This window comes from Jatropha curcas, chromosome 9, assembly GCF_041381405.1.
Source record: "Jatropha curcas cultivar XTBG-Jc1 chromosome 9, XTBG_Jcur_1.0, whole genome shotgun sequence".
NCBI classification, from domain to species: domain Eukaryota; kingdom Viridiplantae; phylum Streptophyta; class Magnoliopsida; order Malpighiales; family Euphorbiaceae; genus Jatropha; species Jatropha curcas.
In genome coordinates, this window is record NC_143159.1 from 17,524,497 (window position 1) to 17,596,585 (window position 72,089).

General features: G+C 36.8%; 2 protein-coding genes across 5 annotated transcripts; one reads left to right on the top strand and one right to left on the bottom strand.

Moving 5' to 3' along the window:
* Positions 1 to 3,766: 3,766 nt before the first annotated feature.
* On the bottom strand, positions 3,767 to 4,222 carry LOC149493721 (uncharacterized). The gene has a single exon (XM_089726318.1). The coding sequence runs from the start codon at positions 4,220 to 4,222 to the stop codon at positions 3,767 to 3,769; it is 456 nt and encodes a 151-aa protein (XP_089582444.1).
* Positions 4,223 to 34,458: 30,236 nt separating this feature from the next.
* On the top strand, positions 34,459 to 40,045 carry LOC149493722 (Ubiquitin carboxyl-terminal hydrolase family protein). Of its 4 annotated transcripts, none has more exons than XR_016322624.1 (4): positions 34,459 to 36,113; positions 37,484 to 37,628; positions 38,159 to 38,244; positions 39,328 to 40,045. XR_016322624.1 is itself a non-coding variant. In XM_089726184.1 (2 exons), the coding sequence occupies exon 1, from the start codon at positions 34,523 to 34,525 to the stop codon at positions 36,074 to 36,076; it is 1,554 nt and encodes a 517-aa protein (XP_089582310.1). In that variant the 5' UTR covers positions 34,459 to 34,522; the 3' UTR covers positions 36,077 to 36,113; positions 37,484 to 37,939. The 4 variants fall into 4 exon arrangements, 1 of the variants encoding a protein (XP_089582310.1); XR_016322626.1 differs by having other exon boundaries at positions 37,484 to 37,585; XR_016322625.1 differs by lacking the exon at positions 39,328 to 40,045 and having other exon boundaries at positions 37,484 to 37,585; positions 38,159 to 38,518.
* The last annotated feature ends 32,044 nt before the right edge of the window (positions 40,046 to 72,089 follow it).

Sequence of the window (72,089 nt, forward strand, 5' to 3'; positions counted from 1 at the left end):
CCCTGAGAGCGAGTAGCTGAGATGGACGTGGACATGGTAGCACGAGCCTTCTTGTTTTATCTGTTGTTGACTACTTTGTTCATAAACCATGGTAACGACGCAGATTTGGCGCTGCTACCACCACTACAGGACTTGGATGCCACCAGGCAATTCAACTAGGGAGCTGCTGCTCTGTCTTATTTGTACTATGGCATGGAACTGTACGTCCGAGGAGCGCACTTGAAGGTCGGTTACAATCGGGTCATTGAGGTACAAAAACACATCTTTTGGTTATTCTCTGCTTTTTGCTTTTATTCTTACTTTTTCCTCTTATTTACTCGTTTCTGCTTTATTTTTGCTTTTCCTCTTATTTATTGATTTCTGCTTTATTTTCGATACAGATCTGGCCTTTGTTCAGCTTCGAGGGGATGTTAGTGCGAGGACCCTTCCTCGAGGCCGAGCATGGCGGTACAGTGGGATGTACTCTCATACTACCTCGAATGTTGCGATGTTTCGGCAGTTGCTGAATGGCTCGAGCTGGGATCGGGTAAGTCGCTACCTCCCTCTTTTTTATTTTTCTTCTTCTCATTATTATTTTTTTGTGCTTTTTTTTCTTGTTTTCATTGTTTTTTTCTTTTTTTTTTCTTTTCTTTTGATTTCTTCTTTTTTTGTCATTTTGCAGATAGAGAGATATCCATAGGAAGATGCTGCTGACTTTTTCAATTTCGTTCAGGCAGCTGTTGTCTATCAGCATAGACGTCTCCTCCTTCAGGTCTGTTCTACATATGTATTACCTCGGAGAGAGGGTATATGAGTGGGAGTTTGACCTAGATCGGAGGAGAGTTCCTCATGACATCCCATATTACATGTTGTCCACCAGATCCATCTAGCTAGAGTAGGATATCGCAGTTGATCAGAGAGGATCAGCTGCCACAGATTATCTAGCAACCTTTGTGCTTGGCACCTATGCCGTATTTGTGTGGACAAAGCTCCTGGTCCACATCCCTCCTCTAACAAAGTTTGATCCTTTTATTGAGACGGAGGAGTTGGATAGAGGCCAAGGCACTGCCCTGGTACAGGTGAGTTTTTTTATCTCTTTCATTCTGTTCTTAGCTTTGCCCTAGAGTGTTTTATCCACAAATTGTGCTTTATTCTTGCAGCAGCGGCAAGCGCGTGAGTAGAGTTTTCGAGCGTAGAGCCCTAGATACAGCTGTTATTGTCAGTACGCCGGAGCACGAGCCAGGTACCTTGATCTCATTTATTCTAGACCGTATTAGTCAAACTGCACAAGGGATGCTAGAGACGCATCTGGTGAGTCCGTACCGGATGTCGCCTCCTGGTTGCACCCATATGAGTAATTTCTGCTCTTTACTCTAATAGCCGCCTCTTATTATTCTATTTGCTTATTGTTCATCCCTACCCCTGTCTTATTCTATAGGTGTCCATTGAGGACTATAATGAGTTGTGCTAGCTGTATGAGGCAGCGCGCTTAAAGTTGGCGATGGCGAGGCTCTTAGATGAGCACATATCTATAAGTATAAACAATACAACACAAGAGAAAACATGCAATGCATATGCCATGTATGCATGCAATGCATTTACTGACACTTATGAATGTATGCAGAGAGCTTAAAATGGCACCTCCTGCTGGTCGAGGCAGAGGGACGCAACATGGCAGACGTGCTGGTCGTGGAGCTAGACATTGGCCAATTATTGTTGAAGAGATCAAGGAATCTGGTAACGAGGACTCAGAGGAGATGGCTTCCAATATGTCTTGAGCCGGCTGCCCCAACTTATTTTTGCCTTGTCTTTCTCTTTTCTTTTATTCTTACTTTCCTGTATTCGGACCCAATTTGGGGAATGCCTTGGTAAAGAATGATCATTTTCATTTATGAGGAGGTAAGTGCCAACTTCTTTATATGTTAAGTGATATTGGTGTATGTGCCCTTTCTAGCTGATAATTGCATCGCCCATTGAATCTGGGAATTGAAAAGTATCAGAATAGGATTTACTCCATCTGCCTACTGATAAGTGGCGTGCGCCACTAGTGCTGCAGTGGCAGTCAGCTGTCAATCTATCCTTTTATTTCTTTGCTATAAAAGCCCATAATACTTTTACACATTACAAAAGCTATTCTCTCTTATTCTAGACGAAGATTATACTAAAAAACTTCTCTAAAATTCTCATTTCTTCCCCATTTTCCATGGATCAATCCTTAGCACCTGCATTTGAAGCACTATTCCACAGTCTTAGCCATGAAGATTGGGATTTGCTTTCGCCATTCGAACTCAATAGGCTAAGCTATTACTAGAACATTCGGGTTCAACCTAGATTGCTGCAATGGTTGATTAGCCATTTTGATTCTTCGAACAACTTAGTTCGCCACAATGACTTCGAGATTTGTCCGTTGTTTGAAGAACTCAGGATTATTTCTGGGAGAATACCTATGGTGGAAGAAGTTCCTGCAGTGCGTCGGCTGGATGTTGACCCTGCTTCGCTAATTCTGCCTGTTTTCTATTTCTCGGGTTGTGAGATACCATCTTATGGCTTTAGAGCTAATTTTATGCCCTTGCGATCGCTTGTAGATCGTGCATTGAGTATGGACCGTAATAGCATGTACTGGCCTCCATTTGTTTGTTTCTGCATTCTTAGTCAGTACTTGCTACTCGGTGGCATTGATGGCTACGGCAGTCTTAGGCTGTGCCCATAGTCAAGCAGATGACCAAGCATCGTATGCCGTTTCCATTTATTCTGGCCAAAAAAATTATTTGGCCGGGAGAACATGCTCGGGACCCTAGCTTGGTGCTTGGTCCGATGGAGGAGTTTGCTTCTTTTGCAAGTAAATGCATTTTTCTTTTTTCTTTTATTTTCTTTTTCTTTTTATTTATTCTCTTTTTTGTATGCTCTAACTTTTGCCTAAGCGACCCTTTGCGGGTTTTTTCACTTAACAACCTTTTGCCATTTTTTTTCATTTTTATTCTTTATTTATTATATATTTTTTTAATGCATTTACAGTTATTGGTTTTTGAGAAGCTACAGGTGATGGATCCACCATCGAACCACTTGATGTTCGATTATAGACCACGAGTCTATGTCCGACGTCACTACCGTGTGACCGATGATGCTGTGGAAAGACTAGACTGCTATTTTTCAGGATCTCACCTTCGGGGGAGTCAGATGGACTTACCCCTCGTGGTATATAGAGCGAGTCCCAGTTTCTTCTTACATGCTTTGTCTGCCCCAGTGTGGCTTGACCATGGTGGTGGCTTATTATCCCAGCCGAGTAGCTAGGCAATACGGTCGTCATCAGGCCTTCCCTGATTAAACACGATTCAAGGGTGGCCTTATTACACAATGATTTATGTCGTGATGTATTTCCACTTGGCCTAGTTGCACAACTATGCCGATTTCTGATCTGGCCGATACTTCCGTTTCAGACTTTACTGCTCTAGCTGCATGCTTATTCTAGAGCAGGTGCTGATTCAGAATCGGCTGATTTGTTGACTGCTAGATTTTTGCTAGGACTTGGTATGTAGATGCTCTTATCCTATTTTCTAAGGAAATGTACTAGACAATTATTGATAGTGCATTTATATGGTTGTATGCACTTATTATGAATGAAATGTCTTTTGCTTTAAAATGTTTGATATATTTCCTATTATCCTAGACCACCAAGGTAGATTCACAACATTTGCATAGCAACATAAACTTAGCATAACACGCTTTAAAGTTAATAATAACCCAAAAGGTGAATTTATCGATTAGGCTTTTCCATAAACATTTCAAGTTATACATAAAAATTCTTCAGTCTATTCACATTGATTGGTTTAGTAAATTCATTACCTTGCATGTCTAATAGCTTCACTGCACCTTTTGAAAACATTCTCTTGATTAGAAATGAGCCTTCCCAGTTAGGCTTGAATTTCTCCCTTAGGTCATGAGTGTTTGGCCGCATCTGTTTTGGAACCATATCCCCTTCTCTCAATAGCTTCGGATGAACCCTTTTGTTGAAGTGCTTAGCTATCCTTCTTTTGTACAGTTCATCCGTGAACCGGGCATTAAGCCTTTTTCCATCTAAGAGTGCTAATTCTTGATAGTGATCTTCTGCCCATTGACATTCTAGAATCTTGGATTCCATCATTATGCGCAAAGACTGCACTTCTATTTCTGTTGGTAGCATAACTTCCATTCCATAGAGTAGAGAATAAGGGGTTACACCATTTGCAGATTTAGCTGTGGTCATTTAACCCCACAAAGCATACTGTAGCTTGCTTGCACAATCACGATGATTTTCTGCCATTTTCCTCAATATCTTCTTAATGTTTTTGTTTGCGGCTTCCACTGCTCCATTAGCTTGTGGTCGATATGGTAAAGATTTATGGTGCTCAATTCCATACTTCTTTAATAGTGTCTTTACTTTTGCTTGGAACTAAACTCCATTGTCTGTCACATCATGATGGGGGATTTCATATCTACAGATCAGGTTCTTTTCAATGAATTTGGCCATTTTCTTGGCACTGATATTCTTAAATGATTCTGCTTTGACCCATCATGAGAAATAGTCCACTGCTACCACTATAAATTCATCTCCATTAGAAGCAGGTAGTGAGATCTTGCCAACGATATCCATTTCCCAATTTGCAAATGGCCATGGCAAAATACAAGGATGTAATTCTAAAGGTGAAATGTGACTTAGGTCTCCATGAATTTGGCATTCGAAGCACCTTTTCACAAAAGAAATACAATCTCTTTCCATTGTCAACCAAAAGAAACCCTATTTGAGAATTTTCTTTGCTAGCGCTTTTCCGTTCATATGGGTACCACAAACCCCTCCATGGATCTGTTTCATAATCTCTTCAACTTCTTTCCTCGATACACATCTTAACAATACCCCGTCTGACATTCTTTTGTATAACTAACCATCTAGGACTAAAAATTGTAGTGCCAAACATTGTATAGCTCTTCTGTCATCTCTAGTAACTGAATCTGGATACACCCTATTAGTCATCCACTGCAAGACATTAGAGAACCATGGTTGTTCTTCTTCCTCAATATCCATAATCCTTACTCCTTCATAACACAGGATGCTACCCGAAGACATCATAAATGGCTTCTTAGGCATAACTGAGATCTCTTCCTATGTTGATGCTAAGTTAGCTAAGGCATCTAGTAATCGGTTGTTCACTCTACTTATGTTTGTGAAGGTTACTCTCTTGAAGTTCTGAATAACAATGTGCGGGTAGTCAATGTAAGGTTTCAGCCTATCTTCTTTAACTTCCCAATTGCCGTTAGCATGCTCAATGACCAGTTTTGAATCACCAATAACCTTAACTTCTTCAGCTTAACTACAATCAGAGCTTCTAATCCAAATAAGCAGGCTTTATATTCTACCATGTTATTCGTAACTATAAACTGTAATCTCTTCAACATCGGGATAACTTCTCCTTGTGGAGACTCTAGCAAAATGCTTACTCCTGTGAACCCCTTCCCCAAATATCATAGGCATGTGATGCATATGATGAATGAGAAGAAATACACGTAATGTGTGTGAGTCGCCACCTTGTTTAATTATTTAAGGGTAAACTAGGAAAAAACCCTGAGTGACTCCAATTTTAATTAACCTAGTTACTAGATTAATTATCCCAATGTTTAAGGCACAGTCTGCGAACCCGAGGTGGATCCCGAGACTATGTCATGCTGATAAACTAACCGATGAATGAGCGCTTTGCAAGGTGAATGATGGATTAATGAAATGTTTGAGTGATTTCGACTTGCCGCTCGGGGTTAAATCCCGAACGTGCCTACGTACTTCCGTTTGAATGGAAGATCAAAGTCAACGTAGTTCGATAGGCCTTTTTAAAAGGGCTTTGAAGGTGTATGCTTAATGCATGAGTGTGTATGCTTTGTGCATGAGTGTGTATGCTTTGTGCATGAGTGTGTATGCTTTGTGCATAAGTGTGTATGCTTTGTGCATTAGTGTGTATGCTTTGTGCATAAGTGTGTATGCTTTGTGCATGAGTGTGTATGCTTTGTGCATGAGTGTGTATGCTTTGTGCATAAGTGTGTATGCTTTGTGCATGAGTGTGTATGCTTTGTGCATAAGTGTGTATGCTTTGTGCATAAGTGTGTATGCTTTGTGCATTTTGTTTAGGCATTTTGCCAAAAATGTTGATTTTAATGGCTTTTAGCCAAAATGATTTGATTTAGGCAATTGCTGCCAAAAATGTTGATTTTAGGCGATTTTCGCCAAAATGGTTGATTTTAAGGCCTTTGGCCAAAAGATTGATTAATTTAAGCGATTTGTCGCTAAAATGGTTGATTTTAAGGCCTTTGGCCAAAATGTGTTGTTTTAGGCAATTAGTTTGCCAAAATGTGCGATTTAGGCTTTAATGCCACGATTATCAATTAATCGGGCGTTCGAGCTTAATCACAATTTATTGTCGAAACGTGATTGATTAAGGCTTTTAGCCACAATTATTGATTAATTGGACTTAAGCCAGATTTATTCGAAATAAGGCAATTGATTAAGCTTAATCGTGTTTAATTAAGACAGTTTATTTATCTAAATGATGACATGAATGCATTTATGCAGTTGTAGAATTATTAAGAGTAGAGGAGAAGTATGCATGAAGTGCTAAAATTAAATAGGTAGAGTTTCATTTACGTACCTGATTTAATCGTCGACCACTTCTTAACTCCAGATTAAGCTCCTCGTTTAGGTATATTAATTAATTTTAATTTTATTTAATTTTAGTGGTCAAATATCATAATAAAATGCAATGAAAATTAAATTAAAATGCAAAAAGCGGTAAAGAAGGACGCAAAGAGCATGAGAGGGAGAGGGTTTCGTCCGTCAACACAGACAGAGGTACCAGAAAATGGCTGAAAATGGTCTATTTATAGGCCATTTTCGGGTCCAGGGCGGCAGGTGCCGCCTGGCTTGGCGGCAGCTGCCGCCCAAGAGGCTGGGCGGCAGGTGCCGCCTGGCTCGGCGGCAGGTGCCGCCCGGGAGGGCGGCAGGCCCCGCCCACGCTATCGGCAGGCCCCCCCTGTCGGTGGGGCGGCAGGTGCCGCCCGTGCTGGGCGGTGGGGCGGCATGTGCCGCCCGTGCTGGGCAGCAGGTGCCGCCCAGGCGGGGCGGCAGCTGCCGCCGGGGTCCGGCGGCAGGTGCCGCCTAGGCCCGGCGGGCGATGCCGCCATACACGGCGGCGGCCTTTCGGGCCTTTCACTCCGAAGGAGCTTTCGGGAGTTTCGGACCTCCGAAAAACATTCCGGGACCTGTTCTGCGATCCTCGCGATATTCCGGACGTTTTAAGTACCATATTGGCATACTTCCAGTAAATGTCCAAAATGGCTTTCGGTCCGGCCGGACTGTTTGCAGTCCGGCATTGACACTGTAGAAAAGTCAAAGTTACTTTTCTACAGTCAAATTTACTGTAGCAAGGTCAAAATTTGAGTATTCACAGTTGGCCCCCACTGGCTATCATAAAAATGATTTATGAGAGCCAGTGGCCGTCTGAAGGAGCAAATTTTGAAGGCGAAACTCGGACCTTGGGCCAAATTGGGATTGTGGGGCCTTAGGCTGAGTTGTGAATTTTCAGACCCTAGGCCGAGTTTTAAATTTCGGGCCTTAGGCCGAATTGTGAATTTTCAGGCCTCTGCGGCCGAATGTGATTTTTCGGGCCTCTGTGGCCTGAATGTGATTTTTCGGGCCTCTGTGGCCTGAATGTGATTTTTCGGGCCACTTTGGCCTGAATGTGATTCTTCGGGCCTCTGGGGCCTGAATGTGAATTTTCAGGCCTCTGTGGCCTGATTGTGATTCTTCGGGCCTCTGGGGCCTGATTGTGATTGTTGGGCCTCTGCGGCCGAATGTGATTTTTATTTTATTATTATTATTATTATTTTTTTTTTTTATGAAATGATCAAATGCATGGAATTATATTTGCCGTCATGGATTCCTTACATAATGGGGAATCTGGTCCACACATGTACGGGATAGCCTTGGCTCGAAAAATTGTGAACCTGGGTTATTACTGGTCAACCATGAATGCAGATTGCGTGAGGCACGCGCAGAAGTGCCACGAATGTCAAATTTTTGCTAAGATGCAAAAGCAGCCTCCAGTTAATTCGAATCCTATCACCTCACCATGGCCTTTCGCAACTTGGGGCATAGATGTGATCGGAAAAATCCACCCGAAGGCCTCTAACGGCCATCAATCCATCCTGGTTGCTGTAGATTATTTCACTAAATGGATCGAAGCAGCCTCTTATTCGATTTTAAATGCCAAGAAGGCAGCACAGTTTGTTCGTACTAACATCCTTTGTCGGTACGGAACACCATTCGAGATCATTACGGATAACGGGTCTCACTTTCAGGGTGAATTTGCTAATTTGTTGAAAGAGACGAGAATCCAACATCATAAGTCCTCGCCCTATCGTCCACAAACAAACGGGGCTGTAGAAGCTGCAAATAAGGCTATAAAAGTCATTTTGCAGAAGACAGTTAAAAAGCATAAAGCTTGGCATGAACAGCTATCGAATGCCTTATGGGGATATAGGACTTCGATTAGAACGCCCACCGGAGCAACTCCGTATTCGTTGGTATACGGTATGGAAGCAGTATTGCCTATTGAGCTGGAAGTTCAGTCGGCAAGGATTATCCAGGAGAGCCAGATCAGCGAAGCAGATTGGGCGAAGAATTATCATTTGCAACTTTTGGGTATGGATGAAAAGCGGTTGCAAGCAATCCACCAAACTCAAGTCTACCAGAGAAGAATGGCACGGCATTTTAACAAGAAGGTCAAAGACCGAAAACTCGAAGAAGGTTGTTTGGTTCTGAAGGAAATTAGACAGCCAATTCAAGATCCACGTGGGAAGTTTCGTCCTCATTGGGCTGGCCCCTATGTGTTGAAGAAAGTATTGTCCGGCGGAGCCGTCATCTTGACTGATTTGGATGGTTTAGAATTTGCAAATCCATGTAATTTAGATCAGTTAAAGAGATATTTTGTATAAGCATTGCATAATGTAAAACGAACTACATTAGACCTGATTCTCTTCGAAAAAAAAAAAAAAGAAATTATATATCGGAGATATGTAGGCAGCCCTGTTTGGGCACGGTCTAAACATTAATAAAAATCATCATTTCATCGTTCTTTCTTCTTTGCTAATAAAAAAAATAAAAAATAAAAAAAAATAAAAAAAAATAAAAAAATAAAAAAATAAAAAAAAAAACCCGCTAAGTCGAAAACCCGAAAGGGCGGCTTAGGCAAAAATCGGGGCCCGCTAAGTTGAAAACCCGAAAAGGGCGGCTTAGGCAAAAATGGGTAGCTCGCTAAGTTGAAAACCCGAAAGGGCGGCTTAGGCAAAAATCAGAGCTTGAATAAATAAAGTTGGAAAATGCTTGGAAAGCTTAAAAGTCAAATGACATGCCCAATTGAAAGCAATAAAGTCAAACAGTCCAAAGTCAAGCAGAAAACTAAAGAGACCAAGAAAAATAAATAATAAAGTCCAAATCCAAAGGAACATACATCCAAAAATCCAATGCCAAAACACCAAAATCCGCACCCAAAGTCCCAAGTAAAAGACAAAAGAGTTCAAACAAAGCCAAAACACCAAAAGTCCAAAAGCCTATTAGAGTCTAGGTACCCCGTCGCCTCCGTGGGGCAATGTCCTCCGAGTCATCCCCAGTTGCTGAACTCGCTCCAGCCTCGCCTGTCCGAGGAGCCAATATGATCTCCTCATCAGTCCTAATCCCATCACCAGCGTCAGCCTGAGTCCAACCCTCGAGTGCACTCAGCAATGCGTCCCTCCTTGGCTTTTCCACTGGCCAGACAACGGTCATGAACCAGGTCCGATATTCAGGAGAAGTATGAATACCAGCAGGATTAGGTAAGGGCCTAACCATGTGATGGTCTCTAACCCATGCCCTAAGAACGGCTCGGGTAACTCCCGGAGTGATGGCTGAATCAGCTAAAGAATCATCCATAATCGGAACAGTTTGATCTATCCCCATCTGCCTCAAAACGCGCGAAGCGCAGTACCAGGTACAATGTGTAAGGCCTAAAAGGTAAACCTGAGTATGACGAAAGCTAACCTGGATAAAGCGGATGATGTCATACCAGGGTACAAACCACTGCACCTCATTTGGACCCAATTCCATTAGCCATGAAGTCCATGCATCAGCAGACGGGTATGTGATCAGAATCCTCCGCATACGATACTGAGAAGGGTTGTAAGGCAAACGGGTAGGAGCAGCAACCACTTGAAGGTGGTCCTTCAACCAAACCTGAGTAATGGATCCTTTCTATTACAAAGGGATGAACCAAAAAAAAAAAAAAAAAAAAAAAAAAGATGAGAGGAAAATACCTGGAGTATAATTGGGGAAACTGTCCAGTCCTCGAAGCCTAGAGCAGCTCTGTCAAGGCTCCTGATGGTTTCTGCCAGCACAATGCCACCAATGCAACCCATGTCCTCCATCTGCCGAACCATAGGACAGAGTCGCAAGTCCCCGAAGCCTGGGTCCTTGTTAAACAAGAAACCAGATAATAAGCAAAAAACCAAGGCCCGCATCCTCAGCCTCATCCGGTCTGGGTCATCTGAACGGACCTCTGAAAATTCATCAATCAGGGGCAGCAGAATTGCCTTCTGGTCATCAACAATCATCGCCCTAGCTTGTGGCCGGCTGAATTGAAATAAACTTTCAAATGACCGAACATATCCGACTTTGACCTCATGCCTGACTAGAGGGGCATTGGGATCACACCCGATAATAGCACAGAACTCCTCAAAAAGAGGGCACATCTCCTCCATCATAGCTCCGAACCGGAAAACATGGGCCTCTGGATCCCAAAGCCGAATGCAGGCCCATAAAAAATTCTAGTCGATTACTACCCCCCTGAGAGTAACGATAGGAGAAAGACCATACCTCCCCAAATTGATCTTTTCAACTTTGGAGAGACTCCTAGTCCAGCTGTGCATGCTGTGATTGAAAGAAGGATTCATTCTTTAAAAGCAACAAGAACAAAAGGAGAAGAGAGAAAAGAGAAAAAGAGTGAGTGCAAAACCAAAACGAAGAGCCGTTTTTTATAGAGAAAATGCACCGAATAAGGGCGGCAGCAGCCGCCGAAATGATGGCGGCAGCAGCCACCGAATAACGGCGGCAGCAGCCGCCGAATAATGACAGCAACGGCCCCCACAAAATTCACAATCAGGCCCCAGTGGCCCGAAGAATCACATTCAGGCCAAAGTGGCCCGAAAAATCACAATCAGGCCAAAGTGGCCCGAAAAATCACAATCAGGCCAAAGTGGCCCGAAAAATCACAATCAGGCCCCAGAGGCCCGAAAATTCACAATCAGGCCCCAGTGGCCCGAAGAATCACATTCAGGCCAAAGTGGCCCGAAAAATCACAATCAGGCCAAAGTGGCCCGAAAAATCACAATCAGGCCCCAGAGGCCCGAAAAATCACATTCAGGCCCCAGAGGCCCGAAAATTCACAATCAGGCCCCAGTGGCCCGAAGAATCACATTCAGGCCAAAGTGGCCCGAAAAATCACAATCAGGCCAAAGTGGCCCGAAAAATCACATTCAGGCCGCAGTGGCCCGAAAAATCACAATTCAGGCCACAGAGGCCCGAAAAATCACATTTAGGCCCCAGAGGCCCGAAAAATCACAATTCAGGCCCTAGTGGCCCGAAGAATCACATTCAGGCCAAAGTGGCCCGAAAAATCACAATCAGGCCCCAGAGGCCCGAAAAATCACATTCAGGCCGCAGTCGCCCGAAAAATCACAATTCAGGCCACAGAGGCCCGAAAAATCACATTCAGGCCCCAAAGGCCCGAAAAATCACATTTAGGCCCCAAAGGCCCGAAAAATCACATTTAGGCCCCAGAGGCCCGAAAAATCACAATTCAGGCCACAGAGGCCCGAAGAATCACAATTCAGGCCACAGAGGCTCGAAAAATCACATTTTTCGGGCCACGGAGGCGCGAAAAATCACATTTGGCCGCAGAGGTTTGAAAATTCACAATTCGGCCTAAGGCCCGAAATTCAAAACTCGGCCTAGGGTCCGAAAATTCACAACTCAGCCCAAGGCCCCACAATCCCAATTCGGCCCGAGGTTCGAGTTTTCGCCTTCAAAATTTGCTCCTTCAGACAGCCACTGGCTCACATAAATCATTTTTATGATAGCCAGTGGGGGGCAACTGTGAATACCCAAATTTTGAGGCTCAGAAAGCCTGTTTTCCCGGACTGCAAACAGTCCGGCCGGACCGGAGGTTATTTCGGAAGTTCACCGAAAATATGTCAATATGGTACTTAAAACGTCCGGAATATCGCGAGGATCGCGGAACAGGTCCCGGAATATTTTTCGGAGGTCCGAAACTCCCAAAAAGGCCCCGGAGCGAGGCGCGGTGAATGATGGATTAATGAAATGTTTGAGTGATTTCGACTTGCCGCTCGGGGTTAAATCCCGAACGTGCCTACGTACTTCCGTTTGAATGGAAGATCAAAGTCAACGTAGTTCGATAGGCCTTTTTAAAAGGGCTTTGAAGGTGTATGCTTAATGCATGAGTGTGTATGCTTTGTGCATGAGTGTGTATGCTTTGTGCATGAGTGTGTATGCTTTGTGCATAAGTGTGTATGCTTTGTGCATTAGTGTGTATGCTTTGTGCATAAGTGTGTATGCTTTGTGCATGAGTGTGTATGCTTTGTGCATAAGTGTGTATGCTTTGTGCATTAGTGTGTATGCTTTGTGCATAAGTGTGTATGCTTTGTGCATGAGTGTGTATGCTTTGTGCATGAGTGTGTATGCTTTGTGCATGAGTGTGTATGCTTTGTGCATGAGTGTGTATGCTTTGTGCATAAGTGTATATGCTTTGTGCATAAGTGTGTATGCTTTGTGCATTTTGTTTAGGCATTTTGCCAAAAATGTTGATTTTAATGGCTTTTAGCCAAAATGATTTGATTTAGGCAATTGTTGCCAAAAATGTTGATTTTAGGCGATTTTCGCCAAAATAGTTGATTTTAAGGCCTTTGGCCAAAAGATTGATTAATTTAAGCGATTTGTCGCTAAAATGGTTGATTTTAAGGCCTTTGGCCAAAAGATTGATTAATTTAAGCGATTTGTCGCTAAAATGGTTGATTTTAAGGCCTTTGGCCAAAATGTGTTGTTTTAGGCAATTAGTTTGCCAAAATGTGCGATTTAGGCTTTAATGCCACGATTATCAATTAATCGGGCGTTCGAGCTTAATCACAATTTATTGTCGAAACGTGATTGATTAAGGCTTTTAGCCACAATTATTGATTAATTGGACTTAAGCCAGATTTATTCGAAATAAGGCAATTGATTAAGCTTAATCGTGTTTAATTAAGACAGTTTATTTGTCTAAATGATGACGTGAATGCATTTATGCAGTTGTAGAATTATTAAGAGTAGAGGAGAAGTATGCATGAAGTGCTAAAATTAAATAGGCAGAGTTTCATTTACGTACCTGATTTAATCGTCGACCACTTCTTAACTCCAGATTAAGCTCCTCGTTTAGGTATATTAATTAATTTTAATTTTATTTAATTTTAGTGGTCAAATATCATAATAAAATGCAATGAAAATTAAATTAAAATGCAAAAAGCGGTAAAGAAGGACGCAAAGAGCGTGAGAGGGAGAGGGTTTCGTCCGTCAACACAGACAGAGGTACCAAAAAATGGTTGAAAATGGTCTATTTATAGGCCATTTTCGGGTCCAGGGCGGCAGGTGCCGCCTGGCTTGGCGGCAGCTGCCGCCCAAGAGGCTGGGCGGCAGCTGCCGCCCTGTCGGTGGGGGGGCAGGCTCCGCCCACACTGGGCGGGGGGTGCCGCCTGGGAGCGCAGCAGCTGCCGCCCAGTCGTGCTGGGCGGCAGGTGCCGCCCAGGCGGTGGGGCGGCAGGTGCCGCCTGGGCCCGGCGGGCGATGCCGCCGGAGGCCGGCGGCGGCCTTTCGGGCCTTTCACTCCGAAGGAGCTTTCGGGAGTTTCGGACCTCCGAAAAACATTCCGGTACCTGTTCCGCAATCCTCGCGATATTCCGGACGTTTTAAGTACCATATTGGCATATTTCCAGTAAATGTCCAAAATGGCCTTCGGTCCAGCCGGACTGTTTGCAGTCTGGCATTGACACTGTAGAAAAGTCAAAGTTACTGTAGCAAGGTCAAAATTTGAGTATTCACAACTCCAACTCCTTTACTATGAGCTAAACCATCAAAGTAGAGCTTCCATCCTTTATTTTCTATCAAGTTCAAATGTTCATCGAGAAAATCAATCTCCCATTGCTCATTGTCTTCCACTGGATGTGCTGCTAAAAAGTCTGCAACTGCTCGTCCTTTGATAGTTTTCTTTGTAGCATATTCAATATCAAATTCTAACAGCAGGATTAGCCATCTTGCTAGCTTCCCCACTAGAGCTCGTGTTCCATACAAATATCTGACCAGATCCATCCTCGATACTGCTATCACCTTATAAGAGTGAAAGTAGTGTCGAAGCTTTCTAGTAGCCCATACCATTGCTAAGAAAGTTCTTTCAATGAAGTTATATTTCTGTTCATTTAGAAGAAGCTTTTTGCTAAAGTAGTATACTGCCTTTTCAACACCAGCTTTGTCAACTTGTGCTAACATGGCTCCGATTCGAACATCTTCCACTGTCAAGTACAGGATTAAGGGTTTCCCTGACTTTTGTAGGCACAAAATCGGGGGACTTTACAAATATTCCTTGATTTTATCGAAAGCTATCTAGCAGTGATCGTTCTACTTTATTAACTAATCTTTCTTTAAAAGCTTGAAGATTGGATCACATACGATAGCCAACTTCGATATGAACCGGCTGATATACTGAATCATTCCCAAAAAATTTCTCACTTGCTTTTCCATCTTGGGCAGCTCCATTTCTTGGATTGCCTTAATCTTATCTAAATCGATCTTTATTCCTTTTGGATATATTATGAATCCTAGCTCTTTCCTGAAAGTCACCCTGAATACACAATTCTTTGGGTTCAGCCGTAGCTTATATTTAATCACTCTATCCATGAACTTCTCTAGGGCTCCTGGATGCTCTTCTAAAGTCTTAGTCATGACAATCATATTATCAATATAAACTTCTAGCTTCTTATGGATCATGTCATGAAATAACGTAGTTGTCATCCTTTAGTTAGTAGCCTCGGCGTTCTTTAACCCAAACGTCATCACCCGGTAGCAAAAAGTACCAAACTCCATCACAAATGCTATCTTGAACTTGTCCAAATGCCATGTAAATCTGGCTATACCCTGCAAACCCATCCATAATAGAGTAGCTTCCATCATTGTTGCACTATCAATCAGGATATCAATATGAGGGAGAGGAAAATCATCCTTCAATGATGCTTTGTTCAGATCCCTATAGTCCACATACATTTTGACCCTACCATCTTTCTTAGGAATTGGGACTATGTTCACCAACAATTCTGGATACTGAACCACTTCTAGAAACTCGCATCTATATGCTTGGTCACTTCCTCTTTAATTTTCTCGGCCCATTCTAGTCTCAACCTTCTTCTCTTCTGTTTCACTGGCTTGGCTCCAAGATACAAAGGAATTGTGTACTCGACTATAGACCGGTCTATCCCTGGCATATCTTCATAGCTCCATGCAAAGGCTTCCTTCTTGTCCATAAGTAGACTTTGAAATTTTGTGTTTAACTCTGGCGTTAGGTTTGGCCCAATTAATAAAATTTGTGGATTATCTTTTATGCTAATATTAAATTCAAGCATGCATGATGAGTTAATGTCAAATATTCGGATGTGCTTATCTACCCGATGAATGGAATCATTAGGAAAGACATCAAACAAGTAAGCAAAATTAAAGTTCATTTCATTGAAAAGCATAAATAGTTCATTATAATTAGATTCATCTCTAATAGAAATAGCCACATCAGAAGAGGCTTCAGATTCTTCAAAGCTTTCCTCGATATAAGCCCTTATTGCTTTCAAAACTTATTCAGCAGGGTCCTCTTCATCTTTATTGGTGCTTGCTTTCTCTTTATTGTCTTCCTCCTCCTTCACTTCGGCAGCTTGTCTCTCTTTTTGTTCTTCTTTCTTCTCTTTCTCCTCAGCCGCTTGTGGCCCTTCAACCCCCTCTTTCTCAGGTTCTTTTTCTTCATCTTTCTACTCTTTCTCTTCCTCAAACTTCGGTTCCTTAGGCTCTACCACCAAGATGTCAATCACATCCACAAAGATTTCAAGACCTGGTATGTCTTCCCGTTGTGCTCAAATTTCTTTGGCAGAATTGCCGGAGGAGGTCTCGGTGCAAGCGGTCGTAACAGACCTACTGATTTATCTTTTCAAAGACTCTAAAGAGAGAAGTGTCGAAATTGAAAATCTTCTCATTGGCACATTAGTGGCTCTCAGATCTAGAGTTTCAGCTGTTGTATTCTTATTCGTGCTTAGGGTCTTGGCTGACGAACTTAACCCTTGGAACCCAGATTTATTGAAGCTTCCGACGTGATTCCCATACTTCTTCTCTTCTCTAATCTTGCCTTTAATGGCGGTTCCCACCTCATATACTTATGAAAACTATATCAGTGGCATATAATACAGCTTTTCACGGAAAATCGGTAAAGTCCCGTTGATAAATATCTTGATCTGCTCCTTGGTATCCTGACGGTTCCTCATCTGTGTGACCTTGGCTCCATCTAGCCATGTAATCTGTGAAGGTCTCATCTTGCTTTTGCATAGTCGCTTCCAAATCTCTCAAATTAACACTCATTTGGAGATTGTAAGCATATTATTTGAGAAAAACTATGGTGAGCTTGTTCCAATCTCTTCTTATCTTCTTCTTGAGATTGTAATACCAAGTTTGGACAAACCCAGTTAAGGACATCAGGAACATCTTCAGTAGTTCCCTCGATGTTAGACCCGCAAATTCCATGATTGACTTGTATTGCATGAGAGGCACCTTCAGATCACCATTACTATCATACTTCGCCACTTTTGGCATCTTGTAAGTCACAAGGATAGCTTGCTTCAATTCTAACTCCTCATCATCATCATCGTCGAGGTCGACATATTGGTCCATCCCCTTGGACTTCATAAACACGTGCAGCTTCTCAAGATTCTTATCTAACTTTTCTAATTTCTCTGAGACGACCAGCTCAGACTCAGCCTTCTTGGCAGACATCTTCTTAAAGAACTCATTACCAAGTGTCATCAAAGTTTTCCTTCCTTTCTGATTCACCCTTAACTTCATCGTCTTCAATCACCACTTGCTCTTTACCCTTATCGGTTTGTAAGAGCTTTTCAAGGCTTGTTGCCATTATTTTCTCAATCATCTTCTCGATTTCAGAAATGGGAATTCTTGGTTTAACCATTTTATCAGCAGAAGTTGAAGCTAGAACTTGCAAATCTTTTTGAATTGGAAAGTGTTCAATCTCAAAGCGGGAGCCCAAAGAATTAGAAGGTGCATAATCAATCAAATCAAAAGGGGTTAAAGGTTCTTCAACTTTAATCAACCAGTTATCTGATCTTAACCAATTGACTGCTTTTGGTGCTTTTTTTCTATGCGGTGCTATCTTGACTGCAAAAAATGAATGTTAGAAAACACGACATGATGCATGATGCATGAAATGACATACAACAATGCAATCATACATTCACAACATCGTGGGATGCAACTAATGCTATATTCCATTGTGGCTTTATTGTGATTACTCAAATCCAAAATCGGAGAAAGGCTCTTGAGATCTGTAAGGAAAACGTGCTATATTTCGTAGCCAAATACTAATAACGACCTTATTGCTCTTTTTTATTTTTTGTATGCATCCCTTTCTTTTTGCCTCAAGTGTAATAGTACTTGAGCAGAGTTCTTTATTTATATACATTTGAGATTTTTTTCCTTTGCTTTTCATTATTTTTGCCTCCCTTTTTTTTTAGTATTAACAATATTTGGCTCGAAATAAACTCATTTCATTACTTTCCCAAAAGTGGAATTTTTTTACATTAATTGTTCTTTTGAGGCCCTAACTAAATATTTACAACTCTTAAACCTCAATACCTAAGAGGTTTGATATGGTTTGGCATCCTCTAGAGTGAAGTATCCAATTTCCATAAGGCGATTGGCGATATTGCGTATGAGCGTGAATCGCGCCTCCACACCTTGGAAAAGAGTCATATCTTCAAGTTACGCTTGCTTTATTTCAAGCAAGAGTTGAAAAGCCTCCTTAATCGGTCTTCTTTTGTTAGAGTCGGACTAGAGGAGCTTCCCTCTTGGGCACTTGGGCTTTGGCCTTGTAGTCACTTTTTGGAAGAGCTCTTTTAGCTCTTTTGCCTCCAACACTTCTCTTAAGTCTTTCGCCCTTTGGCGCTTTGAACGTTAGGATCAAGCCATGATAAAATATACCCTATATGGCTACAATAAACAAGTTAAATGATGCATGAATAAAGCACAACACAATCATAGCAATTATATACAAACAAGGGGGGAAAGGGAGTAAGGAAATGCATGACCTCCACCCTTATATCTCCCACACATGATTCGAGGTCATAGTCTCTTCTAAACCCAAGGACATATAGGTTGGGCCCATAAATCATCATGGGGTTTTGGACCGACGCCTCTTGCATTTATTATATGAATTCAACAATCATAAATTTATTAAGGTAAACCTAGAGTAAGGAACTAGGGTCAATTACATGAGCTTAGTCGAGTTTATTAAGTCTTGGGTTCCATAAGCGAGAATTGGTTGTCTCCTCCCTTTTGCTTTGGGTTTAAACACAAGGTAACAACTGATTGTGCTAATTCTTTGATATACCAAATGGTACTTGATTTATAGGTAGTGTACATTAGTGGTGGATCCCAACAGTCAAGTAGAGTGAAAGGATCACAACCCACAATACCACCTTTAGAGTTTAGGGTAGAAGGGAGATTAAGAAGAGATAAATGCATGAATGACATTTATAAGTAAAAAAGGTAAACTCAATTTAAAGTTAATGACATAATTAAAGATTGCGAATAATTGGACAACTTTTGTAGTAAACTCACTTATTCGACCCCAAAATCGAAAACCAGAGATTCTTGATTTCAATCCCAGCAGAGTCGCCAGGTTGAGGACGCATGGTTTTTCCTCCCAAAAAGTTGGATTTGGAAAGAACCAAAATGAATGGGCTTGGTTCATTTTATTTGGAAATTGGTTTTCTTTTATTAACTCATTTATTATTCCTCGAAAAATGGTTCTCTTACTTTGGTAAGAGTTTTATTTTGGAGTCACCACCATTATTAGTGAAAATTGTCGAATTAGTTGATTCTTTGGAATCGGCTAATCCAGTTTTAAACCAGAGACAGGTTCGAGATTTAGGTATGAAATGGGAAGGTGTTAGGCACCCATTTCGCCCGGTTAAACTAGCCTCGTTTTCCAAGGATTCACAATTAATTAATAATGCAATTAACTAAATTTGAGATGTAAAACAATTTTAATGCAATTTTTAGAAAACATGTCATGGACATAAATTATTGCAATCATGATAAGCATGAAATATAAGACATTCATGAAGAAAGAGGCAGGAGAAAACAATTACAAACCAACCTAATCGTTACAATCTACCCTCGCCCCTTCAAATTTCCCAAACCCAATCTAATTAATAGAAACTAGCTCTTTAATGAGATCCATTAAGATCTCTTACATTTTGCAATAATAACTAATACAACACAATAAGAAATAATCATCCAACAAACAATCATTAAGAACAAGAATGATAATCAAATACTAAAGACCATAAATCCCATTCAACTAACAATCATACATTCATAAAAATGAAGAAATGATGTATGATTTAAGTAAGAACTTGGTAAATAAAGGGTTACCATAATAATGAACATAAAGGCATAAAATTAAAAAGCATAAAATTAAATGACAGGAAAGTAAAGTGCTTGAAATGTAAAAGGCATTAATCAAAAGACGAGAAATTAAATGGTTTATCAAGGTTTGAGCTCATGATCTTGATGTTCATTCAACAAGATGAACAAATTCATCAATCACAACTCTCAATCTTGTTTTATTATTTATTTGATCCATTTATGACCATATACGCGTCCTAAACCCTTTATGATTGGAGTTAGGCCACTAGATCTCCGAATTGGGACATTTATTAAGTTTTTATACATTCAGAGCCTCTGAATCAAAAGGCCTTGTGCCATAGGGAGCTATGGCATGCGTCACAAGGATGTGGCGCATGCCATACATAGTGGCGCAGCCTTTTCCCAGGTCAAGAAGGCTTCTGGCATGAATGGGGCAAAAATAGGGGAACATGGGCTCATGTGGCACGAGCCATAGGCCTGTGGCGCACGCCACACGTAGTGGCTTGCGCCACTAGCTTAGGCCATGCGCCATAAAGGCACAAAAACCCCTTTATGATTGATCCTAGGTTTTCCTTACAACCAGACCCAAAACAATTGTTTAAAACACTAAAAAGGAAAATAAAAAGATGGAGAAACGAGTTTAAGGTTCTCAGAAATTACCTCTTGGGGATTCCCTTGAAGATTGAATAGAAATGGATGAAGAAACCCAAACTCTTTGGTTCTTGATACAATAATCCAAGATTGTCGATTAAAAGTGTGTTTTTGAGATTTCTAGTATATGCTTAAGGGCTTTTTATTAAAGAATCAATGAATCACAATCTTAAAACAAAGGGAAACAATGGTTTCCTTTGATTTCTTAGATTGAGTTTTGAAATTTCGAGAGTTTCCTTAAGCAAACCCAAAAAATCCTCCCCTTAGCTCACCCCCCAATGTCTATTTATAGACATTTGAGGGTGTGGTGGTCTCATCTAGGGCTAACGTGGCAAAAATGCCACTGTTGGGCCCTGCAACAAGATCGATCAGACTTTTACTAAATTGGACCGGGTGGCACGTAAAATGAGATGGTGTATCGAAAAGTGTGTCAGGCGGGCCCAACGCGCTCCCCGGGCTTGGTTTCTTCACGAAATGCCCGATGAGCTGAAAAAGTAAAAATGATTAAACACATAGAAAATTTCAGCCATAGACCATTGGTCCAAAAATCGAATCGATCGGGAATCCCAATCCAATTTTATATAAAAAATGATATATCATTACTGAACCTTTTAGGGGCAAAATTTGAGAGTCTACACCTATTTAACAGGAAAAACACATGAGCATACATAATAGGCTGAATACATAAATTCACCTATGAACTTTGTAACTTTAATCTTGTGGCACCCTGAACTTTGCGAATGACCTATTTTGTACCTGGACTTATAAATTTTAATAATATTACACACCTTTCGACAATAATATCAATAATTTTTAAGATTTTGGCTTTTATCTATAAAATATTAACTTGACATGTAGTTAGCATGACTTTTGGAGCAATAATTTGCATAAATTTTAACTTTTTAATGAATGTTTAGTTGATCTAATTTGCAAATTGTAGTGTTGAATAAAATAAATTTGAAACTTAAAGTGTTTGATAAGTATAATTTTATAAGTTGAAGTGTTTGATATGTCAAAGTAAAAGTTGAGGATGCCGTAATGTTAAAGTAATGAAGTTTAGGGATGAATTTATGTATTCGGCCATACATAATAGTTATGCATTTCCATAACACAACTTAATCCTATAATCAAGGCATTATCAGCATAATGTAGCATAATTCAGTTACATAATAAAATATTTATATTCAACATATATTATTAAATTCAGTAATCATGCATCCCTAAATTAAGCACAATAATATTTTTAATTACAATATTATATAATTCAACATATTTCTATACAAGCAGTATAATTAATTACTTACTTTATTTCTTGAAAATAATATTTTTGATAAGGTCACTAGCATACTTAGAAGAACTAAATAGCGAACAAAGAAAACATAGTAACATAAGGCTCAAAACAACATACTAACCTCATACAAACCCATCGGTCAGAATCATAAATCCTTATCATAAGCTGGAGGTTCATTAGCCCCTGAATAATGAGTGTTCGGTAGCTCTTAAATAAATTGATACTGGGTGTCACATGATAAAATAGACAAAACATTTTTCTTATAACATGTCATATCTCTATATTACTAGAGACTCAACCAAGTAAATAATAGAGCAGGTAAAAGTTTATTATATTTAATTTATTTCATAATTCATCCGCATCAATTTTCATTATAAGAATTTTTTGTCTCATAAATACACCAGAATATCAAGAAAAACAATATTAAAAAAGATTATAAGGGATTAGATATGAAATAACATAGAAATAAAAATAAAAATAGAAAAAATGTCATATGGAAGTAGAGTTTGATTTCTTCCTAAAACGGTATTTATATTTTCAATTAAGATGGAATGATTCTTCAAATAAAAAAATAATCAATAATATCAAAGTATGTTGTCTCTTGCTTAGACCGACAAATCCATGATAAATTCTTATATCTTCTATTCAAAGACAAGAAATAAATCTGAATATTCTAACTGTGAGAAGAATTTAGCTCTTACTGAATTGAAAAAAAAAATGAATATTTATTATCACACCTGTTTGTTTCAGTAAAAAATAATGGATAATTTATTTTGTATCAAACAGTAGCTATCTTATTAGTTTATAAGAACAAACAACAAATTAATCAAAAATTCAAAAAAAAATCTATATTGATAAAAAAAATTTTACTGAACCTATTTTGAGACATTAAGTTTAATTGGCAATATAGACAAATAGGATAATGATTTACTTGTTCCTAAAAATATTTATCCCATAAACATCATAGAGAACTAAGAGTTTTAGGCAATGCTTGTAGAAAACTGGAGTAGTTTTCTAGAAAAATTTTTCAAGAAAATTGAAAAATCGAGTTTTATGTTCAAATCAATCAGTTTCTATTTGGAAAACTAGAAAAGAGTTTTTCAGTTTTCCAAAATTTAACTAAGATTTGAAAAACAACTTTAAGTTGTTTTCTAGAATTTTTCTTCATAATAGAAGTCATATTCTCCAATTGGTTTCCATTTTTAAAAAATGACATATTCAAAATTAAAATTATAGCATTTGTAATAATTTTTTTTATAAAATCTTTTCATTGAAAAAATAAAAATATTTAAATAACATAAAAATTTATATTATGCTTAATAAATAATTAATTTTATTATTACAAATACATTATATCCTTTACTTAAAAAAAATTACAAAATGATAAAAGATGATACTATTATTATAAATAATCAATAATAAAAATTCAAAGGCTCTTACATAAAAAATTTTTAAATTATTTTATAACATTTTATTTCTTTTAATTATGAAAGTTATGAATAATGTTTGTGAAGTTAAATTAAAATTTGATTTTTTATCGTTACCAAGTGAACGCATTTTCATTTTCTGTTTTTTAGTTGCCATTTTCTAAGAAAACTATTTTCTTAAAAAACAGAAAATAGGAAATAGGAAACTATTTTCTGTAAATGAAAGTTATGAATAATGTTTGTGAAGTTAAATTAAAATAAAATTTTTATTGTCACCAAGTGAATGCATTTTTCATTTTTCTGTTTTTTAATTTTCTTTTTCTAGGAAAACTGTTTTCCTAAAAAATAGAAAACAGGAAACTGTTTTCTGTAAATAAACATACCCCAACTTCTTTCAATTTCAAAAACTAAATTGATATTCATATAAATAAAGAAATTTTCAATGTTAATAAAATAAAAAATGTGGTCCTATTTTAGATAAAAGTAAACATTTTGATAGAGATAAAAATAAACTAATTAAATTTAATTTTTTTCATTGGCCCCATTTTCAATAAGAGACTTCCTTTTTAGTGTCGGGGTCCGCAGACAGAATAGAAAAGGTAATTTCACCATATTTTTTATCAGGAACAAGGCCTATTATAAGAATATTGTTCTTAGTGCGGCGATAACTCTTAAAAGATAGATCTCCCGTCTTTCCTTTAATCTCTAGCGAAATACAATTGGAAGGGGCTAATTCAAACGGTAAAATAAGAACAGCCCCCACATTCAAAGCCCCCCTTTTTTTTTACCACCACCAAGAACTTCTTTCATTTGCATATCATAAGGGATTCATACAACTGCTTTAAATACAATATCAGGAAGTATTGCCTGTGGAAGCTCAATATTCACGGGATTATTAGCTAAATGATAATTGGCACATACAATACGACTAGTTGTTTCACGTGGATTTTCACAACCTGCTGGCTAAAAATTACAGTCTAAAAAATATTCCTTTCATAAAATCCATTTATCCATAAAATCATATTTTTCATAAAAAATATTCATCATAGTCTCATTTTCATAATTCATATTTTAATCACATAATCATAATCATACTTATAATCTCATTTCACACATAATTGTATATAATCATATTATATTCATAAAAAATATTTTATTTCATAAAATATCTATTTATAGCATAATAATTCATGTCATATAACTAATCTCTCAATAAAATCATATTTTCACATAATCATCATAAATCATACTAATGCATAATTAGACTCTAAAAATGATGAAATACATAAAAATGACATGTCATGAAAATCATGATGTTACCTAGCTTGTAACACCCATTACCTGATCCTGAATGATTAGGCAACAAATGTGATATTCTATTCCACTGACACATATTTGAATATGCATAAGACATAACTTAAATATAACATAAGACCTAATCATGCTTTAACATCATATTGCTAAATTCTTAAAAATACTTAGAATAAAATTTTGAAAATTTCTATAGAAAAACTGCAGGAGTTTCTCCAATAATATCAATATTTCTAAAATTTAAAAACTGTTACAACATCTCCAATGCTACAATGAACTGTGGCTTGTGTCTATGAGTGATGTGAATAGTGATGTGTCTATGAGTCTATTTGTAGAGGTTGGATTTTTAAAATGGCTATCCAATGCTTCCTAATTAAAATAGAATTTTGTGGTGATGTGTATTTTTTTCAAAATTATATAAAATTAAAATTAAGTGTTTAACTAAAATAAAATAAACATTTTAAAAAAACAATAACGTAAAATAAAACGCCATGGAACTAGAGAGCAATAAATAATCCACCACCAGATTTGCTGTGGATTGTATGGTTTCTGTTTCTTTGACTTAAAACCAAATAAGAAAGATTTCAAAGGATTCTGAAGCTTAATAATTGAAGTCCACCATCAGATTCATACTTATTTTTTTCATTTTACATTATTAATAAAAAAATGATAATGAAATTCAGTAGTAATTGAGGAGGATATTAATTCCAACAAAGCGAAGCTAATCAATCAAACAAACAATTAGAAAAATGAGAAACACAAGAATTACACAACAATTCAAATTGAGTCAGATTAAAAAAACATAACAACTGCCAATAATAAAAAAAAATACCCAAGTGGAAGAATATTTCCAGAGATAGAAAAAATGAGAGAAGACTCAAGACTAGAAGCAGCTGTCGCATGAGCGGATTAGCTTTTTTGCTAGGTTGTTGAATGCCCACTAAAGAAAGCCATAACTAAAGAAAGCCATAAAAAGTTACAATCAAAACTAGAAAGAAGAAGAAGGTTTTCACCAATGATGAAAGTCTTCTTCTTTTGCTTTTCTTTTTTATATTTTTGAATCAATCAAAATTGTTACTCAAAAGGTATCAAAGATTTCCAGCTCAGGAAATAAATTTAATTTAAGGAAAAAGAGAGAAATAGGAGAGTTTGAGTGTCAAAGGATAATGTGCAGGCGAAGAAAGGGAGAAAGAAATCTAGCGTAAAAGAAAAATAAATATGATAAGAAAAATAAATGAGCTGTTGAGTCATATTGTTTAACGAATCCTTTGAAAATAGAATGTATAGATGATAGTATCTTTTTTTTTTTATACATCAACCTAATAGACAAAATAATCTTTCAATCTTCTGATGTAGCAATTAAATTAGAGCAATCCACAATAGCATTGGAGATGCTTTTAGAAACACACTTCTAAACCATCATTCATCAATACTCCAACTTATGTATCAATCCCAACATAGAATCCCATTAAACATGCTCAACACATTTTTTATCAAAAGCAACCACCACATTTTAATTACTTAAACTTTCATCATTAAATGCTATTAGACATTATTAACATCACATATAGGCCATAATCCATATTCAAGTACTAACATAAAATAAAACTATGGTTCTAACTCTATTACAAATCTCATCATGTATAAGAATACTTAATATATTATTTACATGCCCAAGACTAAATGGAAAAGAAGATTGTACACAAAAACTCAAATCTACTAATTGGAATATTTGCCTCTGATGCTGGATTCTTGCTTTATGTCCGACCTTCTTATATTAACAGCAACCTGTGCGTGATTTAAGCATAAAACTTATCGGTGCTTCATATCCCCAACATAGGAGAATTCCCACAAGCAACCAACAAGCATAAAAGATAAAGTCATAAAAATCATTCTAAATCATTCAATCATTCACATCATAAATACTTTCTAATAGATCAACAACCATCAATTTTATCAAAACACGCATAAATATCATAAAAGGGTGAATATATAGCACAAGAATCCATTTTTCAACATGTTATCAAACATAACATTAATTTCATGCCTTTTTATTTTTAAAATCATATTATATTCACAAATTCATGATATTTCAACAATCAAACCATTTCCACAAAACTTAGCATTTGATAAAAATTAAATTATATTTTAAAGTATTATTTTGTTTATGCCACTAAAACACATAGAAGGATCAATTGACATATAAAGGAAACAGAATCAGAATTAGATACAAATGGCTTGAAGTTGGTCTCAAAAGCAATAATAGAAACATAGGAGCTCGACAGCTCAAACATAACAGAGTGCACCTATGTGTTAATCCAGAATCACATTCAAAGGATGTCCATAAAAGCTGTACTGCAAACAGAAGATGGCATTGCCACACCCTTGCTACTAAAGATACCGACTAAGTAGACTAGGGCCTTAAATTCCTTAATCATATTTATTTACTCATAACATACTGAAATCTCAATTCTAAATTTCATGTGTCAAATCACATTAGAATACTCAGCATAATCATGTGTCCTTTTTCTTTCATGAAATTCACTTGCTTTACCAAGTCACATAATTAATTCTTAAATTGAAGCATAGTTTCAACATCTCTTACCAATAAGCAAAATTTAACATTTTGGGCATAATCCAAACCATTTAGCAAGCAAGACATAATCATTCTCATTGAAGTCATAAACCAAAAGTTTTCTGGTTTATTCATGAAATTCACTTCAAGGCACAAACATAATTCCAAGAGTCATATTTAACTCATTAATCATGCTTGGCATACTTAAAGTGACATAAAAGGGCAATTTCTTCATATTCACCACTGATAGGACTTCTACTTCCTATGAGTGTTCAAATCTCATAAAAGCGACTTCTCATCATATTATCATACACTAATCCATTATAACCATCAAACCACATTTAACTAACTTTTCTCAAGCATTAAATTACATTTATGTCCAACTATTACACATTTCTCAAGAATTTACATTTACCTATGGATTTCAAGTTCTAAAAACATAAATCATTGAATACATGCTTAAAATCACATTCGATATACAACATAACTTATTTAATACGTAATTACTCAAAATAGGTCAAAGGACGTCAAAGATACTTTAAAAAGGCAAGTTTAACCAAAACTAGGTACTAAGGCCTAGAAAATCATATTTTCATAATTAAGTCCAATTAATTTATTAAATTCATTAATTAACTCATTTTAACATATAATTTGAGTTTATTTCAATTAGGTCCCAAAATTTCTCTAAGTCCTACATACCTTTAATTAGTCAACTTATTAGCTTTTATTAAATAGTCCTTTAATTTATTAATAGGTCTTTAATTAAAGTTCAATGAGGTCTTTAGTCCATAAAATTAGTCCAAGTCCTCTAAGGTCCAAAGAATAGGTCAACTCCAAGTCAAAGGTCCTATTTTTACTTAAGTTCTTAGTTTATTCTTTTATTTACTAATTACTCCTTATTTAATCATTAATTAACTCAATGTTACTTTAATTTAATTAAAGTCACAAAACCCTCATTCACTACCATAGGAGGTTCACCTAACAAGGGGATGTCTCCGTACCAAGCACATGATTTACAACCATAGCAAATATTTAATCCATGTCATATATAACCATTAACCACTCAATTCATCAAAAATCAAAGTATAAAACTCAATATAAACCAATCGTAGGTCAACCAACATACCGATCTCACCATATGGTTCGACCTCTATGAAGAATTGCATAACTAAGTGAATTAATTTACAAACAAGCATTTATCATGATGTTCAATCATAGTAAAGCATATTTAATCAATCAATTTCACATTAATCAAGCATTATACATACTTAATTGGAAGACAGGTATAAAACCCTAGAAAATGAAAATTGAGAAAAATGAAAGAGGATTGCACAAACCTTAAATTAGAGCCTCTAACAACACTAAATCACCCTTTAACAATTTCCTTGCCCTTAGATTTCTCACTCTTTTTCTCTATTAAAATAAAAGGGGAGAAATAACCAAATAATAATCAAATGCATGATTCTAAACTACATGGCATGCTTAAATCATGCTACAACCTCTTAAAATCCATATCTATAAATCCGAAATCCGTAGCCAAAAAATGAGAAGAAAACCATAGAAAACTGCTTACCAAATAATCTTGAAAACCATAGCTTGAGTGAAGAATCTTGAGTTTAGATATAGAAAATACTTAGAATCAAGCTTGAATCAGAGTTTTTATATGTATTTGTGCCAAGAAATAAAAAGAAATGAGAGGGAGAGACCGACAAGTTCTTCTTTGTCTATTACATTTTTCCCCTTTAATCTGTCAGCTTTGTCTAGGAGCCTCTTTCTTTTATGAAAAAAAAGCGATGAAGACATGCTCTAGTCCCCTTTTCAAGGTGTCTCATAATTGCGTGGCAAGAGCTCTCTCTTCTAGAGCCAGGGCCCTTCTCAAGTGGGTTGACTATACAGACCTATAAACAACTATGCAGCATCAAAACTTCACCAAAAGCTTGATGAGAGAGTAGAAGGGATCGACATAAAGAGAGGGAGGAAAGAGAGTCTATAAATGTTAACTTTAGGGTTTACAACTAGTTTAGGACATTTTAGGTATATTTAAAATAGATTCTAGGTATTTGATTTATGGGCAATTAGGTCATTCTCGGTATCCTTTTTAGGGTGATTGAGTCTTTTTATGTATTAAAATACATTTTGGCTTTTCCAAATAAAATAGTAACATTTTGGTAATTTCACACATGAAATCTTTGACTAGTTAGCTTTTGATTTAAAATGAGTGGCTAGGATTTATTTGGCATGTTCTCATCCAATGGCTATAATTGCATACTACACCAACTCTTATTAATTACACTAACCAGCCCACATATAATATTATGCAATAAACTCAATCTCTGCACATGTAAAATTACTAAGATGCCCATGTGATACAATAAATAAGATATTCATGCATAAATAATGACTTACATAAAATAAATGGCCAAATACATAGATTTGTCCTTGAACTTTTAAAAAACAACCCTACAGCACCCCTAACTTTGCGGGGGATCAATTATGCAACTCAAGTCCATTTTTTTACATATGTTTTGCACCTATCCATGCTGGCATATGCACGTGAGTTACACTGGTGCTGACTAGGATAATTTAGTGGAAAATGGGATCCATTTTAATTAAAAGTCAAAAGGTCCTAGCCAAACTTTAAAGGCCCACGATGTTGTTAGTAACCTACCTCCTATTTTGTGTTTATTGGCTCTTCAGTGTCGTCGCAAATTTATTATCTGGATTTATAAAAGTATATTGAATGAAACTAAAAAAAAAAAAAAATTCAATAATCAATAACAATAATAATAACGAAACAATGCCTCGAGCCAATGTTCGTGTAACACCCACCGCCCAGTCCCGAGAGACTCGACGGCGGATGCCACATTCGATGCCGGATACACCGTCTTAACTTAACATATAAATCATAAAACTAAAATTATGAAGTAGAAGTAATTGAGTATTCACAAGTTTAGCGAGTATTTTTTTTTATAATAGAATTTTTTTTTAAATATATACATTGGGAAAAATCCTACAGAAATACTGTAAGAATATCCCTTTTAAAACTAAGCTCGCCAGACATGTGAATACAAAATACTCCCAATTAAACTCTAAACTTCCAACGTCTCCAAATAATCATTATAACACAATAACACTTTTATATTTTCATAAGTGAATAAATCCTCAATAGTATTTTAGATCCATCAATTAATTGCATTCATTATATATATCAAGTCTTAATGAACTAATCATATCAACTGACTTAAAATATGTCATATTCACTCATTTAATCAATCTTATGCTTATCTCCATATATATACACCAAAATAATTTATTATTACATAGTTAAGTTATAATTCAAATAACATAATCTCCAAAAAAATGTAATAATAAGTATTTTTTAGGATTAAATTTGAGACTTTTTATGGAGATAAATAATATTTTGAAGGAAATTAATTGGAGAATAATTTTTAGCCATTAGATTGATTCAATCCTAGCCATCCAATTATGGTGAAAATACTAAACTACCTTTGTTCCTCAAATAATTGAGCAACACTTCTTCTTTTTCTTCTTCTCCTCCATTTCCAACGTGAACTTCCTCTCCCTTCTTCTTTTTGTTTTTCCTTCAATTTCTACATGGTAAACTCACCAAATTTACACCATTAAACTTGATTGAAGTAAGTAATCTTAGAGAATTAAGCTTGAGAAATGATATTTGGTGAATAATTTCAAGTAATTTGGAGGACAAAGGGTGGAGAACTTCCTACCAAAGACAAGGGAAAACTAAGGCATCAAGAGTCTTATTTAAGTTTGTTAGAGCTTATGTTTAAGGTTAGCTCAACTTATGGCTAAAACACCTAAACTGACTCTGTTATGACGGGCCACATGTATCACTGAATTGAGTGCCCAGTTTGACCACTATAATGGTAATATTATGTTCTGAGTTCTTCATGAGAGTTGATGCCCTATGTCTTGAGACTTCTCTGGTTGTGGATTGGTTTGATTTGAGTATCTGGATAAGTAGGAATTTGATAAACATTGGGATTAGTTCTGCTGAATCAGGTCTGGACTATTGGTCTGTGTTCCTAGCCATTTTTCACCATCTTACAGATTGATCTGGGCTATTGTCCCTACGTAATTTTTCCGAACCAAAATAATATCGACTTCCGGACTGGTGATACTATTTACACACTGGTAAACTTACTCTGTCAGACACAGAAAAATGGGGCGTTACAGTTCGAGTACCAGGTGCTGCAGCGCTGAAGTAACCCATGCTCGCAACGAGCGCAACCCTCGTGCTTAGTTGCCACTATTGAGTTTGGAACCTTACTACCCCTTGTTGGTCTCGAGGGACGGAGGAGTGCTATATTTCTTGGAGCGAACTCTAAGAGAATATGAAGCGCATGGATAGAAGTTATGAGAACCAAAAGGCAATTCAACTTCCATTCCCCAAACTATTAAAAAACAAAAATCCATTTTTTGTGTTTTCTTTTTCATTGGATCTGTGATCTGTGCCAAAATGCCATCGTGATTTGAGTTGAATCTCGATGAAAGAATACATCAATGAGAAGTTTGTTTGATAATTTTAATGCAAAATCTGAGAAAATACTACACAAATTTGAGTTCTTTACAAGTACGTACAATTACGACTCTTATTACTTTGGATCTTTCTAGAGGTAAATTTGGTGTTGCTTATCCCTTAAATACTTCTTAAAATTTATTTTTAAAGTCTCCTCCAATCTTTCTGTCTCTATTCCTTGCTTAAGGACTCTTTTTGTCTCAAAGATTTCGCTCCTCAAGGACTCTTTCAATTATGTGAGTCCTTATTTCCTCAAAATTCGAATTCCCATAAGATAAAAAAGCATGGATCAACTTTTTCTACGATTATTTCTATAGTTTGATTATTAAACTGCAAAAAGATCTAAAAAGAAAAGTAATCAAAATTTTCGGGTTTCTAAATTGGGTCTTTCTGCAGTTTTGTTGTATGATTTTTGTTTTAGTAATAGCTTTAGATTTATTAATTGCAAGTTTTTGAGTGTGAAGGGACTATTTTCAACTACGGTTTTGATTTAATTGAATATGTGATAAATTGACTGTGTTTGGTCCTTGAGAAAATGGAGGAAAATGCTGAACTAAGAAGTAACCTTAGTTGATTGGCTTTATCTCCCTCCAAAAATTCACGAAGAAGAAGCTCAATACATTTTTTCTTACACTCAAGTTATTGACATGGAGAGGAAGAGAAGAAGAAAAGGGAAAGTGGAGGCAAAGTAGTTGTAAAATAGAAGGAAAAATTTCCACTAAGAGCCAAGTTAAAGATTTTCCTCTTGGCCTTAATAAATTCAATTAACACTCATTTGAGTGATTGTATCCACACACTGGTCTGCCGTCATGGAGAGGTGCAAGATTGACACAAAAAAAATAAACTTGGGGTGCATAAATTGGTCCCCGCAGAGTTGGGGTGCCATCATGGAAATATTCACTTATTGAATAGTTGTCGATTCTAACCACATAGCTAAGAAAATTAACTAGAAATGCCTAGTTCAAAATTTCTTAAAAGCAAATCCATATATAAATTCATCTTGATTCAATACACAATTTTCATAGGATCAACCTACATTTACTTTCACCACTCTTTTGCTCTAACTATTTATTAAAGCTTAAAAAATTTATTAAAATTTCAATACTCATGTTTGAGGATGATTTAATCATTCAATTCACCAATTATTATTAGAATTTGGCATTGGAAATTATAATCATGGAATTATAGATTCCAAATTCACTGTAATTTAAGATTCGATTGTATATATGTGATCAACATAAAGAGGAAGAAATTCTAGTCCCAATGTTGTCGTCGGACCGCCTCCATGTATGGCAGTCAAAAAATCACACTTCGTCAGAAGCTAGTAATTCAAATATCAAAACACTCAAATCTCAGGAGTAATTCAAATATGAGATCAATTTAAGAAGGGGTCGGATATGTTATTCAGCCCTAAAATGGCTTGAAAAGTTTGGCAAGGCTTAATCGATATTGACTATAGAAATCCATAATAATGCCATCAAATGAAAGAGGAGAGAGAGAAAAGTTGTTTGATACTTATATTGCCTGACATCACAACTAGAGAGTGTCAACCTTTGCTGGAAAATCAAAGAAGGTTATCAGAAGAAAAAGCTTTGATTCACGTGAAGTAGTCTTTAACCATTCAAAAGGAATGTTGAGAACATGATCATCAACGTCCAAGGAGTCGATGGCCACCTGAAATTGGTTATTTGGTGGTCGAAAACTGATTGGAGAGAGAAACGGTCAGAAAAGCTATTGCGCGACGTAAGAGGGAGAGGAGATGGGGATAAGCTTTTCTCTTCCCTCATTGATTGGGTTATATCTTGGTCTGGTTCAATTTAAATGGGGTTTGGTCTAATTGAATCTTAAACATTTTTTTTTTTTGTTTTAAATGGTTTAAGTCCGAGTTAAGGGGTTTTTAATTTGATTTTAGTTTAATTTGTCAAAAAATAATTTATAATAATATTTTCAAATTTTTCATTTAAAATTTAATTCAATGAAAAATTAAAATTGGGGCTTTTCATTTATTAAATGAAAAATAATTTTGCTATATTATCAATCCACAAATTACAACAATTAAGATTTTTTATTCTTAACATATAGATAATATGAAAATAAAACATATAATTAAAAAATTATATTTATTATTTTGTTAAATGGAAAGATGTGATTATATATTATTAGCATTGTTCAAAAGTACATCATAAATAATAAATGAATAATTAACGCTCCATTCCATCGAATTAGACATAGAACTAGTTGCTCGAGTAAACACATAAATAACCTAATTCGCTAATCTCCTAGAAAAAGCAAAAGATAAGGATTCAAACCCCGAACAAAGAGTTTGCCAATCATGAATAATGGAACCTTTAATTATTAATTTAGTTTAATCAAAGCCATATTTTATTAATTTAATTTTTATGTCATACTTTAAAATTTTTTAATATGTTACAAAACTTTATTTATTAAATTATTAATTAGCAAGTTTTTGTTTTAAAAATTAGAGATTTAACCTGTGCAATATTAATGAGGTACACAAATGATTTTTTTTTAAAAAATTATTTTTTAGGTTTTCGGTGTAACATGATGTCTAAAAATTTACAAAGGTATTTTTTATTTGCAATTTTATAAATAATTGCGATTGAGGGAGCTATTATTGTATAAAGTTCGAAATTAAGGTCAAATTAACAGAAATATTAAAATGGGGTGAAATTGTAAAGCTGGGGTTAATGGATTATATTAGACTTATTCATTAATCATTACCGCAAACTTCATTGAAATATAATAAATATTCTCCTAAAAAAATTATTATGGGTACTAAATTATATTCCAGCTAATAAAAACGTAAAACCCTTCTTGAGGTTTTTCATTTCATTTCAGGAGTCAGCCTCCCCCAACCACACTAAGAATGCAATTCCTCTTCTATCACCTTCCCAGACATCGCCGTCAAAGCTGCCACTTCCACCACCAACTCCACCACAGCTTCGTCGACTTCGCTGCCATCAAACAACTGCGCGACCGGGGCCTTGACCATGCAGTGAAGAGGGAAAAACATCTAAAGCCGTTGCTCAACATAAAGAACCTTATAAAATTAGAGCCGGCAAAATCTCTCCCCCTCTCCATAATCTGTCAAAATAAAGACTCCCTCAAAATCCCAATTCGCCCAATTGACTTTATCCGAAAATACCCTTCAATTTTCGAGGAATTTCTCCCTGGTGGCATAGGTATCCATCCCCACATCAAGCTCACTCCACAGGTACTTGATCTTGATTCTGAAGAAGAGTTAGTTTATCAGAGTGAGAGTTATAAACAGGATATTGCTAATAGACTGTTAAAATTGTTAATGATTTCAAGAATTGATAAAATACCTCTAAAAATTCTTGATGAAATAAAATGGGATTTGGGTTTACCTGAGGACTATGTGAAAAGTTTAGTTCCTGATTTTCCTGACTGTTTTAGAGTAATTGGTAACAATTTATCACCTGGGTTGGATTCAAATTTGCAATTGGAGTTGGTTTGTTGGAATAATGAGAAGGCTATTTCTTTAATGGAAAAGAAGGCAACAAGTGGAAAATTGGATTACCAAAAGGGGATGCCTATTGCTTTCTCTATGCAATTTTCTACAGGGTTTGAGATGGATAAGCAGTTGAAGAAGTGGTATAATGAGTGGCAAAAGTTGCCTTATATTTCTCCATATGAGAATGCAACACACCTAGGGCCTAGTACTGATGAGTCTGATAAGTGGACGGTGGGGGTTTTGCATGAGGTTCTTAGTCTTTTTGTTTCAAAGAAGGTAGAGAGAGATACTTTATTTGGTCTAGGAGAGTGGCTGGGTATCAGGTCGAGGTTTAAGAGAGCATTGCTTCATCATCCAGGGATCTTTTACTTGTCAGGTAAGATGGGAACTGTGGTTTTGAGGGAGGCCTATAAGAGGGGATTGGTAATGGAGAATAATCCACTAAAAAATATTAGGAATCAGTATGTTCATCTCATGAACAAAGTAACTGAAGATCGTAAAGTAGTTGTTGGGCCTGGTGGAAATAAACAACAAGAGAAAAAGACAGCTGATGAATCTAAGGAACAAAGGGAAAAAGATGATGATTGTGATAGTGTGGAGATGAATGATATGGATTCTCATTCTTCGGACAGTGATGACTATGAATATGATGATGAGGAGGACAATGAGGGGGGTCCAAGTAAGACACATGCTGGTAGAAATACCCTGACAAGGGGGTCAAGATCATATAAGAAGAATTTGAATGCAAGAGGTTCTACAAGAAATGCTGGAAGAGAAAGGTTGCTTCAGAAACCCCGGGGCACAACCAATAATAAAGTGTCACCAAAAGAACCTAGCAGAAGAGAAATGAGTAAATGGCATAATGTCCGTGAGAGTTCACGAGATAGGTTGACTTCCCTTAAGGGCAAGAGGGGATCATTTATAGATAAAAGAAGAGCCACTTAGTGAAGAATAATTTCTCTGTTGAAACAAAAAATGGCAGGTTGGCTTCTTAACCTTGTTCTGTCTTTGTCGGTGCAATTTTTGCTAGTCAATGTATGTTCACATATTTCGGAAACTGATTTGTTGTTTTAGTTAATTGGTCATATCAATATTTTTTCTTTGGTTTGCATAACATCTAGGGTTGTAAGTTTTATTTTTTATTTATTTGATGTAACTATAATAAGCAGATTTTTTTTCCTGGCATTTACAGAATTATGGATTTGTGACCATATCAAATAATCAATATTGGGTATATTAAGAAGAGTATAATGTCTATGCTATTTCTCCTCTTCCTGCTAATGCTTTATGCTTGTTATAGTCAAGCCAAATGTAAGGTGTAAAAAAATTTAGGCTGCCCTGCTATGCGTGCAATCTGCACATCTTTGTTAACAGTTGAGAACTAAAGATACTTATTAGTGAAACCATTTGTATTTGAAACCATTAGTGAAATTCTACTCAAACACTAAATTTGTTGTACCAAATAGTGCTGCTGGTCTAGCTGAAGCACAAGTATAAAATTTGGTAAACTAAATTTAAGTAAGGAAGGGCAGGTCTCTTTGTTGTCATTTCAAAAGTTATGCAATGTTTTAAGATAGATCATTCAAATTTCCATGCTTCTGTGTGAACAGATTACGGCTTTGATGTAGAATGTGAGCAATCTTCATACTATTGCTTTTATGATGGACAAAACTTAGAGTAAATTGTGGATTCTTAGGTTTTGGTTTAAACTATAAAGGGTATAAGTCCACCAATGATTAAGGATTAAATAACAGTTAATAAATGGTTTTACAATGACTTAACATTACTAGCTATAAACTATTGCCTTTTGATTGCTAGGCTACTAGTTAGAAATTAATAATAAGTTTAAGTTGCTTAATGGGACCTGAGCATATAGTTAGTTAATTTAAATATTTCAATTTAGCTGTTTTCACTCGGTGGTAATGGATGCTAGTTTAGTTAAGTTTTACTAGCGATTCTTGTCGAGATATAAAATGACTTCTAAGGACATAATTGTCATATATTTTCTGTAAGGTGAATATTTATTTTCTTTTTGTGTGTTTTACAAATAAAAATGTTAAATAAAATATTTTATTGTAATATGATAGTTATTTATTATTTGAATAATAATAATTAAAGTGATCACATTACAATATTAATTTGAGAAAAAAATTTCTCTTATTTTTTTATAAGGTTAATATAGTCTAAATATAAAATAAACATAAATTAGCTTAGCAACTAATAGGAAAAGCTCTAAAGTAGAGGTTTTGAAATCAACAGCTCTAAATTAGCATATAATTACTTGTTATTTGATATTAGATAATTAGAATACTGATCTGATAAAAAAAAATATTCGATTTGTAAAACATGCAGGTCTCTGTTGGATGCATCTTCAATTATGCAAAAACTCAAGATGTCCGGCGGTGCTATATAGGGAGAACATAATATTGGTTGCCATTGTTTGTGATCGTCAAGGTTGGCCAAGACTTAGACTCCAGAGTATAATGGGTTACAGTTAGTGAGTCTCTAGAGTATATTTTTGATGATTGTTGATTACCAGATGTTATGATTGTGAATTTTTGAAATGGCATCTTCTCCAATTCCTATTGATTTGTTATCATCTTTGCCTTTTCTCTAATTACAAGAAATTGCATCATCCTTTCCCAAAGCGCAACCAACCTTGCTTTGATTTGAAGCAGCTATTAAAATTATGTTTTCTGTAAGGTGGCTTGTAGAAGTCTTCCTGTTTTGTTTTGTTCTTCAATACTACGATTTTTTGGAATTTGAAAAATGCTTTGATTATATGATTTGTTATTCATATTTGTTCTAGTTTCTCATCTCGCTGATGCTGTGGCGAAATCAATACAAGCTTTCCTTTATTTTAATAATCTCTTATTTTGCCTATGTTTTCCTTTATGCATATTCTTCTGTTTCCATTTCTTGCATTAATAGAATATTGTTTGAAACATTTGCATAAGATCATGGAAGCATAGGAGCAGCAGATTAGACGTTATAATGTTATAGTTAATGGGATGTTTTCTGGTGCAGTGACACATAAGAGGCTTTGACAGGCGGAGGTTTGGAGATATGATTTGTGTGGTGTGATTCTCAAATTGTTTGAGAGATATTATGTGGTATGTGGCCACTTCTTTCACTATTTTAGACTACAAATTAGGGATATATAAATTTTGGGAAAAACCGAAACCGAAATATTTTCGGTTTTTGGTCCCAGTCATTTGATTTTCAGTTTCAGCTTCATTTTCCAATCTTCTATTATTTGGGTTTTCGGCTTTGGATCAGTCATTACAAAATGTACGCGTTTTTTCTGAGTAAAACCGAACCGATGTGTACCAAACCTAACTAATCAGTTTGATTCAATTTCCGAACTTACTTTGGTTTCAAGGAAAAGCTGTTTTCGGCTTTTGCTCTTCTTTTCGGTGGGGAACCACTAGAAAGAAGTGATTAAGAAAGATTAGCTGAACCACTATAAAATTGTAATTGTAGATGCTGTCTTGACGAAGATTAAGAGTCATTTGCATGGTCCTAGATTTCAAATTTTAAACGAATAAGAAAAGCTAGATGCTTGCAGTTAGTTGTTTGCTGCCTCGAGAGTCGAAGGATGTTTTTTTATTTATATTTTTGTTTTCTCGTTGAAAAAGGATATTTCTTGTCCTTGCCCATTTTATATCCTGACGATTTTCTGCAACCAATCAATTTTTGAAAACGATGAATATTTCTTAACATTTTGGATATTATGCGACTCCATCAACAACCAGCTTAATCTACAAAAAAACCTTGACTTTTGTAACTTGTTACAATATCACTCTAAACTGACGTTCGTCCTCTGGACATCTCAATTCAGTAACTTAGATATATTGTCGGTCTTAATGCACAATTAGGGGTTTAAAATATCATACTAATAAAAAGGGTTATACTTAACCAAGTTGGGTTAACTTAACCCGAGCCCTTAAAATCTACCAAAACTCAACATAAATTCTAATTCCCTTTTCTTTCTCCGTCTTCAAAGTTGAAAGCTGAAGCTTTTAATCGAATATAGAATTTTTAGTCACCAGCAAAGCCTTTAACGTTTTCAAGAAGCCAAAACAGGTGATATCAAATTTGTTTCTGTTTTAATAAACTTAGCTGCAATTCCAAGTGTTTGCTAAAATGCTTGAAAGAAGACTGATAACAAAATTTATGGCAAAACAATGTTTCAGGCTTTGCATATATAAAATCAGTGAATTACGACAAGTGGGATTAGGAAAAGAAGATTGGTGTCTCTGGAAGCAAGTGGGAAAGGCACTGCTCTGCACCTACACACTATTTGGTGGTGCTTAGCTCTACAACGAAATGTCACTGCTTGCTTAGCGGACATTGAAGCCAAAGGCCAAAGGAGGAGAGAGAGCTAGCTCACTTTTACGAAAGGCGAGAGTTTCCATGCCCAGGTGACACTGAAGCGATGGAAGAGTTTATTGCAAAAGGAGTGATTGGAACAACAATCGGGCCCAGAGGAGTTGTAGAAGTAGAAAAAGATGCGTATAATTATCAGAAAGAATTGCAAAACAAGAAGTTTGATCAAGAAGCACAAAAGCTGTGGATAAAGAAATGAGGAGAATGGAGAAGAGAGCGATGGAGAAGGAGAAGGAAAAGGGAAACGAGAATTAGATTATCAGAAAGAATTGCAAAACAAGAAGTTTGATCAAGAAGCACAAAAGCTGTGGATAAGGATGACAAATGAGGAGAATGGAGAAGAGGGCGATGGAGAAGGAGAAGGAAAAGGAAAACGAGAATTAGAAGGGAGCTAAAACGGTGAGTTTTGATAGATTTTGGGAGCTTGGATTAAGCTAACCCAAACTGATTAGGTGGGGCCCATTTTATTAGGCTTATATTGTAAAGCTCTAACTAATTTTGCATTCAGAGTGACAATATATTTAAGTTGCTGAGTCAGAGTGTCCAAGAACAAAAGTCTGTTTAAAGTGATATTGTTACAAGTTGCAAAAGCCGGATTTTTTTGTAGGTTAGGCCAAGAACAACCCTACTATCTATACAAAGTATAGCTACTAAGTGATACTCAAGATAAAACATTTTGTCAAAGTTCAAAGCAATTTTTCTTTTGCATTCTAGAATTACTAGAATTAGTGTCTATTTAGTATAAATGAATTTAAATATGAAATTCATTTATAAATAAATTTTAGATATAATTATTTTTTAAATAAAAATTTCATATAATTATTTTTTAAATAAAAATTTCATATTTGGTATGTTTAAATTTAAATATACAATTTTAATTAATTTTAATTATATATAATTATGTTTAGAATAAATTCAGCGTTGAGAATCTATTTTCTAAAATATAGCTAATGTATTAATTGTATGAAAACGATGAAAAAAATACAATCTTATTATGGGAAAATAATTATTTCATCCCTGAGGTTTATCACAATTATCTAAGTAGTCCGGTATTTTGTCAAAATATTTGAAATATCCTTGAGATTTACCTCCTTCTTACTGCTTAGTCCTTCTATCAAAAACACACATATTTTCCATTAATTTTAATGTAAAAAGACAAATGACACCCTTAAACTTTGTTTTCCTTACCCATTTTCCTCTTCTCCATCGTCTTCCTTCTCTCACCACTACAGCCCAAATTTATTCCGTCCACCACCGAGAAGGTGTTGCTAATTTTGTATTCGAGGACAGGATTGGAGAAGCTTGGAGATTCCACTACTCCTAGTCGAAGAGCAGCCATGGCTATGTCATTGACTAACGGTTGGATTGTAACAAATTTTGATTTGCTTGCTTTCATGGAACTGCGAAAAGGCCCTGCCTTCGTTAGAACATACTCGTGGCAGTATGTGCTAATGTTGTATTCTTCTTATTTTGCTGTAATTATGGCCAAAGCTTTATTCTAAGGTATTAAATGATACTGCTAAGGTTGTTATGAATTAATCTCAAATAATTCCACAATAACCTAGATCGTGCAAACCACTAGATTCAACAAAATAGATTGAATAAGAAAAGGTTGCGTACCTGACATCGTTGTTCATCGATCTTGATGTGTAGAATTAGGTTTGCAGCCTTCCAGAGAATTGAAGAATCGATTTTAGCGGAAGCAATACGAAAGGAACGTAAAACTGAATCGTATTCAACTCATTTGGGGACCACGACCTTTATATACCTGTAGCGTTAGTACAATTCCTATTTCGGTCCTTTAACGAAATAGGAATTATATAATGGTCTCTACACTTAATATCTATAATTAGTTGATACCTCAATAGTCAATTATTCACAATCAAGACCACATTTGAAATTGACTTTACAATTAGACTGCTGTACATATTTAATTTTACATATTAAGCCCACAATAGAAAATTAAATCCAACAATCTCCCACTTGGGCGAACATATGTTAAATAAAATACATACACCAAAATGAGCTCAACAAACGCAGTCATACAAGGTATCCAAAAACAATCTCGTCCATTAGTTATATTGATAAAGAGCTGAAGAAACATTCGCCATAGATCTCATGACTAAGTTCATCATCAACTACATTACCAATACCCCTAAATGACATAGATTCATTATAGAAGTGTAGCATGAAAACTATATGCAATGTGATCATCATGTCTGTTTCCAACTGGTCACCAATAAAAGTGAGATCAAGCAAAACAATAATAATAATACAGAGTGTAACCATCAACCAAAATGAGTACTCAACAGAATTTCATAATAAAACATATCCAAAACAAAATAGAGCATTCAAAAACATAATGTATACATAAAGAGCAAACTCCCACTAAAACTAGACAGTCTCAAACAAAACGATACCCATATGAGCGGTGTGCTCATGGAAAACTTTCGGTATCACTGCTTTTGTAGGCGGATCCGCAATCATAGAGTTTGTTCCAATATGCTCTAAGGATATCTGTCTACTCTGTACCCTCTCCTTCACAGCCAAGAACTTAATCTCAATGTGTTTTGATCGAGAAGAGCTCCTATTGTTGTTGGAGAATAAAACGGCTGACCTGCTGTCATAATACAACTTCAGTGGTCTTTCTATTCCACCTACTACACGCAGCCCAGTGACAAGGTTTCTCAGCCAAATAGCTTGATTGGATGCCTCATAAGATGGTACAAATTCAGCTTCCATGGTGGAGGTTGCTACTAGAGTTTGTTTCACACTCTTCCAAGAAATAGCACCACCAGCCAATAGAAAAACGTAGCCAGATGTGGATTTTCTACTGTCTTGGCATCCAGCGAAATCAGAATCAGTATACCCAATGATCTCAAGCTGATCTGATCTCCTATATGTGAGCATATGTCCCTTAGTCCTCTGAAGATATCTCATGGCTCTTTTGGCTGCTTTCCAATGATCCATTCCTAGATTGCTGAGATATCTACCTAACATGCCAACTATAAAAGAAATGTCTGGACGAGTACAAACTTTAACATACATAAGACTTCCTATAGCTGACGTATAAGGAACCTTTTGCATTTCCTAAATTTCAAGTTCACTCTTTGGACATTGTTGATTACTAAATTTATCACCTTTTGCAATAGGGGTATCCAATGGTCTAGAATTCTGCATACTAAATCTCTTGAGCACTTTATCAATATAGCTCTTTTGTGATAATCCAAGAATACCTTGAGAACGGTCTCGATGTATCTGAATCCCTAAAACAAAAGAAGCTTCACCTAAATCTTTCATCTCAAAATGCTTTGAAAGAAAAACTTTGGTTTCATGCAGCAAGACTTTACAATTAGTAGCAAGAAGTATGTCATCCACATATAAGAACAAAAAGATAAATCTACTCCCACTGAACTTATGGTACACACAATTTTCAACAGCATTTGCCTCAAAGCCAAACGAGACAATTACTTGGTTGAACTTAAAGTACCATTGACGAGAAGCTTGCTTGAGTCCATAAATGGATTTCTTTAATTTGCATACCAGATGTTTTGGATCTCTAATTACAAAATTTTCTGGTTGCACCATATATATTGTTTCATCAATGTCGCCATTGAGAAACGCAGTCTTAACATCCATTTGATGAAGCTCAAGATCAAGATTTGCAACTAAGGCCATGATTGTCCTAAAAGAATCCTTCGAAGAAACTGGAGAGAAGGTTTCTTTATAGTCAATCCCTTCCTTTTGAGTAAAGCCTTTTGCTACAAGACATGCTTTATATCTTTCCACATTACCTTGAGAATCCCTTTTGGTTTTAAATATCCATTTGCAACCAATGGGTTTCTTTCCTTCAGGTAATTGAACAAGATCCCAAACTTGATTGTCTTGCATAGACTTATACTCTTCGTTCATTGCCTCAATCCACTAATGAGAGTCAGAACTCCACATGGCATGATAGAAACTAACTGGATCATCATCTATCATGTCTACAGTATCCTCATGTTCCTGAAGAAACACTATATAATCATTTGGAATAGCACTTCTTCTTTCCCTAGTAGATCTCCTCAAAGGCATTTGAACAGGCTCTAATTCTTGAGGTTGTTGAATTTGTTCTTGAGGAAGAATAGCATTGTCTTGAATTGGATCTTGAATAGCGACAGGAGCAACTGGAGTCTGTACGCTATCAGAAACAACAAAAGGAATGAGAACCGAATCATCCTTACTTGGTTCCTCTTCAAAGACAATGTTTCTTTCTTTATTTCTCCCTCCAAAATCAACATCCTCAAAAAATGTTGCAATTCTCGTTTCAAAAAAAAGTTTTAGAAGTAGGATTATAAAACTTGTAACCCCTAGACCGCTCAGAATATCCAACAAAGTAGCTGCTGATAGTTTTGGAGTCCAGTTTTGTTTCATTCGACTTGTAAGGCCTTGCTTCAGCTGGACATCCCCAAACATGAAGATGCTTTAGACTAGGCTTACGTCCAGTCCAAAGTTCATAAGGTGTTTTAGCAACTGCTTTAGATGGAATCCTATTGAGAAGATAAGCTGTTGTCTTTAACGCTTCACCCCACAGAGACTCTGGTAAAGTAGAATGAATAATCATACTCCTTACCATATCCATAAGAGTCCTATTACGTCTCTCAGATACACCATTTATGCTGGGAGTACCAGGCATTGTATATTGAGGGACAATTCCACATTCCTGTAGGAAGAGCACAAAAGGTCCTGGACGTTGTTCGCCTGAACTGTCATATTTACCATAATATTCACCACCAAGGCCAGATCGAACAGATTTAATCTTCTTTCCTAGTTGATTTTCAACTTCGGCTTTATAAGATTTGAACACGTCCAAAGACTCAGATTTTTCATGAATGAGATATAAGTAACCATAACGAGAATAGTCATCAATGAATGATATAAAATATCTTTGGCCATTTCTAGCTGCAATATGGAATTGACCGCAAATATCTGTATGAATCAGTTCTAAAACATTGGATGACCGAATGGCACCTAGTCTCTTTTGTTTAGTCTGTTTTCCTTTAATACACTCAATACAAGAATCCAAACCTGTGTAATCAAGTGTATCTAAGATACCATCAGAAACAAGACGCTCAATTCTTGATTTGGATACATGACCCAAACGTCTATGCCAAAGTACAGCTGAGTTATCAATATTCAACTTTCTTTTGGTACCTCTTGTAGTAACATGTAGGGATTCATGATAACTAGTATCAATGTCTAACATATATAGATTATCACATTCATTCAAGCAACCAGTACCCAAAACTTTTGAATTCATAGATAAAGTAAATACATTGTCTCCAAAAGAACAATGAAAACCAGATTTGTCCAAAAAGGAAACAAAAATCAAATTCCTTCTAAAAGAGGGAATAACAAAAGTATCTATAAGATCCAAAAAATAACCAGTACTTAAACATAATCTAAAATGTCCAATTGCCTCTACTTCAACCGGATCGCCATTTCCCACATAGACGTATTTTTCACCGTTAGTTGGCTTTCTGTAGTTGAGGCAGCCCTGCAATGAAACACTTATATGAGCGGTAGCACCAGAATCCATCCAATAAGTGTTTTTAGGAGCTGAAGTTAAATTAACTTCACAACAGACTAAAACAAGGCACTTACCCTTCTTTGCAAGCCAAATAGCAAATTTAGGACAGTCCTTTCTCAAGTGATCCGTCTTTCCACAAAAGAAGCATTTTGGCACATAAGGCTTCTTTTGTACTGGATCTACAGCAGTAGCAGCAGCAGGTTTCTCAATAGCCTTTTCAACAGTCTTTGCAGAAGGCCTCTTTCTTTTCATCTGGTAAAGCCATACCCAGCGCCTTCAGTCTCTTTGCAATCTGAGACACGCTAAGAATATGCTCCCGAACACCACCATTGCCAGCAAACTTCATGGAGGTTAATTTTCCTAAAAGTGTTCCCACTTCGGCTTTGTCATTCTTGACATAAGCCCTCTCCAGCTCGGTAAGATAGTTTTGAGCATTGTCCTTTTCAGCTGAGACAGAGTCTCGAACATGTTCTGGGACTCCTTTCTGCATGATCATCAGACCTAAGCGATTAGAACGCTCCCACTTCTCATACTGAACCCTTTGAACATCAGTGCTCGTATCAGTAAGAGGAGCAGGTTCGTCCATCATGAATGCAAGATCCAAATCCATACAGCCCAAAAAGATCATAATATCTGATTTCCAAGACTCAAAATTTGATCCCTCAAGTTTAGGGACACAATCAGGATTAAATGACATATTAGCTGACATCAGAGAAAATAAACAAATAGATAAGTATAAGCTCACAATCCACAAATGAAACAATTCACATAAGCAGAGATCAAAAATGGAAATAAGATGCAAACACAATATTAATATTCTCATCTTTGGATGTAAAACATTAACTTGTAATTAGTATCTCAACGCAGCAATCAAATATTGATAACATAGTCCTGACAAATAATAAATCTTCCTTTGGGCCGATATATCATTGTCATGGAAAATAATCAAACAATTATCAGATATTTATTGCCAAACATGTATTCAAAACTCAGCCAGATAGTAACCTTCCTTTGGGCCGATTAACTATCCGCAACGAATTCTAATACACCTGTCTAATATTCTAAAATAAATCAATTCAAGCAATAGAGGTCACTTTGGTGACTTATTGATCAAATCAATTTATTTTAACAAATATCAAACACAATAGGGACTTAATCACTCCAAAATTTAATCTCAAGTCGACAAATTAATTCATTTAATTGTAATTAAAACAAAACAATTGCAATTAAATGAATTGATTGTCTAAATATTTAATAATCTAAAATTATTTAGCCCAAAATATATATATATATATATATATATATATAATCTAGTCTTTAAGTCACTAAATTAGAGACTAAGTTATAAAATTGGACTAAATAAATTTGAATAAATAAAGTTCGGGGGTCTAATTTAATTAAATATATGTCCATGGGTCTATACGAAAAAAAAATAGAAGATTAGGGGCCTAATCTGAAGTTACAGAAAATTAGGCCTAATACGAAATTTTCTAGGGACCTAACCGTAATTTTCCATCCCTAACCTTAAAACCAAAACGATCAGAGACAAGCTCTCCTTTCCGCCGACTCTCTCCAAAGAAACCAGGAACTGTTTTTTTTTTTATTATTTTTTTTTATTTTTAAACAAGATCCGGCTAGCAAAAAAAAAAACAAAATACCAAACGAACAACTAATCGTCAATGGCGTTAGTTCAAAACCTCATACCTGTTCTTGGGGAATCCGAAGAACAGTGAGAACAAAAAAAAAAAAATTTTTTTTTTTATTAAACAAAACCCTCAATCCATAAACAGTAGGGTAAACAAATAAATAAATAAATAAAACATACGAAAATCAATCTAAAATCTAGCAATTACGCACAAGGCTCTGATACCACTTGTTATGAATTAATCTCAAATAATTCCACAATAACCTAGATCGTGCAAACCACTAGATTCAACAAAATAGATTGAATAAGAAAAGGTTGCGTACCTGACATCGTTGTTCGTCGATCTTGATGTGTAGAATTAGGTTTGCAGCCTTCTAGAGAATTGAATAATCGATTTTAGCGAAAGCAGTACGAAAGGAACGTAAAACTGAATCGTATTCAACTCCTCTGGAGACCACGACCTTTATATACCTATAGCGTTAGTACAATTCTTATTTCGGTCCTTTAACGAAATAGGAATTATATAATGGTCTCTACACTTAATATCTATAATTAGTTGATACCTTAATAGTCAATTATTCACAATCAAGACCACATTTGAAAATGACTTCACAATTAGACTGCTGTACATATTTAATTTTATATATTAAGCCCACAATAGAAAATTAAATCCAACAAAGGTAAGAAAAAGGAAAAAAAAAAATGGTGTTTTGATATCTAAAGCTATTTTCAAATTTGAGGTCTTGCCTTTTTGGTTTATTGTGGGCTTTACTTTGTATGTATTCTGCCGATTATTGTCCAAGTTGTTAGAGAAATGAATGGCAGAAAACTACTTCATACAGCTCACAAATACACAAAAAAAAAAAAAAAAAAAACACAGTACAAGTTCTGAAAATGAAGAAGTGGTTAGGGAAGAAGGGGAGATTTTTTAAATGATTTTTTTTAATGATTTGCAATGCTCTCAAAGTGAGATATAGTATAACTTTAATGATTGTTTAATATATTTATTTATTTATTGAGTTTGTATAATACCATAGGAAAATGGTGAGAGAAGGAAGACGATGGAGAAGAGGAAAATGGGTAAGGAAAACAAAGTTTAAGGGTTCCATTTGTCTTTTTACTTCAAAATTAATGGAAAATATGTGTTTTTTTGACAGAAGGACTAAGCAGTAAGAGGGAGGCAAATCTCAAGGATATTTCAAATATTTTGATAAAATACTGGACTATTTAGATAATTGTGATAAACCTCAGGGATGAAATAATTATTTTCCCTTTTATTATTGAACCAAATTATTTTATAAATAAGAGTAAAATATTTAATTTGAAAAAAAAAAAGATTTTATAATGTGGGAAAAAATTAAACTTATTGACTTAATAATAACTATAATGTTTGTTAACAATGTCATATGTTGAATAAGAAGTGATTTAACAATTGAGAGAATATAAATTTTGAAAAAGAATATACATTTTAGCAATTTTAAAATCAAACTGAAGTCAGACCTACTGACTTAGTCAAGCCAGCAGGATCAAGTATGGGTTTGCAAACCATAACGGTAGGGATGTGCATAGGGATTGGGACCAAAAATTACATAATTTTTAGTCTCATTTCAAAATGTTGGGATGGAAAAAATAGAGTTTTGATCTTGTCCTAGTAGATATTTAGTCCGGTCACATCCCATCTCGTTCTTCTTTTGGGATGGAACGAGATGAGACAGAAATTTGGATCTATGGGATACGATGGAATATGTCGGATCGGAAATTAATCGAAATTTTTCGTAGTCTTACTAAATTATTTTTCATCAAAAAAAGATAAAAGTTATTATATCATCAATTACAATCAAACAAAATTCATTTATATAAGTTTGAGTAAAAAAAAAGAATAAATCAAATTATTAATTCAATCATTGATTAAAGTTATAATAGAAGATTTTTAAGTAGTTATATTTTAGTTAATGAAAGCGTTAAATATAATAAAATAAAATAATACAAAAATTATATACATTTTAACTTTATATGTATTTTATGAATTTTAATTCGTTATTGTTTTTGTCACTGTTATTTTTAAGCTGATTTAAATTTGATAAATAATTTAATCTTGACTATCATCTAAAAATAAATAACGATAGTATTAAGAATAACCAATAATCCAGTAATTAAATTAATTGAAGTTAATATTTTCTCTTGTATTAATTAATCTTTCTATTTTTTATTTACTAGAAAAAAATTTATGCAAAAAGATTTGCCTAACATTTGCTATGGAATAACAAAGGAAAAACCTAGGTTGAAAAATATGTTTAATTAATTTATTTATTTTATATTTAAAAATGTATATTATTTTTTCGTATTATTATTACTTTAGCAGTAATTTATATCATAAAAACAACTAAAATAAAAAAGATGAAATGATTTTTGAGACATAATTTGAAATTCATAAAAAAAAGAAAGACAACTAAAATTTTAAAGAAAAAAGTAGAGGACGAAAATTCTTAATTTCAAGGACGGGACGAGACTATTACATTAATATCGGATTTTCTCAGGATGAGAAATTCGGGAATGGATCGGGATTCTTGCAGTCGCGTACACACCCCTACATAACTGTACAACATCCTTAGGAGAAAAAATAGAAGATAAAATTACTATATTCATCGATTACAATCAAATGAAATTCATTTATACAAGTTAGAATTAAAAAAAAAAGAATAAATCAAATTATTAATTTTAATCATTGGTGATCTACTACTAAAATTATAATATAAGATTTTTAAGCGGTTAATTTTTAGTTAATAAGAGCATTAAATATTATAATAAAATAAAATAATGCAAAACTATATATAATTTAATTATATATATATATATATATATATATATATATATATATATATATATATATATATATATTGTATGAATTTTAATTCATCATTATTTTTGTTACTATTGTCTTTAAACCTATGTTGAAAATATATTTAATTAATTGATTCATTTTATATTTAGAAAAATGCATATTATTATTTTTTTTGTATTATTATTATCTTAGCCAGTAATTGGTATCAAAAAAAATAAAAGTAAAAAAGATGAAATAATTTGTATGGATATAATTTGAAATTTATATATAAAAAAAACTAGAATTCTAAAGAAAAAAAGGGATGGGAATATCTAATTTTCAGAATGGGACCGAACTTGAGTCGGTACAGATCGGTTTTAATCAAAGAACTAGTTCGTTCTATAATTACTTTCAAAACAGAATTATTAAATTAATATCAAATTTTCTCGTGACGGAAAATTAGGGATGTTTTTTGAGAATGAATCGGGATTCCCACAATCTCGTGAAAATGCAGTTGAGATAACTATACAAATTGAGAAGATAGAATCATACAAATTAAGTTTTTTTATTTCTAGTGAAAATGCAAATGGATTAATAAATTATTTATAATTTATTCTAAAAAAAATAATTATTTATAGGATATATAAATTTTTGTGTTCACAAATTCCTATTTATGGCAAGTGTGAAGGATATTTTAATTTAAAAAAAAATAGAAATCTACTAAAATACTCTTACATTGGATGTAAACAGCTAGTTTGAAGGGCTAACTTGGTTTAAAAAAAAAAAAAAAATTCCCTGTGTCGTTATTCTTGTTATATTTTCTATTTTCATGTCCCAAATATTGTCATTTTTCCTTTTTCAGAAGTAAATGATATTTAGAATTTATTATTTTTCGTTATTTGATATGCCTCTTTGTCAACAAATATAATAGTTAAACTATTACATTATTATTAATTAAAAATTTTGATACAAACAAAATTAAATAAGGGAAAATTATTACATCGTCCCTAAAATTTGACCAAATTAATTAAGTAGTCCCTATAGTTTTATCAAATATCTAAAATCATCTTTGAGTTTTGCCTCTGTAAGACTTTATAGTCCCTTCGTCCATTTTATGGGTTTTTGCTCTTAAAAAGTATGGAAAAGACTTTAATACCCTTAACTTTATCATCCCCTCTCAAGCTTTGTTTCTCTTTCTAAAGTTTTTGTTCCTCTTTTCTTTTCTTTTTTGCTACTAGAATTACTTATGTGTTATTAGATTCTCGTCAACAAAGGATCCATATTCTTTTAGATGTTCTATGGGTACTAAAAAATAGTCTTAGAGAATCAGTTCACTTGTTTCATCCTTGATAAACTATTATAGATTTCATAACATAATTGATGAGTTTGTTGGCTCAAGGGTCAATTTTTTTTTTTGTCTCGAGATTTTGATGATTAAAGCAAAATAAATAAATTTAATAATTTTATTTGTGCTAATATTATTTTATGTAGATTTAAATATGGAAATAATAAACAAAGTAAAATCCTACAAATTCAAGGAAAATCGAAGAACATGAAGACTATTGAAGATTTTAGTAGTTAGCTTTTTAGGATTTGCTGTAGGATAGAGAGAATGTTCATTTACAAGGACAAAAATAAATTTTCTCTCTTTATCAAAAATATTTTTGAAAATGTTTTCTTAAAAAGTCAGAGCTTTCGTTCTTTATTTCCCTTATCTAAAATGAAAGAGATTATGCCTCGATCATTTTGGTAACAAATTTCTTAGAAAAAGGTTTTCTCGGTTTTGGAAAATATCTCTATAAAAATCTGATTCTTATTCACTTACCTAAATGAAAGAAACTTTGTCTCAATCCTTTTTGGTAGTAGAATAATTTGAAAAAGATCTTTTATGTTTTTATTTTCGGAAACTAATTTTTCAAGGAAATCCAAAATCTTGGTTTTATTTACTTACCTAAATGAAAGAGATTTTATCTCAATCATTTTTGGTAATTGTGAACCCCTACCCCCGAATATCATATGCATATGAATGCATGTGACTAAGGCAGAAATGCACGTGAATGTATGAGTCGCCACCTTGTTTAATTGTTTTAGGATAAACTAGGAAAAAACCCTAAGTGACTCCAATTTTAATTAACCTAGTTACTAGATTAATTATCCCAAATGTTTAAGGCATGGTCTACGAACCCGAGGTGGATCCCGAGACTATGTCATGCTGATGAACTAACCAAAGATGAATGCTTTGCAGGGTGAAAGATGATGTAATTGGGACCAATGAAAAATGTTTATGTGATTTTGACTTGCCGCCCGGGGTTAAATCCCAAACGTGCCTACGTACTTCCGTTTGAATGGAAGATCAAAGTCAACGTAGTTCGATAGGCCTCTTTTAGAGGGCTTTGAATGAGGATGCTTTATGCATGAGTGTGTGTATGCTTTGTGCATTTTGTTTAGGCATTTTGCCAAAGAATTGATTGATTTTTATTGGCTTTTAGCCAAAAAGATTGATTTAGGCAATCGTTGCCAAAAATGATTAATTTTAGACGATTGTCGCCAAAATGATTGATTTTAAGGCTTTTAGCCCAAAAGAGTGATTTAGGCAATTTGATTGCCAAAATGATGTTGATTGGGCGATTGTCGCCAAAATGATTGATTTAAGGTTTTTTGCCAAAATAAGTTGATTAATTTTAAGGCATTTTGCCAAAAGATCGATTTAATTGTAGGCAACTTGTTGCCAAAACGTGATCAATTAAGGCTTTTAGCCACAATTATTAATTACAATGACTTAAGCAGGATTTGTTTGAAATAAAGGCGATTACACCATAGCTATTAATTAACTAGGTGTTTTGAGCCAATATTGTCGGATTTAGGCCTTAATACCGCGATTATTAATTAATCGGGCATTTAGCCTAAATTTATTTAATTGAGGCAATTTGTTTGCCTAATGATGGCATGAATGCATTTATGCAGTTGTAGAATTATTAGGAGTAGAAAAGAAGCATGCATGAAGTGCTAAAATTAAATAGGCAGAGTTCAGTTCATGTACCTGATTTAATCGTCGACCGCTTCTTAACTCCAGGTTAAGCTCCTCGTAAGGGAATTAATTTTAATTTAATTTTATGTGACCAAGTATCACAACAATAAAATAAAACTAAAATTAAAAAATGCAAGAAAGCAGTAAAGAATCGCAAAGAGCGTAGGGAGAAGGAGCGTCCGTTAACACAGACTGAGTGTCTCAAAACGGAGCCCCAGAGCCGTTTTTTATAGGAAAAAACGTGATCCCGGGCGCCCCTGCCCGCCTTCGAGGGCGGGCATGCCCGCCTGGCTTGGGCGGGTGTGCCCGCCCTAGCTGGGCGGGCATGCCCACCTGGCTTGGGCGGGTGTGCCCGCCTGGCCTGGGCGGGCATGCCCACCCCCGCGGGCGGGCATGTGCGCCTTTTCCCCTTTCTTTTTCTTTTTTCGTTCCGGAGGCTTTTCCGGGAGTTCCGGACCTCCAAAAAATATTCCGAGACCAGTTTCGTGATCCTCGTAATTTTTCGGACATTTCAAGTACCATATTGGCACACTTCCGGTGAACTTCCAAAATGGCCTTCGGTCCGGCCGGACTGCTTGCAATCCGGGAAAGCTGGCTCTTCAAGCCTCAAAATAAATGGGTATTCACAGGCGACTGCAGCTACTGCTGTAGCCGGGAAAACTGGCTTTTTGAGCCTCAAAATTTAGGTATTCACAGTTGCCCCCCACCGGCAACCATAAAAAATGTTTTATGGGCGTCGGTGGTTGTCTGAAAACCAAATTTTGTAGGCGAGAATCAGACGCGTCCAAAGGACCCACCTTTTAGCCTTTTGATTGGGAATTTTTTGGGCCTTAGGACCCAGAATGTGAATTTTTGGGCCTTAGAGGCCAAATTGGGAATTTTTGGGCCTTAGGGGCCAAAATGTGAATTTTGGGCCTTAGGGGCCAAAATGTGAATTTTTGGGCCTTAGAGGCCAAAATGTGAATTTTTGGGCCTTAGGGGCCAAAATGTGAATTTTGGGCCTTAGGGGGCCAAAATGTGAATTTTTGGGCCTTAGGGGCGCAGATTGAGAATTTTCGGGCCTTAGGGGCCAAAATGTGAATTTTGGGCCTTAGGGGCCCAGACGTGAACTTTTGGGCCTTAGGGGCCAAAATGTGAATTTTTGGGCTTTCGGGGCCAAAATGTGAATTTTTGGGCCTTAGGGGCCCAGATGTGAACTTTTGGGCCTTAGGGGCCAAAATGTGAATTTTCGGGCCTTAGGGGCCAAATTGAGAATTTTTGGGCCTTAGGGGCCAAAATGTGAATTTTGGGCCTTAGGGGCCCAGACGTGAACTTTTGGGCCTTAGGGGCCAAAATGTGAATTTTGGGCCTTAGGGGCCAAAACGTGAATTTTTGGGCCTTAGGGGCCCAGATGTGAACTTTTGGGCCTTAGGGGCCAAAATGTGAATTTTTGGGCCTTAGGGGCCAAATTGGGAATTTTTGGGCCTTAGGGGCCAAAATGTGAATTTTGGGCCTCAAGGGCCAAAATGTGAATTTTTGGGCCTTAGGGGCCCAGATGTGAACTTTTGGGCCTTAGGGGCCAAAATGTGATTTTTGGGCCTCAGGGGCCAAAATGTGAATTTTTTTTTTGCCTGTATTTCGGTACTGAACTTTGACTGTACCTGCGCTTGGTTAGTACTGAAAACATGTATGCATGATTATCAAATTTGAAAGAAAATAGGATTTTGTTTCAGCCCATTTTATGGAAAATATATATGTATATTTTTTATTCCTCATCTTTTCTCGAAAATCGAGCCAAAAGGCACTTTTCAACTTTTTCTTCTCTCATTCTCCTTTTCTCTCTTTTTTTTTCTTTTAAAGATGAACGATAGCATGCACAGCTGGACTAGGAGTCTCTCCAAAATCGAAAAGATCAATTTGGGGAGGTACGGTCTTTCTCCTGTCATTGCTCTTCGGGGTGTAGTAGTTGATTGGGATTTTTACGGGCCTGTATGAGATTTTGGGACCCGGAAGCCCACGTTTTTCGGTTTGGGGCTATGATGGAGGAGATGTGCCCTCTTTTTGAGGAATTTTGTGCGATTATAGGGTGTGATCCCAATGCTCCCTTGGTTAGGCACGAGGTGAAAGTTGGGTATGTTAAGTCATTTGAGAACTTGTTTCGGTTTAGCCAGCCACAGGCTAGGGCTATGATTGTGGATGATCAGAAGGCGATTCTGCTGCCCCTGATTGATGAATTTTCAGAGACTTGCTTGGACGACCCTGACTGGATGAGGCTGAGGATGCGGGCCCTGGTTTTCTGCTTATTGGCTGGTTTCTTATTCAACCGGGACCCAGGTTTTGGAGACTTGCGGCTTTGTCCCATGGTTTGGCAAATGGAGGATATGGGTTGCATTGGCGGTGTTGTGCTGGCAGAGACCATTAGAAGCCTTGACAGAGTCGCTTTAGGGTTCGATGATTGGACTGTTTCCCCCATCATTCTCCAGGTATTTTTTCTATTATCCTACCTCATTCTTCTTCTTCTTTTTAATTTGTTTCTTCGTAATAGAAAAGATCTATTACTCAGGTTTGGTTGAGGGATCATCTTCAAGTGGTGGCTGCTCCTACCTCCCTTCCTTACAATCCTTCCCAGTATCGCATGCGAAAAATCTTGATCTCGCACCCTTCTATTGAAACATGGACTTCGTGGCTGGTTGAATTAGGTCCAAATGAGATACTGTGGTTCATCCCTTGGTACAATATCAGCCGCTTTATTCAGGTCAGCTTCCGCCATTCTCGGGTTTACCTCCTAGGCCTTACCCACTGCACTTGGTACTGCGCTTTGCGCGTTTTGAGGCAGATGGGGATAGATCAGACTGTCCCCATTATGGATGATATTTCGGCTGATGCTGCCATTACTGCTGGTGTTACCCGAGCTGTCCTTAAAGCTTGGGTTAGAGATCACCGCATGGTGAGACCTTTACCCGATCCTACCAGTGTTCAGACTTCTCCCGAGTACCGGGCCTGGTTCATTGCCGCTATCTGGCCGATTGAAAGACCAAGGAGGACTGCACTGCTGAGTGTTCTTGAAGGTTGGGTTCAGGCTGATGTTGAAGAGGAGTTTGGGACAGGTGAGGAGATTGTGCTGGCCCCTCGGACAGGCAAGGCTGGGCAGAGTTCAGTAGAAGACTCAGAGGATGCCGCTCCGCGGAGGCGACGGGATACCTAGACTCTTATGAACTTTTGTGATCTTTTTCTTGTTTTGCCTTTCGTTTGGGACTTTGGATTTATCTTTGGATGTATGCTTTACACTTTCTCTAGTTATTTTGGACTCTCTTGCTTGATTCTGGATTATTTGATTTTGTCATTAGGCGTTTGAACTTTCCAAGCATTTGCCATCTTTTATTTATTCAAGCTCTAATTTTTGCCTAAGCCGCCCTTTCGAGTTTTCAGCTTAGCGAGCTACCCCCTTTTTCCTAAGCCGCCCTTTTCGGGTTTTCAGCTTAGCGGGTTTTTCTTTTTTTTCACTTTTTTTCTTTTCTTTCCTCTTTTTTTCTATTTGGCAAAGAAGAAATGAATTATGAAATGATTTTTTATTAATGTTTAGACCGCGCCTAATGAAGGCTGCCTACATATCTCCGATATATAATTTCTTTTTTTCCAAAGAGAATCAGGTCTAATGTAGTTCATCTTACATTATGCAAATGATTACAATTTACACAAAATATCTTTTTAACTGATCTAAATTACATGGATTAGTGAATTCCAAGCCATCCAAATCAGTCAAAATAACGGCTCCGCCTGACAAGATCTTCTTCAACACATAGGGTCCAGCCCAATGAGGACGGAACTTCCCCCGTGGATCTATGACCGGTTGTCTAATTTCCTTCAGAACCAAACAACCTTCTTCCAGTTTCCGGTCTTTGACCTTCTTGTTAAAATGTCGCGCCATTCTTCTTTGATAAACTTGAGTTTGGTGGATTGCTCGCAATCGCTTTTCATCCATACCCAAAAGCTGCAAATGATAATTCTCAGCCCAATTTGCTTCACTGATCTGGCTTTCCCGGATAACCCTCGCCGACTGAACTTCCAGCTCAATAGGCAATACTGCTTCCATGCCATATACTAAGGAATACGGGGTTGCCCCAGTAGGTGTTCTGATTGAAGTCCTGTATCCCCACAAGGCATTTGGCAATTGTTCGTGCCACGCTCTATGCTTTTGAACTGTCTTCTGCAAAATGACTTTTATAGCCTTGTTCGCAGCTTCGACGGCCCCATTTGTTTGTGGGCGATAGGGTGAGGACTTATGGTGCTGAATCTTCTTTTGTTTCAGTAGGTCCGAAAATTCACTTTGAAAGTGAGATCCGTTATCCGTGATGATCTCGAATGGTGTTCCATACCGACAAAGGATGTTGGTACGAACGAACTGTGCTGCCTTCTTGGCATTCAAAACGGAATAAGAAGCTGCCTCAATCCACTTAGTAAAATAATCAACAGCAACCAGAATGAATTGATGGCCATTGGAAGCCTTTGGATGGATCTTTCCGATCACGTCTATGCCCCAAGTTGCGAAAGGCCATGGTGAAGTAATGGGATTTAGACTGACCGGAGGCTGTCTTTGTAGCTTAGCAAAAACCTGACATTCGTGGCACTTCCGCGCGTGCCTCACGCAATCTGCATTTATGGTCGACCAGTAATAACCCAGGTTCATAATTTTCCGAGCCAAAGCTATCCCGTGCATGTGCGGACCAGACTCCCCATTGTGTAAGGAATTCATGATGCTTTGAGCTTCTCCTTCATCAACACACCTTAGATGCAGGCCATTCCAACTCCTTTTATACAGAACTCCCCCAGTAAGGAAATATCCAGATGCTAACTGTCTCAATGTCCGTTGATCAGTCTTGTTGGACCTCTCCGGGTAAGCTTCATTCTGGAGATAATTCTGTATATCCCAAAACCACGGCTTGTCATCGATTAGATTCATGACATGCGCTGGCTGTTTCTGCAGCCGAACCGTTAGAGGTCGGATGATTTGATCTCCCCCTACATTAACCATGGAGGCCAAAGTAGCCAGAGCATCTGCAAACTGATTTTTGGCGCGTGGCAAGTAGTGGAAAGATAGTTCCTCAAACTGTTGAGCTAACTCGTCCAAGCGTCGTAGGTAAGGAACCAACCGCTCTTCCTTAATTTTCCATTTCCTTAGAGCTTGAGAGACTATCAGGTTGGAATCTCCGAAAACCCTAAGGATTTTTATTTCTTTTTCCAGGGCCGCTTCTAACCCCTTGATGCAAGCTTCATACTCGGCTTCGTTGTTGGTACAGTCGAAATCTAGTTTGACTGCGATTGGGACGTATTCTCCACAAGGAGTTTTGAATACGACTCCAATCCCGTTTCCATGGTAGTTTGAAGCTCCATCGAAGTACATCTCCCAGACCTCACCTTCCAAGCTCAACAAGTCTTCATCAGGAAATTCTACTTCCGGCATTTGGTCTTCGACCGGCAATTCTGCTAATTGATCAGCCAAGGCCCCGCCTTTTACTGCCTTACGTTGTACAAACTTTAAATCATAAGCCGCAAGCACTGACACCCACTTTGCCATCTTACAGTCAAGAACCGGCCTTTCCATAAGGAATTTCAAGGGGTTCGATTCAGAGATTACGTGTGTAGTGTAAGACGAGAGGTAGTGTTGCAGCTTGGTACAGGCCCAGACTAGAGCCAGACACAACTTCTCTATCTTGTTGTATTTCAACTCATATTCCAGCATCCTGTTGCTAAGGTAATACACGGCATTTTCTATCCTTGTATCTTCTGCTTGTTGAGCTAATATGGCACCTATTGCTTCTTCTGTCACAGACAGGTACAGTAGCAAAGGCTTTCCTAGCCTAGGTGGTTGTAAAACAGGCGGGGATAGCAGGTATTGCTTGACTTGGTCGAAAGCCGCCTGACAATCCTCATTTCATTTGACTGCTACTCCTTTCCTAAGTAGTTTGAAAATCGGACCACAAGTATCGACCAACTGATTGATGAACCGGCTGATGTACTGTAGCCTTCCTAGGAAACCTCGGACTTCTTTTTCGGTCCTTGGTGCTGGCATTTCCTGAATAGCTCTAGCTTTCGAAGGATCAATCTCTATGCCCTTTCGACTAACCATGTGCCCCAGAAATACTCCGGATGTGGCTCCAAACAGACATTTTGCCGGGTTGAGCTTCAAATTATACTTTCGAAGTCTAAGGAAGAACTTCTCAAGTGCGGTCGTATGTTCTTCGGTTGTTTTCGACTTAACCACCATATCATCCACATACACTTCCACCTCTCTGTGAATCATGTCGTGAAAGATGGTTGTTGCCATTCTTTGATAGGTTGCCCCGGCATTTTTGAGCCTGAAGGGCATGACGCTATAGCAGTAGGTTCCCCATTCTGTGATGAATGCCGTCTTCTCTTTGTCTGGCAAATGCATCATTATTTGATTGTACCCGATAGCGAGATCAATCAAAGAGACCATCTCGTGTCCCGCCATTCGATCCACCAGTAAGTCAATATGTGGCAGGGGAAAATCATCCTTCGGACAAGCTTTATTCAAATCCCTGTAATCCACACACATTCGCACCTTTCCATCCTTCTTAGGAACCGGCACTATGTTTGCTAACCATGTCGGGTAGGCGATGGGTTCTATGAACTTATTCTCTAGCTGCTTGGCAACCTCGTCCTTGATTTTTAAGGACCATTCCGTCTTCAGTCTTCTGAGTTTTTGTTTCACCAGCTTGGCTTCCGGATACACTGGAATCTTGTGCACCACTATTGCTGGGTCAATTCCCGTGATGTCACTCGCCTTCCACATGAAGCAATCAGCAAATTTCTTCAAACATTCACTGATATGTTCCCTGTTCATGCAATCAGATGCAATGTATGTGTATTTATTTTCTTCTGTGCCAATCATTATTTTTTCCTTTTCATCTTTTATTTCATTTATTTGATTATTACTTTTGCTTGGAAATGCTTGGAAAGATAAACACGCAGGGTAATCAAGAATTTGCAAGCCTTTATTGATTATGAAGGAATCGTCTTCAAAGATTACATCAAATTTGAAATCTGGATCCTCTAGATCCGATAGAGACGACTCAGAACTAGACTCTGACTCGGTTTCAGATTCGGACTCAATACAGGACTTGTTTACAGAGTGAGGTACTAGGTTTGACTCGGGAGGGGGTTTGTCAGCAGTGCGCTCCTCCTTGGCGTACCAATTGTCAAGAGGTCCTTCGCTCGGCTTGATCAGGCTGAACAAGTCTTGATTCACATTACTTCCGGTGATAACTGCAACCTCATCAAAGAGATTAGGCTGCATGAAGTCTTCTGCTTCCAGTTCAGTTACTGTTTCGGGCCTGTTGCCCCAGACATCTGAGAATATCTCCAACCCAGGCAGCATCTTCTTAGCGGTTGGGCAGCAAAAGGGTTCTCGGAAGCCACAGTAAGGAACTGCTTCTCCCAATTTACGGAAATAACTATTCAAAGTCGGAAAGTAAGGCCGTATCTGTACACTCTCTTTCCTTCCCCCTCTGGTTCTCTTGGCACGGTCTTCATTAGTGGGTTCATAGCCCAGTCCGAAGGTTCCCTCATTCACCGGACACTCCCAGGCTTGCAGTTTGGGGTATGTTTTCCCGGATCTGGCCATAGCCATTCCTGGCAGATAGGACATCTTAAGCATCAAGGGCACTATGCAGTTTATTTGCACTGTCCCGAAATCAAAGAGAATTCGAGAGTTTGCAGTCTTTCCTTCTATGAACTGCACAGTGTCATACTGAAATCCCGAGAGGGGTAGGTTGGCAGTTTCAAGGTTGACCTCAAAGAGAGGCTGGCCCTTTGGCTTTTTGAGTTGATTGTAGTCATCTCCCTGAATGGTAATAACTTTGTCCTCATATGGAAACTTGACCTTTTGGTGCAAGGACGAGGGTACTGCCTTAGTGTGGTGTATCCATGGTCGGCCCAGAAGCAGGTTGAAGCTAGTCGGTACATCAATTACCTGGAAGGGGACTTCCATCACAGCTGGCCCAACCGTTAACTTTAGCGTAGCAACCCCCAACACTTCCCTCCGGGTGCTGTCATAGGCCTTCACTATCTGGTCCGAGGGAGTGAAGTCAGTTTCTTCCAACCCTAGACAGCTGGCTACTCTCAGTGGGCAGACGTTCAGCGCCGACCCATTATCAATGAGAACCATGGGCACGGTTTTGTCTCGAGTCTGAACAGTGACATAAAGAGCATTGTTATGACTGCCTCCCTCCTTGGGCAAATCGTCATCAGAGAAACCGATGCTTCGTGTTTTAGATGATTGGGTGAGGGTGGACACTAGCACTTCAGGGCTAACTTCCACAGGCGTCTGAAGTTGACTCAAAGCCTTACAAAGAGCTTGGCGATGAGGAAAGGATGATGCCAAAAGTTCCCAGATCGACACCCTAGCTTGTGTCTTTTTTAGTTGTGCAAGTACCGGGTCCTCCTTTGGTTCTTCTGTCCTCTGATAGGGTTTTTGGACTTTATCCAAGACTAGTGGCTCATATTGTCTCCCGCTTCTAGTAATGGCATCGACCTCTTCACTTAGGTCATTCAAATCCAAGACACAGATGTTATTCATTTCCAAAAATAACTCGAAAGGATCGATTAATTTCTGGTCAGAATCAACAGCATTTACCCCGTGATTTGGTAAGGGATTAGTGCTAATGTTTGGTTTACTTCTTGGGATGATTGACCCATTGTCTACCAGGTCTTGTATGCGGTTCTTGAGCGTCCAACATGCTTCAGTCTTGTGCCCGTATCCCTGATGATACTCGCAGTATTCATCTGCCTTATAGTTTCTCGGTAGTGGATTGGGAGGTGGCCTTGCTTCTAAAGGCTTGATATAGTTGGCCTTGACAGCCTCTCGGAAAACCAAAAGGATTGGCATTCCAAGGTCAGTGTATTTTCTTCTCGATTGATTACCATTCCTCATATTCCCCACTCGTAAGGGGTTGGTGGGAGTGATGCTTGCCACTTCGTGGACCTTGCCTGGCTGGCTAGGTTTCTTGTACTTAGAGGTCCCTGAGTCGTCTTTCAGTTGCCCCATTTGGATCAGATCCTCTACCTTTGTGGCAGTGGCAATGAGCGACTGGAACGTTGGCAGGTACTGGGTTTGTAATCGTTGTTGGTAGACAGGCTGCAAGTTTTTTATTATTATATCGACCTGCTCCTGCTCAGAAGGCCGATTAATCATCTGGGCAGCCTTGGCCCTCCACCTCGTAAGGAACGAGGAGAAAGGCTCATTATTCTTCTGCTTGGTGGTTTCTAACTCTCTTCGAGTAACATCCACCTCCATATTGTAGTGGTACTGTGAATTGAATGCATTACAGATATCCTCCCAGGTCTTCATCTTAGACCGATCAAGGCTAACAAACCATCTTAATGCAGCACCGGTAAGAGATTGTTGGAACAACTGAGCAAGGAGCTCGCTGCTCAATCCAAATGGGTTAAGAGCACCTACATACATTTTCAAATGAGTCTTAGGACAAGTGGTTCCATCAAATTTGTCCATGTTAGGCATCTTGAACTTAGTTGGCAACCTGGCTTCAGGGAACAAGGACAAGGAGTCCATGTCCACCACTTCCTTGTGGGTTTTGAGAGCAGTGATGGACCTCTCTAGGAGCTCTAGTTTCTCTCTCATTCTCTGAGCTTCCAGCTCAGAGGCAGTTTTAGAAGGCATCTCATCCAGGTTTAGGGCAGGGTTTGAAGGTTCAGCAGCAGGACCCTGGTTGGAGGCAGCAGGTCCACTTCCCCCAGCGGAAGCCCCATTTCCATTACCATTCCCATTTCCCAGTTCAGCTATCAGGGTGGTCCTTTGGGCAGCTAGTGCCTCATTCATTCTGGCCTCCATTCTAGCCTCTAGTTGTTCAATGAGGGTTTGGATATCAGCAAGTGATGCCATTGGTGCAGATAGGGTTGTTGGAGTTGTGGGTGAAGCTGGTGTAGCTGGTGAAGCTGGTGATAGTACTGTAGGTGTGGCTGGCACTGATGTGGGCACTTGGATCGTGGGCAACTGTAAGGATAAGGGTAGCTGGATTAGGTACAGTGGTTGGTGTATCAGGTAACTGATATGAGGTAGATTGACTCTTTGTCCAACTGTGCATGACTGAAAGTAAAAGGGTGTTTTCTGCTCTCTTTGTGTTTATCCCATGCCTATGATATGTCGTGAATGCGCATAACAACACGCCATAAACCATTTAATGAATATGATTCACATCATTGGGTGCATACAGTCCTAAAGGGTAGGTTCTATAGGCTATGACTCAAATAGAGAATCGGTTTATAAGGGACCCTTGAACCTTGAGTATGGATATACCTAACCACATGTGAAACAAAGAGTTTCACGTGGGTCCAGCGGTACGCATACCCATGGGCCACCCCCAAAAGGATTAGGGGCGGTTTGCGATAACAGGGAGGACGCTTTGGCTGTCCGTCGACATAATCAAAGAGACCTGCCGATCAGCGCTACTTGCTATCCAGACTCAGAAGTTTGAACAGAGAGAGAAGAAATTCATTTGAAATTCATTTTTTTTATGCAATGGAGAAAAAGATTCTCAATCGTGCAAATAGATCAACAAATTTAAATGTCTTAATCAAATTTGTCACTTAAGTTCAAATTTCCTCTCATCGAGTATTCTTAAAGAAAGAACACTCGATTTATGTCAAGGTACCCTGCAAAACAAAGCATAGTAAAGTAATGCCCTAAAGAAGGGCAGGTTAGTTTATTCAACAATTGTAGTCCACTATTATGCAAAAAGATTACATAAAGTCCCCAGTGAAGTCGCCAAACTGTGAACCCCTACCCCGAATATCATAGCATATGAATGCATGTGACTAAGGCAGAAATGCACGTGAATGTATGAGTCGCCACCTTGTTTAGTTGTTTTAGGGTAAACTAGGAAAAAACCCTAAGTGACTCCAATTTTAATTAACCTAGTTACTAGATTAATTATCCCAAATGTTTAAGGCATGGTCTACGAACCCGAGGTGGATCCCGAGACTATGTCATGCTGATGAACTAACCAAAGATGAATGCTTTGCAGGGTGAAAGATGATGTAATTGGGACCAATGAAAAATGTTTATGTGATTTTGACTTGCCGCCCGGGGTTAAATCCCAAACGTGCCTACGTACTTCCGTTTGAATGGAAGATCAAAGTCAACGTAGTTCGATAGGCCTCTTTTAGAGGGCTTTGAATGAGGATGCTTTATGCATGAGTGTGTGTATGCTTTGTGCATTTTGTTTAGGCATTTTGCCAAAGAATTGATTGATTTTTATTGGCTTTTAGCCAAAAAGATTGATTTAGGCAATCGTTGCCAAAAATGATTAATTTTAGACGATTGTCGCCAAAATGATTGATTTTAAGGCTTTTAGCCCAAAAGAGTGATTTAGGCAATTTGATTGCCAAAATGATGTTGATTGGGCGATTGTCGCCAAAATGATTGATTTAAGGTTTTTTGCCAAAATAAGTTGATTAATTTTAAGGCATTTTGCCAAAAGATCGATTTAATTGTAGGCAACTTGTTGCCAAAACATGATCAATTAAGGCTTTTAGCCACAATTATTAATTAATTGGACTTAAGCAGGATTTGTTTGAAATAAAGGCGATTACACCATAGCTATTAATTAACTAGGTGTTTTGAGCCAATATTGTCGGATTTAGGCCTTAATACCGCGATTATTAATTAATCGGGCATTTAGCCTAAATTTATTTAATTGAGGCAATTTGTTTGCCTAATGATGGCATGGATGCATTTATGCAGTTGTAGAATTATTAGGAGTAGAAAAGAAGCATGCATGAAGTGCTAAAATTAAATAGGCAGAGTTCAGTTCATGTACCTGATTTAATCGTCGACCGCTTCTTAACTCCAGGTTAAGCTCCTCGTAAGGGAATTAATTTTAATTTAATTTTAAGTGACCAAGTATCACAACAATAAAATAAAACTAAAATTAAAAAATGCAAGAAAGCAGTAAAGAATCGCAAAGAGCGTAGGGAGAAGGAGCGTCCATTAACACAGACTGAGTGTCTCAAAACGGAGCCCCAGAGCCGTTTTTTATAGGAAAAAACGTGATCCCGGGCGCCCCTGCCCGCCTTCGAGGGCGGGCATGCCCGCCTGGTCTGGGCGGGCGTGTCCGCCCATGCTGGGCGGGCGCGCCCGCCCTAGCTGGGCGGGCATGCCCGCCTGGCTTGGGCGGGTGTGCCCGCCCTAGCTGAGCGGGCATGCCCGCCTGGCTTGGGCGGGTGTGCCTGCCCATGCTGGGCGGGCGTGCCCGCCTGGCCTGGGCGGGCATGCCCACCCCCGCGGGCGGGCATGTGCGCCTTTTCCCCTTTCTTTTTCTTTTTTCGTTCCGGAGGCTTTTCCGGGAGTTCCGGACCTCCAAAAAATATTCCGAGACCAGTTTCGTGATCCTCGTAATTTTTCGGACATTTCAAGTACCATATTGGCACACTTCCGGTGAACTTCCAAAATGGCCTTCGGTCCGGCCGGACTGCTTGCAATCCGGGAAAGCTGGCTCTTCAAGCCTCAAAATAAATGGGTATTCACAGGCGACTGCAGCCACTGTCTCCGGCGGCGGCAGCCGCCGGCGATAGCGGCTACTGCCGCAGCCGGGAAAACTGGCTTTTTGAGCCTCAAAATTTAGGTATTCACAGTAATAAAATATTTCAAAAAAGATTTTACATACTCTTAATTTTGAAAATTATGTTTTAAAGGAAAGTCTAAAATCTCTCTCTTATTCGCTTACCTAAAAGAAAAAGATATTGACTCAAAGAATTTTTGGTAACAAAGATCTCTGTATCTTCTAAATTTGGAAAGTCAATATTCTGATTTAAAAAGAAGAGATCTTACTTTCTAAAATGAGATTCTCATCCCTCTCTATAAAAAGCGTCTTTCTCTTTAAATGACGCAAAGGTTTTTGTTTTAAGAGTATACGTCCATTGATCAAATCTTTTATCTCTCAAAACTTACTCTCAATTCATTTATTTCTTTTCATCTTATTACTTCATGTTTTATCTTTAAAAGAGAAAAGAAATTTTATAACAACTTCTTTTGAAAAACAATTCTAATCTCCAAAACGATTTTCTAATCTTAAATACTGTTTGTCCTGTGCTTATTTTTGCATTTCTGTCTGTCTATTTAGATTCTGTAATCTTTTGTAGACAGGTTTTTATTTGTAAACATGTGTGTAATAGCTTAGGTGAAAAGCTATTGTGAAATAGGTTATCAAGCGACCTTCTCCGTGAGAGAGATTCTAATGTCTAGATTTGAGTTTCTGTTCTCTGCCAAAAACATAAAGGGTTGAGGTTAACTAGAATCTTAGAAATCTAGTGGGGCAAAGGATAGATCTAGGAGTTGATCTAGTGCCTTGTACTGTTGATTTGTCTCTTACACTTGAAAAGAGATAACATAGTTGAGGATCTCAAGATGAGTCTTGGGGAGTGGATGTAGGCGAGTTAGTGCCGAACCACTATAAAATCACTGTGTTAATCTTTTTATTTTCTAAAGTTCTACTTGATACTATTTTACTCACTTCTGTTTATATTTTAGAAATGCTAAAGTTGTTAATAGTTTTGATGTTCTAAACTGGAATAAGCTTTATCTATTACTCAATATTAGAACTCTGGACTTCTACATAGTGAATATACCAAGTTCTAAACTGTTCTTCTATTGTCAGTATATCTCACTATTTGGCTTTTAATCAGTTTTCTAATCTAGCTTAGAGCTATGTGAAGCAGTTCAGAATTCAATGACTGTATCTCACATAGTCTTTAATATATATCTAAACTTTATGAGGAAGTTTAAAAGTAATAGCTTTTCTTCATAAAGTAGTTTTTGAAATTGAATAAGATATTGTGAAGCAGTTCTAACCTATAACTGTTCTTTACAAGTCTTTCTATTTTCTGTATAGAGTTTTGTGAGGAAGTTCTAACCTTAATAACTTACTCTCACAAATGCATACTTCTTCTGCTGCAACAGAATTTTGAGTTTGGTTTTAAAAGTTAAATTTTTATTTTTAGAAAATCCAATTCACCCCCTCTTGGGTTGTGCCATATATAAACGGGACCCACAATCTGGTATCAGAGCTTTGGCTCTTGACTTACCGAAGTTTAACAGCTTAAGAGATAAGAAGGCTTGACCTATAACACCAACCGAAATTTATCAAGTTATATCATATTCCTAAGATTATAGTGATTTCATGTAACCCACTTAAATATATTCAGTATATGAATCTTATGCTTATCTCCGAATATATATACACCAACATAATTGCTAATTACATGCTTAAGTTATAATGCAAATAACACAATCTCCGAAAATATAATACTTATACATGCCATAATCCTTAATTACATAAATTTCAATCTACTACTACCACAATAGTCACTTCTGCTCTGATGCTACTCTTCTAGTCTTCAAGCAGCAACCACAGTCTTTAACCTGCGCGTGATAAAAATCGACGCGCTGAGTATAAAACTCAGTGGTGGTCATAATTCACATACTTACTAAAGTTGCGATGACAACTTACTTAAAACACAAATTACATAAAATCATTAAATTTCCACAGACATTTATATTTATAGCAAAAGAAATATCAAATAAACTATTAATTAATAACATAAAGAAATATCAAATTACATTTACATTTATTAAATCATTACTTGCACATTTATTATACCAATACACATGTACCTGCATATCATGCTTTGAAAATTCATTTGATAACATAATCATTAATTTTCAAAGTAAGGTTTACTAAAATAATATGATCTCATTCGTTTAATTCAAATACTTTGAAAGCAATAAGACAATTATAAATACAAATATGTTCATTCTTTAGTTAAGGCTCGTACTAATATAGAATGAACATAAGCAGATTTGATCGTGGCCTATGAAAGCACCACCGTGGCCTATGAAAGCACCACCGTGGCCTATGAAAGCACCACCCCCATCACACAATCGTGGCCTATGAAAGCACCACCGTGGCCTATGAAAGCACCACCCCATCACACAATCGTGGCCTGTGAAAGCACCACCGTGGCTATGAATGGATAGTGATTTACCGGTCTGTGAATAGTACAACCGGTCTGTGAATAGTACTACCGGTCCGGGAGTCGGTATTATTTTGGTCCGGAAAAATTATTATATATGTTTAATATTTTCTTCAATATTTTTAGAGTATGTATGCATGATTTTTATGGGTAGAAAGTAAGTAATGAATATTTTTGGAGCATTTAGAGAATTAGTGAATAGTGAATTATGATGCTTTATTAATTAAGGAAATTGGAGGAATTATTTTTATGGAATAAATGAGAGAGTTTTGTGGAGATATATAATATTTTGAAGGAATTTCATTGGAGAATATTTGGAGCCATTAGATTAGTAGTGACATAATCTTAGCCATCCAATTTGGGAAAAGACCAAAATACCCCTTAGTTGCTTTATTAAAGGCAACCATCAATTATTGAGCAACAAAATTTGTCCTTCTTCTTCTTCTCTACACGTCTCCTCCTTCTCCTCCTTCTTCTTCTTCTTCTTCTTCTTCTTCTTCTTCTTCATTTTCTTCAATTCTTACTTAGTAAACACATCAAATTCACCCATCCAACTTGATTTAAGTAATTAATCTTAGAGAGTGAAGCTAGAGAAGTAATATTTGGTGACTAATTTCAAGGAATTTGGTGATTTTCCTACTTGGGTCAAAGGGTGGAGAGCCTTCTAACAAAGATAAGGGCAAGACCAAACTTGAGAAGCTTTGATTAAAGCTTGTTAAATCTTGTTTTAAAGGTTAGTGTTCATAAACACAATTACTTTGTTAAACTTTTTGATTTTGTGAAGTTTATACTATTTTGTGACAATTGGGAATTTTATATGAAATGATTTGATTATTGAATTTTGGTGGTATAAATGTGTTCTTGGGAGATTTCTAAGCATGCCTATATGTTGAATTGATGAGGAAAACATTTTCTTCTTCATCTTCCAAGAGTGGCAGAATCTATTGATAAATAAGGCCTTAAGTTTTCTTGTTATTCCTTGTTGGTTTATGCTCTTAGGATGATGTTTGATGAGTATTTAGTATGTGGTAGAAATCTCTACCTTGTATCTTTGTTGTTCATGTTCTTTTCATGGTGGAAGAAAACTGAATTTGGGAAACAATGTTATTGGGTGCGATTAAGGACTAGTTTTCGACCATTTCTATTTTCCATTTGTGTCTGAGTCCTTCATGAAAGTTGTAGGTATACTTCTTAGCTTTCCAACCCATCCTCTTGTGTCCATTTGTGTCTGACTCTGTTATGTCGGGCCATATGCATCACTAAATTGAGTGCCCATTTTGACCACTATAAGGACAAGATTAGGTTCTGAGTTCTTCATGAAAGTTGTTTCCTTGTGTCTTGAGACTTCTATGGTTTTGGATTGGTTTAATTTGAGTGTTTAGTTAAGTAGGAATTTAATAAACATTGGACTTAGTTCTGCTGAATCAGGTCTGGACTGTTGGTCTGTGTCCCATGGTGGCCCCATTTCCTCTTACATCTTTAGAAGGTCAATCTATTTCTAGAATACCTTTGTTCAATGGTTCTAATTACTCTTATTGAAAAATCAGAATGGAAAATTTCATAAAATTAGTTGACATAAATTGCTAGAGGAACATCATTACTGGTCCTCGTATTTCTATGAAAACTGTAGAAAATAAGAGAGTTAGAAAAACAGAAAAAGAATATATTGATGCTGATTGGAATGATATTTCTATAAATACAAAAGCTATTAATATTCTTCACTGTGCATTAGATCCAACAGAGTACAACAAAGCGTCTGGATGTAAGTCTGCAACGAAAGTCTGGGAAAAACTTAGAGTTACCTATGAGGGTACTGATAGAGTAAAGGAATCCAAAAATAATATCCTTTGGAGAGAATATGAAATGTTTAGTATGAAAGAAGGAGAAACTATTGCTGAATTAAATTCTATCTTTACTAATATAGTTAATCCTTTGAGAACTCTCGGAAAAAAAATTTCAGAAGATGTGCTTGTTAAGAAAATCCTTAGAATTCTACCTAAAAAATGAGATTCTATAGGAACTGTTATGAATTACAAAGAGACTCCCATTACTTATGATTATCTGATAGGAGCTCTTGTTTCAGAAGAGATGAAATCTTCTTTGACTGTAGAAGATAAGAAAAAGAAAGGACTGGCTTTGAAAGTAGTTTCTGGTGAAGAAAGTTCTTCTGATCTTGATAGTGATGATTTAGCACTTGTTGCTAAGAGATTCAAAAAGTTCTATAAAAAGAGAGGAAGGCCACAGAAAAAGTTTATTAAAAAGAACTTTCCATCTAAAAATAGCAACTTACCTAAGAAAAACCTTCTGAACTGGTTTGTTATGAATGCAACAAGCCCGTCCAAATCAAGCCCAACTGTCCTAAGTTAAAAAAGAAGTCAAAGAAAGAAAAGCCAAAGCATGCATTTATAGCTGCTTGGAGTGATTCAGATGTTTCTAATTCTGAGAGACAAAGTGATCAAGAAGAAACTGCAAATATCTATCTAATGGCCACTATCAATTCTGACTCCAAGGAAATCAGCACTCTGAGTTCAACACAGAAAGCTGAAAGCAATGAAACAGATGCAACGGTCCAAAAGCGTGAAGAAAGCAATGTAAGTATTTCTGAATCGGAATCTAAAAATGATCTTTAGATACTTATAATAATCTTTGCAATGAATTTGAACAGCTTGTTAGAAAGCATAAAGTCTAAAGAAGGATTTCAGAAAGTTAAAAACTGAATGCAATCATTTAAAAGATGCCTTTTATCAAGAAGTTACATGCAAAGATCTTATCATAGAGATAAAAGATCTTAAAGTTTGTAATGATAAATTTTCTGAAAATCTGAAACACTTTGAAGAAAAATGTAAGAATTTGAATTCTGAAAATGAATCCTTGAAAACTGAGATTAGAATTCTAAAATCAATTTCAGAATCATTTTCTAAAGAAAAGACAAACTCTAGCTATGATAACATTTCAAAACAGAATTATGTTTCTAATAAGAAAAATGCTATCTCTAATGTTGTGACTTTAAGACATTAGAAATCTGACAGTCTCAACAGAAAGAAAAATCATAGTAAGCTAAATACACCTGTTACCACTAATCCTTGACAGAACAATAAATTCAACTTCTCAAAAGGTTATCAAAGAAGTATGAACAGAAGGAGTCGAAATAGAAGAAATCTGTTGAGGAATAGAAGAAAGAAAAAGCGAAAACAGAAAAATCAAAGAAACAAGTCGCTAGTTCTTGCGTCAAAGGTAAATCTGTTCTTTCTCCATACCCACTTATACGTTCTTATGTAATAGACTAAAAATTCTTTGGGAAGGACGAGTTCAACTTCAGGGAACTCTTTGAGTTCCAATGATGGATGGATTTTTTATCCTTGAATAGACCGTGTTATGAGAATGTGGTTAAGAAGTTCTATGGTTCTCTTAAAACTAGCAGGTCAGAATCAATTTCTGTAAAACTTGAAGGAGAAATTAAAGCGTTGTCTTACACTGACTTGAGCAGGATTTTTAATTTGCCAAACACTAGATCCAGGGTAACAAAAATCAAAGATATTTATAGGGTTAGCGGATACAAAAAGGAAGAATTTGTCAAGAAAATTGTAAAGAAAGGTCCTGCAGATAAACAGGGTGTTATTGAATGTTCAACCTAACAGATAGTATGAAGTGGTTGTATAAATTGATTGTGCACTACATTTATCCAAAGATGCATCACTCATTTATGTGAATCAAGTTGAGATGTGCATAATGTGGCACATAACTGAGAAGAAACCCTTCAACCTTTGTCAGACTATCTTTGATAAAATGCAGAATAGCCCTAAGAAACTACCCTATGGCATGGTGCTCACACCTGTGTTTGAATTTTTGGAAGTTAAGTTAAATGAGAGTGAGGGTCACAATGTTTCAAAGCTAGACAGTGGGTCTTTGAAACTGAAAGATGAAGAAGGAGATGAAGAAAAAGAAAAAGGAATTGAAGAGGAAAAAGAAAAGAAAGAAAAAGAAGAAAAAGGAGAAAAAGGTGAGAAAAAGAAGAGAAGAGAAGAAAAAGGGAAAGTTAAGTTGGAGGATGCAGAAAAGAAAGAAAAGGAAGAGAGATTGGAAGAAAAAGAAAAGAAAGAAAAGGAAGAGAGATTGGAAGAAAAGAAGATGAAAATAGAATCAGAATCAGAAAAGAAAATAGAAGAAGAAAAAGAAAAAAAAGTGGAAGTTAAGACTGAAGAAAAGAAGGATACTAAAAAGATTAAGAAAGAAGAGACTGTGCAAATAGAGGATGCCAGTGATGCAGAAACAGAAAAATTGTAGTTGAGTGAAGAAGAAGAGGAAATTGAGGTTAAGGTAGAAAAAGAATCTGAACTTTTATCAGCTCAAAGGAGTAGAGAAGCTATGCTGGGCAGAATGGAAAAAGAGCTTATAGAAGAACACAATAAGGAACTTGATGAGACAATAAAACAAAGCAAAGCTGTGATTGAGCATAAT

Coding starts and splice junctions, on each gene's coding strand:
- LOC149493721 (XM_089726318.1), bottom strand. CDS start 4,222: ATGACCACAGCTAAATCTGCAAATGGTGTAACCCCTTATTCTCTACTC.
- LOC149493722 (XM_089726184.1), top strand. CDS start 34,523: ATGCAATTCCTCTTCTATCACCTTCCCAGACATCGCCGTCAAAGCTGC.